This window comes from Mauremys reevesii, linkage group 6 (genome assembly GCF_016161935.1).
Source record: "Mauremys reevesii isolate NIE-2019 linkage group 6, ASM1616193v1, whole genome shotgun sequence".
Lineage (NCBI taxonomy): Eukaryota > Metazoa > Chordata > Testudines > Geoemydidae > Mauremys > Mauremys reevesii.
The window spans coordinates 14,415,333-14,487,421 of record NC_052628.1 but is presented as its reverse complement, the minus strand read 5'-3'; the positions used below and the strand labels follow the sequence as shown (position 1 = coordinate 14,487,421).

General features: G+C 44.6%; 1 protein-coding gene across 3 annotated transcripts; it reads left to right on the top strand.

The window, feature by feature from the left end:
* Nucleotides 1–28,740: 28,740 nt before the first annotated feature.
* SMAD7 (SMAD family member 7) lies at nt 28,741–71,534 on the top strand. Of its 3 annotated transcripts, none has more exons than XM_039545698.1 (5): nt 28,741–29,262; nt 30,223–30,819; nt 32,159–32,212; nt 38,775–38,849; nt 69,498–71,534. In XM_039545698.1, the coding sequence occupies exons 2-5, from the start codon at nt 30,321–30,323 to the stop codon at nt 70,034–70,036; spliced, it is 1,167 nt and encodes a 388-aa protein (XP_039401632.1). In that variant the 5' UTR covers nt 28,741–29,262; nt 30,223–30,320; the 3' UTR covers nt 70,037–71,534. The 3 variants fall into 3 exon arrangements, with proteins under 3 accessions (XP_039401632.1, XP_039401633.1, XP_039401634.1); XM_039545699.1 differs by having other exon boundaries at nt 28,812–28,826; XM_039545700.1 differs by lacking the exon at nt 28,741–29,262 and having other exon boundaries at nt 29,591–30,819; nt 38,778–38,849.
* Nucleotides 71,535–72,089: the final 555 nt, after the last annotated feature.

Below are 72,089 nucleotides of genomic sequence, written 5' to 3'. Positions count from 1 at the left end.
CACGTGTAAAAGGAGGATAACCATTCTTTGCAAAGCACTTAGAAAGCTACATCTGAAACATGCTATCTATTCTGATGATTAGATTTGTAAAAATAGCATCATTTGTAAAGCACTTTGAAATCCATGTGGTTGAATGGTGCTATATAACACTTAGACCAGGGATTGGCAACCTCTGGCACGTGGCTCTCCAGGGTAAGCACCTTGGCAGGCCGGGCCAGTTTGTTTACCTGCTGCATCCGCAAGTTCAGCTGATTGCAGCTCCCACTGGCCGCGGTTCGCCGCTCCAGGCCAATGGGGGCTGTGGGAAGCGGCACGGGCCAAGGGACGTGCTGGCCGCGGCTTCCCGCCTCCCCCATTAGCCTGGAGCGGCGAACCGCAGCCAGTGGAAGCCGCGATCGGCCGAACCTGGGGACGCGGCAGGTAAACAAACAGGCCCGGCCCACCAGGGCGCTTATCCTGGCGAGCCGCGTGCGAGAGGTTGCCGGCCCCTGGCTTAGACCATTCTACATTCTTATTCTGAGATAACTCTCACAACTCTATTAGGCTTGTCTTGTGCTTCTGAGGCTCAGGAGGTCACAACTTTCTGTTTCCATTGGCCACAAGCGACTCCTGTGAGCTGAACTGCTATCCAGAAGGGCAGACCAATCGCCAATTCAAGGATCTATTCGACAGTGTCACAATTCTGCAAGATGGAGCCACAGTTATTTTATCCGGCTATTTGTCATGTACATCTGTGTGAAGGACATTGTTGCTGGGCTTACCATTCACAGCATTGCTCTCATTAGGTTTTTTTAGCGCGGACTGAGTTTAGCCATTAATGTAATACCAAATTCTGGGCTCAGGAAAGATGATCGGGGACAGCTTTGGGGGGGCGTCATTTAAGTGTCACAACAAACATTTTGTTGCTAATATCCAAAGAAACAAACATTTCCTGCCAGGTGGAGCCAGAGTTATGCCTCTATGTTTGTTCTCCTGGAACAATCCTATAATCAGTGATGTGTTATTTTAGAAAAATAAGATCAAATGCAGATATCAGTTCCCTTAAGCTACTTTTGACCCAGTGCTTCTGTCTATTTTTGAGTGCTTGTGACGGGAGCAGTACACATTAGGAAGCGCTGTAGCCTTGAAATAAAACAGTACATCTCAGCGAACACTAGAGAAATGGTTCTGAATGCCTATAGAGTAGACGGTTACCTGACAACCGAAATCTGAACGTGAAAACAGTGAGATATAGAAATGTACTGTAGCCTTGGATCATGTGTTACAAACAAATCCCAGAATGGAGTGAGACAGCCTAACTTTTTTAAATATATACGTATATTCATAGAATAATCTGTGCAAAAACGTACTGTACCTTCCTTTCTCTAATACTTGTAAAGCTTACCTCTAAACAGATTTTTCTACCACAAACATCTATATTGGAAAGTCCTATTGCCTTGATGAGCTGTTCATTTTCTACATGATCCTGGAAAAAATCTAACTATTACATTTTGCTATAGAAATCAATTTGGGCAAACCTCTGCCCCCTTTTGATTGCTAATTTAGATCATCATTTTCTTGTACTGAGTGTTCCCAAATAAAATCTTAATTTGGCCAGGACAGGGCAAGCAATAAGAGGCTTTTCTTTTTCAGTGCCAAGAAAGTTCAGTCAAATTATTGTTGGCTCTTAGTAGAATTCCCACAAGCTATTGAATTCTTTACCTGCAGCTGAGGTACAAAATTATTTCCTGCCTTTGGAAAATGTCAGCGAGGACCAAGTGATTACAAAGACCTTCTAACCAATAACCTCCAGGCACCCGTGTTAGCAAAGGGTTGGGACATCAGGCCAAATTCGTCCAAAGTGTAACTCAGTGAAGTCAGTGACTTTAGACCAGAGATTAATTTGGCCTATGGCAATTGGCTTTTGTGAAGCTGGGGCCTGTCATATGAGGTGTTGAGCACCATCAACTCTTACTGACTTCAGAGGAAGATATGGAAGGCTCTCAGGTACAACAGTGATGGGTGACAGTATAAAACCCTATGATAGATAGATCGAGGGCGTGCAGAACCTCTCAGGATTGGATCCATAGATTTGGGATAAAAATTTCAAAGGCATCTAAGTGACAGAGCCTAAGTCCTATGTAATTGACTTAGGCACTTGTGAGCCTAAGCCCAAGAGGCTCATAAGTGCCTAAGGGCTTGTCTACATGGACAATAGCTATGCAAGTCAATTTCCCCATGTAGATGAGCCCATAGGCACTTTTGAAAATGGAACTTAGTCCCATACCCTACCCATGATCCACATACCCAAATGAATACAAGTGGCAGTCGGTAACCACCATATTCCATTGTTAAACTTCAACCAAGGTCTACAGATAGTTCAGAAGGTTTAATTTTGTGCAGCAGCAGAGAAGAGTCATTCAGAATGCTCTCCGGTGTGGGGAGAAGTCCAAGACAGGCTTATGTGGGCTCCATGCGCCCCTATGCCCCCACACAGCATGGCATTCTCCTGTGAATCTCCTTTCAGCCTCCAGCTATGTAAAGTACGGGAATAAAAACATTCTTAATGGCTTGTCACATCGAAGAATGTGCATCTGCACCAGCACAGTACCTTGTAGTCAAGAGCCGCAGGAAGCACTGAGGGGAATGGGGCCTACACAGGTGCAAATAGGTCATGGACTCATGCATCTCTGACTAAAATATCACTACTAATTTCTGCCCCGTTAAATTTAAAACCGCCTCTGCTCTATAGCACTGCCAAAATGCCAGTGCTTTACACAGAAGAAGCAGAATGCCTGGCCACCGGCTTCCCAGTAATACTGTTTGCTACCAGTGCCTCAAGAAGGGGATGGGGTTCTACTGAGGTCTTTCCTTGGGAAGGGGGGAGGGGGGGCGCAAGTTGGGCAGTTTTTCGGGGCCCCTGGAGTGGGGTTCTTCACTCTTTCCGGGAGCCCCGGAAAACTCTTGTGGGGCCCGGGCCCCCAGAGCTTCTTCCGCTCGAGGTCTTTGGCAGCAATTCGGTGGCGGGGGGGTCCTTCCGCTCTGGGACCCGCCACCAAAGTGCCCTGAAGACTCGTGGCAGGGGGTTCTTCCGCCCCGGGACCCGACGCCGAAGTGCTGGGTCTTCGGTGGTAATTCGGCGGGGGGGGGCGCCGCTGAAGACCCCAGGCCCCCTGAATCCTCTGGGCGGCCCTGGAAATGTTCATTCCCTCTCTGCTAGAATCTGCACCCTTAGTGCTGGTTCCATGTCGCAATCGAGTCTCAATGTTGGCAGCCCCATTTTTGTCTCTCTGAAGTGGGGGTGCCAGTGAGATCAACATGAGCAGACTGAAGTCGTAAGCAAGCACCGTCTATGTACATTTAACACCTGGCTCCATCTACTGAAGCAGGACCTAGCTTTATTCTCTCTCTGCTGGAACCTGATCTTGAAAGGTGCTGAGTCCCTCCTATGAGGTGCCAAGTACTCTCAACTGATTTCAGTGGAGTTGAGGATGCTCAGCACCATGAAGGATTAAGCCCTTTGTCTCCAGCCACATTAACTAACAGTGTTTTAGGTGCTGGGTTATTTTGGTGTCCCCTGTGAAATATTCCTATTGCGCATGAAGCAATGACACCAGAATTAAGTGGCACTGATTTATGCTTCTGTTTTTCAGTGGCCTTCTGGAAACCAGTAAACAAATCATAATTACTATTGTTATCTATTATTTGTTTGTGGTAGCACTCAGATTATGCTGGGTGATTTCCAGACATTCAAGAAGGGATGGACTCTGCTCCAGAGACTGTAGCACATGGGCAGACACACAGATAGCTCAATAGAGGCCAGGGAAGGGAAACAACACAAAGGAACAGAAAAGAGGGAAATCATTTGGGTAAATCTGATTCTAGGTTCCAATTCTGCACACCCTTACTTGAATGAGTAGTCGCACTCGTGTGTAATAGTCGATGAGACTCATCTGACTAGGGGTTTGCAGGATTGGGCCTTAGTCAGGGATTCATAGAGAAATACTCCTCTGGGGCCAAGGCTGGCTGGTATTTGCACTGATGTGCGGGCCAGAAAAGTTGCGGACTGAAGAGGGAAAAATTCTGGCTCTCCACAAATAAGCAGAGGAAGATCCACTCTGCAGATACTCTAGGAGTTGGGCCCTAGATGGGCACTGAAAAAGAGAGGTTAAGTCGCATGACTGGCACTTTTAGTGCATCCATACCCTAACCTCAGTATGACCCCACTCCTCTCTGTGCCTTGCAGATTATTCCTGTAGAAATGAGCTGTACACAGGGATCCAGCGTATGGAGACACAGTATGGCCAGACAATTAACATGGCTTAAGTTGTACTGTATTAATATACGTCTGTTTGGGGTGAAAAAACAGAGAGCCAGAATTTGGCTTTTAGTTTCCAGTATCTAGTGTTTTATCCATCATATTGTGAACTTCTTTAGAAAGGGTAAAAAATCCCATTGTAATTAGACTTGGTTTTGCTTTGGCAACACAAATACAATTTTACTATGTTTTACCTTGGCAATAAAAAACTGTATGAAAGACTAGGTGTTGAATTACAATATTTAGTTAGGAGACAACTGGTTACTACATAGGGCTTGCTAATAGTGGCAATTTTCACCTAGTTTAATTTTAAAGGGACACCCTCAACTAGGTAAAAACTATAAGTATGTTTTTTAACCAAAAAAAAATAAATCAGTTTTCTGATTCACTTTGTGCATTTGGCAGCACTTTCTATATAGTCAATTTAACTTCATAGTCAGTAAATCCACTTCCTCTGTTTGCATGGGTCTTTCCGAGAGCAAGAGACAGGAGTGTGAGACTAAAAAAAAAAAAAAATGGAAAATGTGATTGTAAAACCACAGGAATTGACAGGTAGTACAGATCTGACCTGCAGTCCCCCTGAAACTAATATTAACTCAGTTTTGAAACTCACAGTGTTCCTTTAATTCCCCAGATTATTATATACCATAGACCATATATTTCTTTATGGAACTAAGCCAACCCTGTTAGAAATGATTGGATTTAATGTTTTCATCATCAAATGACAGGAGGAGATGGTGATACATGTCCCCTCTACATGCCATTTCCCACGAGGACTAAAAAAGATCATCATACTTTATTTTATGATCAACGGGTCATTCATTTATATCTGCTTTAAAGCCACAGTAGACCTTTTGCCAATCACTAATAGAAACTAAATAAACACAGCCAAACAGTGTCATCTATCTGTGCAGTGAGTAATTATGAGGGATTCCTCTTTAAATAGATGTTTAAGTAAATATAGAAATATCATTTTACCAATGCTGGCTCAAGAGGAGTTGTTGGAGGAATTACAAAAACGGTACTCCTCACTTAAATATGTGCATATCTCAGAGCATATATGACGGTACATAGTTATTAAGCACATAGCAGAGAGACTCATACTTAATCTTTTTATATACTTAAAAAAAACCCCAACATCAGCTGATAGGTTTGGTATATTTTTTTTATTTCAGAAGCTTCATTCATAAAAGTTCATCATTAGAGGTTTCCACTATAATGTACAAAAGAATTTATTTTTCAGGAAGGGTGGCGGGGACATTTTTTATATAGCACATTACAAGCTTGTGCAATATGAAGTAATGCTGTAATGCAGCTGTATGTACTTATTATATCCTGTCTACGCGTGGTCATTAATGATCCCATAACACTTTTTTTTGCAAGCATAGGAGTGTCCTGGCCAAATTCCAACTCACAGAATTTCATTTTGCCTACCTAAATTCCGCCTGCAATTTCAATAGGATATAGTTTTCTTCATTTCTTTCCCTAAACTGGAGTGTAATGCTGCTGTAGGCTGTTAAACAGCTCTCCAGAGGTGGCTGCATTTCAGCAATGTGTGGAGCAATTCTCACCTATAATTTAGCAGTTTGCAGTTAATGTTTGTATAATGCACTAAAGCTGTAAAACCCATTTTAACTGCTTTTATTATTATTTTTAATAAAACACTTTGGGATCTTCTGAAATGGAAGACTGTATCATATGCAATACACATATTGTAAACTGTGTGTGAAAGTTATTATTATCTACACCCATGTTACCTTAACAGCGATGTCCCCTCTGCTACAACATAAAAGACAAATAAAGACACCAGTAAATCCTGGGTTCTGGTCTCTGATTTGACACTGTAATTTTTATGCTAAAAGTGTCCACTAATTTTGTGTGCCCAACAGTCAATAGGAGGAATGGGTGATCAGCCACTCTGAAAATCAAGCCCTGAATGTCTCAAGATGGGCACCTAAAATTAGTGGATACTAATGTAAGTGGTGGAAAATGTAGGACTTAGCCTCTCTGCCTCAGTTTCTCCACATGTAAAATGGGGATAATAACTGTGATCTATCTTCACCACAGGCATGGGCTTATTAGTCCATGATTGTAAAACACTGTATGAGTTTTATTAGTATAATAAGTATTAGTATTATACCCATCCATAGAAACTGCATGGTAAAAGAAGAAATGATTTGGAAGGAGTTAGGGACCAACTCTTCTAAGAGGCATATTCTCTTATGTACATGGACTAATTTCTGCATTAAATAAGGGGTCGCTTGATGCTCTGCTCCATCACTCTGGTATCATGCTGGTATAACTCCGCTGAAGCCAGTGGAGGCAAAAAATGAGCATAATGAAATGGAGAATCAGGCTCGGGAAGCTTGATGCAGCATCAGTTCTTTTGTACTCTGTAAATCCCATTGAAGGGATGACAGGATGCGCTCACAGCACTGGAGCTAATGGCAGCCCAGCAGCAAAGCTGGATATGCTGCCTTTAGTGGAGCACCCTGGAAGCGTGGCCAGGGATCTGCAGGGTTTGAGCATAGGTTTCCTGTATATTCCTGGCTTTTGCACTTTTTCCTGTTATTCCTGGGGGAAATTCTGCACCATTGCACACACGCAGAATTCATGTCCCCCACAGAAAATACATTCTACCAGAGAGGGGCTGCAATTACACCTTTTCCCTACCAGGGTCTGCTGGGGTGCCAGAACAGAGGGCAGCTGGCTCACCTGCTGGAGCAGCCAGCTGCAGAGAGGGAGGAGGAGAGGCTACTTTCCTCACAGCACCTTGCCTGTGGGGCCAGGTGAGAAGGCACAGGATACGTGGGGGCCGAGGGGGCTGCTGGGGTGTCTCATAGACCTGGGTTCAGAAGGGCTAGTATGTGGGGGACAGATGGGGTGGGGGCACAGGAGCTAGTGTGGTGACAGCATTGAGCCAGATGCTGAATGGGAGTGGGGGACGGAGAGACACAGGGGGATGGGGGAGGGGTGGCAGAGTGGCTGTGCAGGGGCACATGGAGACGGAGGTGCAGGGACAAATGGAGATGAGGAAGATGTGCCTGACTGAATGAGTGAGGCTAGAGTCAGCCAGCATGCATGGGGGAGGCTTCTCAACTCCCTAACAATCCCTTCCCACCTCCCCCAAAAAACTGTTCCATACTCCTCCCACCCCAACTCCTCCCAACAACCCTCCAAGTTCATTCCCAGGCTCCTGCCCAATAATTACTTCCCTCTCCCTCAGCTCCTCCGTTACCCCTGACTCCCCCAAGCCTTTGCACTACTTCTGAGGGGTGAGGAAAATATGTTTCTGTATAGTAGTTTAAATGAATTATTACTCAAAGTTCTGTATTAATATGCCCAGTAAGGAACCTGTTTGTCAAAAAACATTTCCTGAATCTTTTTTGTTGTCTGTATTGTTACAGGCATACTTGCTGATAGGTATTTTGAAATAAACTACTAAAATATTTGAAACTGGCATGATTATATTGTTATTTTGACAAACTATGCAGAATTTTTCAGAATTTTAAAATGTGTGCAGAATTTTTTATTTTTTGGTGCAGAATTTCCCCAGGAGTAAGTTCCTATGCAGTGTCCCCTGCCTCTACTGCCAAGTCTTATGGACCAGGAGGGAAGACACAGCCAAACATGGGCCCTTTGAGATGCAGCTGCAATCCGGTTGGGAGGGAGGGACCAGAAGTGAGTATTCATTTCCTGGGACCCATTGTACAATGAGGGAGACATCAACAGGACAAACAGTTATTTTTCTCTCCTGCTGACAACAGCTCACCTTAACTGATCACTCTCCTTATAATGTGTATGGTAACACCCATTGTTTCATGTTCCCTGTGTATATATATATCTTCCTTCTGTATTTTCCACTACATGCATCTGATGAGGTGAGCTGTAGCCCACAAAAGCTTATGCTACAATAAATTTGTTAGTCTCTAAGGTGCCACAAGTACTCCTATTCTATTAACAGGATAGTAACAAGTAAGGGGGGTACCTGATCCCACCTGCCTATGCTTTAAGAGCATCTGGACTCTTGACTAATTTGCACCCTTCCACATGTTTAAAGCAGGAGGAGAACATAAAGGACTATAAGAAGCTACCCGTGTGTCCTGGTGATACACCAAACAAACACCCTCTACTCTATGGTCAGAAATGGCAGGTGAGTTATTGAGTGCTTTACCTTTTAGATGGCCAGTGCCAGGTTCATATCAGCAGTGATGTTAATTACTTTAGCCTGTGTCAGACAGTCGGTGCCTTAATTGAATTTTTCCTATCTGTTCTAGAGAACAGATTAAGTACCTTGGACGGTAATGGAACTGAGAGGCCAAGTATCATTATGGATACACATAATGGTACAGGATTTCTATATGTTGCTACATTCCTTAGAAACCATGTTGTCTAATTAAAGATTTTCTCTTTTTTTGGTTTCGCTCTTAGTTATGCCATCTTTGGATCACAAAATCCAGTGAGCTACGAAGGTGTTGTTATATCCATTTACAGATGGTTACACTGAGGCAGGGGATCTACCCTCACGGAAAAGTGATATAGTTTAATAGGGATTAAACCAGTAATTTTATAGAAATCTCTCTAAAACCTATAGAATTTATTTTTTTAAATGAGAGCCTTTCAAAGGTTTCTTAAAACAGGGATTTTGTTTTCTATGAAATTCTACAGAATTGTCCCCAAAACAAAAAAAATCATACAGGGAAGTTATCATTTTCTATTAAATTCTCTGGGAGTTTTCCATAAAGGCAAGATCACTTAGGCCCCAGTTCTGAAAACACTTCAGTAAGTGCTTAATTTTAAACATGTGAATAATTGAAGTCAATGAGACTATACATGTGAGTAAAATTACACACGTTTGCAGGATTGGGCCCTCAGTGAGTCAATGACAGAGGTAAGCCTAGGAGCACAGAACTGACTACACCCCGCATGTGTCGCATACGCCCTGGGTTAAATATCTAACTAAATTGAGGCAGGGCAGGGCCACCCAGAGGATTCAGGGGGCCTGGAGCAAAAGCAATTTTGGGTGCCCCTTCCATTAAAAAAAAAAGTTGCAATACTATAGAATACTATATTCTCATGGGGTCCCCTGTGGGGCCTGGGGCAAATTGCCCCACTTGTCCCCGGGCAGCCCTGGTGCAGGGCTGAACATATTTATAAATGTCAGTAGGTGTGAGGAGTAGATTGGTAAAGCAACAACAAATCCTGTGAAACCTTATAGAGCAAGACTAACAGACGTTTTGCATGATGAGCTTGTGTTTACCCACTTGTGAAAGTGGTATTGGTGGGTAGTCACACCTGCTCAAAAAACGTCTTCTAGTCTATATTGTGTGCCACAATTTTTTGTTATATTTATAAATGAGACTCTGGTGCAAATGACCAAAGGTCGTTGGAGGGGAGGAAGGGCTTTTGAGCCTGTTTCGCCTTCCTGTTGCCTTCTCTTCCCCCTTCTTTCCTGCCACTTCCTTATTCACAGCCCTGGCCCTTTCTCTGCCTCCCTTTTCATCTGCCCCTGCCCCTCTCAGCTGGCTCCCTTTTCCGGCTCGGCTCCATCTCTGCCTTGTTATGTCCAGCTTTCCTCAGACCAGCTTTCCCCTGCCCTCCAGCTCTCCCCCCGTTTTCTCTCTCCCCCCGTCTTCTCTTGCCCCCTTCCCCAGTCACGTTTGTTCTTTCTCTCTCCCCCATTCACGCTTTTCTCTCCCCACCCCCGCGCCAGGGCCCGGAGCGCTTTGCCCTGGGCGGCGCCCCGCCTCCCCTGCTGACTCGCTACCTGCGCTGCCGCCGGCGGGGGCTGGGAGGGGAGCGCAGACCGACGCGGCGCCAGCTGCCGCTGCACCGCGGGGCCCGGCCGAGCCGCAGGCTGGCGCGGCACCGCCCCGAACGCCGCAGCCCGCGCCCGGCGCTGCCCAGGCCGCGCTGCGGGACTCGGCCGGGCGCGGAGCAATCGCCTGGTGGCCGCCGGGCTGAGCACCCGCCGCCTGACTCATGGGTGCCGCTGTGCATGTGGCGAGGCGGGGGCTGGCTGCGTGCGGAGCCGGGAGAGACGGAGCCGCCCTGCAGGGTCAGCGCCGCCCGGCAGCCAGGGAATCCCCGCCCCGCCCTGCCCTGTCTGCGCCCCGGCTCCGAGTCCAGCCAGGCGATCACCCGGCAGGGAGCGCACAGCGCGCACGCACAGCCCGGCCCGGGCCGGCCGGGGCAGGGACACACACACACACACACAGCCTGGCCCGGGCATGGACACACAGCCTGGCTGGGGCAGGGACACACACACAGAGCTAGGCCCCACCGGGGCAGGGACAGACAGACAGACACACAGCCGGGCTGGGGCAGGGACACATACAGCCAGACCCGTCCAGGGCAGGGACACACGGAAACACATACACCCAGCCTGGCCTGGGCATGTGTGTACACACACACACACACACACCCCTGGCTGGGGCATGGACAGAGACACACACAACCTGGCTGGGGCAGGGACAGAGAGAGTCAGACACACAGTCTGGCTGTGGCATGGACAGAGCCTGGCTGGACGATAGATGGATGGATGATAGAGACACATACACACACAGCTGGAGGTATGGGAGAGAGAGACACACACCCATCCTCCCTGGAAGATGGTCACAGACAGACACACACCCTGGCTAGGGGATGGACATACACACACTGCCAGCCCAGCCAACGGATTGGACAGGCAGAGTGAGACACACACACACACAGCCCCATGGAGAAATGGACACACACAGAGCTATTCTATGATTCTATGTCAGGGGAATGGATGGACAGACAGACACATACATCCCCTGCCAGGGGAATGGACTGGCAGATGGACAGCCTGGCCAGGAGGCTGGATAAATAGACAAACACAGCCTGGCTGGGGGATGGACAGACAGACACACACACAACCCATCCAGGAAATGGACAGGCAGACGCACACACACGGAGCCTGGCCAGGGCAGAGATTGACAGGCAGACACACACACACTCTGAGCCCTACCAGGGGACGGACAGACATACACACACAGCCTCACCGGGGGAATGGACAGAGAGACACACCCAGCCTGACCAGGGAATGGACAGACAGGCGCGTGTGCACACACACACACACCCTTCTGGCAAATGGACAGACACACATATCCCCTGCCCATCAGGAGAATAGACAGACACACACCCTGAGCCTGGCCAGGGGATGGACAGATAGACACAGCCTAGCTGGGGGATGGGCAGACAGACAGACACACACTCACATACATAACCATCCCCGCCAGGGAATGGACAGACATACAGACAGCCCGACCAGGGAGTGGACAGACATAGCCTTTCTAGTCAGGGAACGGGCACACACACACTCCCTTCCCACTCAGGGAATGGGGATACACATACATACACCCCAACCAGGGAATCGACATACACCCATATCCCAGCCCGGGAATAGGGATACACACATAATCCCATCCCAGCCCGGGGATAGGGACAGGCACACACATAACCCCAGTCCAGTACAGCAATAGGGACATACAAACTCCCTCTCCGTCAGGGAATAGGGATGCACACAGACCAGCCAAGAAATGGCCACGTACACACTTTCTAGTCAGGGGACACATAAAGGGAATGTACAAACACATAGCCATCCCAACCAGGGAATATGTTCTCACAAACACACTCTCTCCAGATGGGAGGTGTATAGACACACACCAACCAAGAAATGTGCAATCACACACACCTACACATCAGCCTGGGAATAAACGCACCAGCCTGACAATGCACAAACGCTGTTTGTCTTTCTCTGTGATACACACACACCAGTCACCACAAAGCCACACACAGCTTTACACCAGGCGGGGCATGTTTTCACATACACACATACGTCCCTTTTCCTTCATACACATTTTTCTGTAGTTTCTAGCATTGTTTGATAAATATTAGAAACGTTCCCCAACTGGTCCCCCAAACTCAAACATCATCAACTTTGGAAAGAAAAATATATCCATCTCCAATTGACTTTACTTTATAAGATGGAACTGAATTGTAGCGCCTGTTTCAAACTCTCCTGGAACTTTGGGTAACTTCATACCCAGATCCAAATTCTCAGACTTGGGCCCATTTCTGTTAGATGGAGCTGAACCAGAGCATTAGATCTGAACTCTCTCGTGCTTTGGGCCCATTGTAAAATTCTGACGACATGCTGTTTAACCCACTCTGCTACTATAAGGCTTTGTTTGGCTTCTCACCCCTCCCAGGAATTTTACAAGTAAAATCACTGTGTTGGAAGGGAGGAGGGAGAGCTGCTGTTAGTTCTTCTGCCAAAAAAGGGTGCTTTTAACTTCCAAAAGAGTGGGCAGAAGTTTATTTCCAAAACACCTGATTCTTTTTTCTGTACGCACCCTGTTCAAGCTGAAACTGGACTACCGGTGTCCGATGTCACATGGAGCAGGGCAGCAGTGGCTGGTAGGTAAGCTCCATTCCACTTGTTGCAATTTTATCTGACCAAATATTTCACATTTGTGCTCTTGAAAGATGCTCAGAAGTGACGGTGCCACTTCCCAGCCCTGCTGTCATAAACAAGGCTACATCCGAGCAATCACTAAGCTAAAATCCTCGAGGGATCTTGTCAGCAGAGTTCTGTGTACAGAGCTAGCACTTAAAATGATCCTGAGGTATAGAAAATACTGGCGACTTTACCAGCTTCCAAGGCTCCCAAATGGGCATCCTAGTCTAGTCTAGCCTTTAAGTAAAAAACAATGGCCAACATGCATATTAACCCATTGCTTTACTAGTTTGCCAGAAAAAAAGAACAGGAGTACTTGTGGCACCTTAGAGACTAACAAATTTATTTCAGCATAAGCTTTCGTGATGCCACAAGTACTCCTGTTCTTTTTGTGGATACAGACTAACACGGCTGCTACTCTGAAACCTGTTAGTTTGCCAGAGTTTTCCTGTTTTTTGCTTTGTTTTGTTTAGTTTTGTTTTTTTACTGTCGTGGTGGTGGTCATATTGTGTCATTCTTTAAATAGTCCTTATTAGAACAACATTAGGGTCTTCAAGAAACTTGATGATCCACTGGAAATATATGTGCAGAAAATAAACAGGTATCGAAAACTAACACACAGATAATGGGGTGCCTGACGCACCTAGAAGCAGGTGTATAGGCATGATATATGTATATTCTATTGCATACCTGATTTATGGGTTCAGTTATTGCAGCAGCATGTGAAAATTAAGTACTTGCAAGCACAAAGGGCCAGTTGGACATATAACTGGCCATACATACAGACCAAATATCCTATTGGTGTAATTGCTCACATAAATGAAGCATGCATTTTAATTTGCATATTTTCATGCATCCAGATGCTCCTAGGAATTTGAAACACAGGCGCACAACTTAAGTTCCATTTTAAAAAAATGTATATTAACTGCTTTTTAAAAAATGCCGTTACAATTTTAATAGTCTGTGCCTTTCTCCTGGGTTCCAGTGGGACACAACATTTGCTGTGTCTTTAAAGGTGAACAGATAAAGAGTTTGCTACACGTTAAGAAATGCTAAAATTCCAAGAGGAAAAATGGTCTGTGGCTGTTGCTTCAACAGAATGTCATTAGTGCCGCATTCTAACAAAATTACCTCCCTCATTTTGATCCTGTGAGGTACCAAGTAGCCCCAAAGCGTTTTGCAGAGCTGAGTCCAATGATCTTGAGATATCTAAGCTGCAGACTTCCTAGCGCATCACAAGTACCATAAACACAAGGAGGGATGATAATAAAATAATAATGATAATAAATACTTTGCATGTAATGACAATAAGGGTTGAAGTTTTGAATGGGATGGTTCTTTTAAACATCTGTTTAAGGTGCTTGTGATATCATTCAGTTTGGCAGGAATTCTGCAACTCGGATTTCGTAAGATCTTTAAGAGGTGGTAATTGTCTCACTTTTTCTTTAAATGCAGTGTTAATTACATTTTTAAACAATGACTATAAATGTCTTAAGTTTTTTTTTAAAGTGTTCTTGGCATGATGTATAATTTTTTTTAGGCTTTGCAGTTCACCTTTAACTTCCATCACTATAGAATCAAAGTGGCAGCTTCTGATTTATTTATTTATTTATATTTGATGGATTTTAATTTTTAATGTGATTTTTTTTCTTGGAAGTTAGATGTGGCGACTATCATAAAGTCTAGTTACAGAGCAGCTTCCCTTCGGCCTTTGCTTTGAATATGTCTGCTCCTCTGGACCCTTGATGTTAGAATGTAATTTTGTTTTTGCTTTAATTAACATGTTCTTTAATTATATCAACAACACAACAAGTAAGGAAAAAAGGTAGACAATGTATGTGTGATATACTTTGGGGCTCAGGGCCTCTTTGGACCTGAAATCACGTCCATGGTGAAAAAATCAATATTGAGACATTATGGACCTAATCCCACAGTCCATATTTAGGGAATATTTCCATTTTCTCTTAAGTAAGGACAGCAAGATTGGCCCCTCTATGCATTAATCATTCAAATCATAATGCATAGCTTTCTCCAGATATGCACTGTGTGTATGTGAGTTAGGCCAACACTAAGTGCTTCTGAAAGATCCCATCTTTAATTTCCTTTTCACTAGTTATGCATTTTATTTAGTTTTTGCAACTTGGATAATAGAAACAGGATAGTCAGTTTCATGTTTGTTTGTAGGACCCGATCCAGCATTTCTTGTCCACCTAAAATTCCAGTTGATTTAAGCTTCAGTCAGTGGAGGTTTCTGATGACTATGGGCTTGTCTACACTGGCAATTAACAGCGCTGCAACTTTCTCGCTCAGGGGTGTGAAAAAACACCCCCCTGAGTGCAGCAAGTTGCAGCGCTGTAGAGCTTGTGCCCTGCTGGCAGCTACGCCCCTTGTTGAGGTGGTTTTTAAGCCGCAACCACACAAAGCACGTTAAAGCACTTTTAGCGTTGCCAGTGTAGATTAGCCCTGTGTTGTCTACATCACAGAGTTCTGCTGGCATAGCTGCACGGACAGAAATCCCTGGCGTAGATGCAGCTATACTAGCAAAGCTGTGGTTTACTATACTGACACAAAGCACAGTTTTTCAGGTATAGTTTTGTCCACATTAGGATCATTTTACTGATATAGTATATGGCAGTGGTTCTCAACCTATTTACCATTGTGGGCTGCATACTTAGCTCTCTATTTGTTATGTGGGCTGCATCCACCGTAATATATATACTACCTGTATGGCCCTGAGGATTTCACATGGGCTGCAGCTGTGTGGTGATTGGGCTGAGGGTTGAGAAACGGCGGTATATGGTATTCCTATATCGGTAAAGTGTTGCTCATATACTCATAACTGTAATGAATTTTCTGTCAGTTTCACTCTCAGATTCTCATGCCATATTTTCCACTCAAATATTGTGGGGCTGTTAAATTCCAAGTGGGCTATTTTCATTGTAATTAAGCTAACTGGGAGCTTTTCCTGGAAACATTTCTATTGGACTTAGGTTTTATAAAACCTACAGGTAGAACAAATGAGACCTGTCCGTGCCTTTTTAGTACATTTGCGCATTATGGACGAATACAACTGCAACCCTCCCTCCCCCCCAAAACAACAACAACAAACAACAAAAAACTGATGAAAATTAATTACTGTGATTGGCAGAATTTTGTTTGTCAAAATCATACCAGGTCTACACCAGACATTTTTGCTGGTAAATAGTGTCAGCTAGGGGGGTGTGATAATGTTCAGGCCTAAGCAATATGGACAAATTTTCAGTGACTTTTTTTTTTTATTTTAAACTTAAAAGTAATTTGTAATTACTTGAGGACAAGAAATTCAGACGTAATTTAAAAAAAAATTATTTGCGCTACTATAAGTTAAATGTTGTACATGTTTAATTTTGATTAAAAAGCATGCTCCCGGCATCAGATCTCATATGCCAAATTTCAGTCACAGTGGTTCTCAAACTTTTTGTAATGGTGAACCCTTTCACACAGCAAGCCTCTGAGTGTGACCTCCCCCCCATACATTAAAAATTGGGATTTATAATTTAATTTAATTTTAATTTAATTTAACTGAGGCTCCAGCTGTCAGCCCCGCTGACCAGGGCCGCCCAGAGGGGGGGGCAAGAGGGGCAATTTGCCCCAGGCCCCGAGCCCCACGGGGGCCCCCACCAGAGTTTTTCGGGGCCCCCGGAGCGGGGTCCCTCACTCCCTCCGGGGGGCCCGGCAAACTCTTGTGCGGCCGGGCGCAGGAGCTTCTGCCGCTCCCGGTGCTCGCCGGCGGGGGGTCCTTCCGCTCCGGGGCGGAAGGACCCCCCCGCTGGCGAATTACCGCCGAAGACGGAGCGGGACCCGCCGCCGAAGTTCAGCCCGGTCTTCGGCGGTAATTCGGCGGCGGGGGGCCCTTCCGTTCCGGGACCCGCCGCCGAAGTGCCCCGAAGACCCGCGGCGGGGCCCCCCTCCGCCGAATTACCGCCGAAGACCGGGCTGCACTTCAGCGGCGGGTCCCGCTTCGGCGGTAATTCAGTGGCGGGGGGGTCCCCGCCGCGGGTCTTCGGGGCACTTCGGCGGCGGAACCAGGAACGGAAGGGCCCCCCGCCGCCGAAGACCCCGGGCCCCCGGAATCCTCTGGGCGGCCCTGCCGCTGACCCCCAGTTTGAGAACCCCTGGTCTAGAGAAACTTTCTGAGTCAGATTAGGAGAAAGCAGTGGTAATGCTGGGCACTCCTACATGAACATAGGAATCTGTGCACCTTACCTTATAGAGATGTTTTTTGCAGCATGAGCGTGGTGTGTATACACACTTTTCTTTGCAAGCAGCAAGCAATTTTCAGCAGCAGTGTGTGTATATATAAGCAAGCAAGAAGCAGGCTAGAGATAACGAGGTTAGATCAATAGGGAATTCTCTTAGGGGAACAGACAAGCAGTCCATACAGAGCTTGAGCCTGCCGTTTTTACTCAGGCTAAACTCCCCAGTCAATGAGAATTTTGCCTGAGAAAGGACTGCGATCAGACTCCTAGTTCAATATCTCACGTCCAACAATGACTAATGCTTTGTGTTTCAGAGGAAGAGAAACGCGCTCCATAATACATCTGGCTATGCCACTGCAATAAATATACAAAAGACATGTAAATAATGTTAAGGTTATGACCTATAGTGTTAAAAGGAAGGAACTCCAAAGCTATAACCATACCTGCCAACAATAGGAAAATGAGAAGACTGAGATTTTCCTCTTGCCTGCATGATATTCTCCCATCCCCTCTCCAGTTGCTTCTCTCTGCCAGTGGAGTGGAATGTCAGCGTTGTTTTTAATGAGGAAATTTAAATCTCCACCTGCCTTTAAGTTGTTCTAGACAGTGGTGAAACAAAGTAACTCTCTTCTTTCTGGGCAATTTGAATGTGCTCCATCTCTCGGCTCCATCCAGCATCAGCCAGTGCTGTGCTGACATTTAAGGTCCTGAGATTTTGGAGCCATATCTAAGGACCTGAGAAATCCCCTTAAAGCCTGAGACTCACGCCAAAAATCTTGAGATTAGCCAGCGAGGCTTATGACTGAAGCACAGTACTTAACTCATTGACACTCCACCCTTCACTCGTCCCTTTGGGCATAGGTGTTGCAGCGTGATGTTTCATACTAGGAGGTCTAGTTTCCAAAAGGCAGCATTCATGTTGGGTCTGTATTCTAGCTGCTCCTGGAGCATCTTGCCCAACCTCCATAGTGCTGCTAGCACAAGGTACTTATGTCAGTGCTGTGTAAGTAATAGGAACAGGGAGAAGGTGCTTTGGGACCACAGACAGATCAGAAGGTTTGTGTGAGAACAGAAAGATCACATTCCTACACTTCTAAGCCTTACCCTAGATGTTAGAGGTTTGGGGTGAATAAGCATAGGGGTATGACAGTGGCACATCACGATGCCAGAAATGGCAAAGTTTTAGATATACACGTTACCCACAGCCTGGATCTGGCCCAGAATTTTCCAAAATATTACTACTAGTTAGAAAATGTAGAAAAGGCACTTGGCAAATGTAATAATTTTTTGTAATGGTTTTGCGTTCCACAATTGTAAATACAATTCTGAAAATGGGAACCCTCTATGTTTTTCAAACATGTGTAGCTTAAAAAACGCCCACAGAATTTTTAAATGTTCTGTTCACTTAAAAATCTCTCTTGTTGCAAGCTCTCACAACAAGAGCAGCTTGAAAACTTATATTTATGTACTGATTATAAGGTCTGAAATATAGTGAATATAACAATAAAGTGTGCAGAGTAGATAATGTGATATCATTATTGCACCAAAAAAAACCAGTGTATAATTCTTTTCCATTCAGAATACATACTATACATTTGCATAGTACCTTCCATCCTAGAGGATTCCACAGAGCCTCACAAACTATATACATGCATATTCAGAAATGCAGCCATCTCTAGGTTGGATCCCCCAAAGAAGGAACCTGAAATTGTACAGATTATAACATGTTTGTTGGTCCAACAAAAGGGATCACACTTTCTTTCTTTTACTCTGTGAATCAGATCTTCCATTTGCCTCCATTTTCTGATTCTCTTCTTTGTACTTGACTTTACTTTCTCTTTCTCCTCCCTCAGCTCCTGTCTCCCAATCTACCTATCACCATCTCCCACAATATAGTCTGTGTGCACCACTCCCTCGATTCCGCCTCTGCTGAAATCCTCTTCTGCGCTGTCATTGTTTCTCAACCTGATTAACTTAAATCCCTTTTCTTTGACCTTCCTAATCTCCAGCTCCCTAGACGTCATGGGCCAAATTCAAGGTGCGATGTGCTTGCTTCCTCTAGGGCTGAATATGGCCTCCACAGGGCTGCCAGCACAGATTGCTTGTTAGTGCTGTGTGAGTAATATGGGCAGGGAGAAGGTGCAGTGGTGCCACAAACAGATCGGGAGATTTGTGTGAAAACAGAAAGACAATATCCCTTGATGACTTCAGTCCTCCTATTCAAATGTACAAAGAAATATAATCATATCACCCCATCCTGAGATAATTCCACTGGCTCCTCATTCAGGTCAGGATCACTATAAAAATGTCCTCCTTGTTATTAAAATCTTCCATGGTCTTGCCCCAGGCTACATAATAGATATTCAGAGATGATGAGGCCAGACGGAATCACTGTGATCATTGTTTGACCTCCTATATAACAGAAGTCATAAGACTTCCTTGAATTAATTCCTGTTTGAACTACAGTATATGTTTTAGAAAAACAGACAATCTTGATTTGAAAATTACCAGTGGTGGAGAATCCACCACATCCCTATGCAAGTCGTTCCACTGATGAATTACCCTGTGTTAAAAGTTTGCACTTTATTTCCAGGCTGAGGCTTGTTCTGCAATACCAACTTATGATGGTATAACTCCATCGCTCAGGGTGTGGATTTTCCTGAGCGATGTAGTTATACCAACCTAATTCCTGGTGTAGACAGTATTATGTCGATAGGAGGGCTTCTCCCGTCAACATAGCTACCGCCTCTCGGGAAGGTGGAGTATCTATGCCAGGGGTGGGCAAACTTTTTGGCCTGAGGGCTGCATCGGGTTTCAGAAATTGTATGGAGGGCCGGTTAGGGGAGGGGGTCGTGGCCTGGCCCCCACCTCCTATCTGCCCCCCACCCCTGGGACTTCTGCCCCACCCACCCCCGTTCCCTGATGGCCCCCCCCGGGACCCCTGCCACATACACACACCCACTTCCTGTCCCCTGACCACCCCCGGATCCCCGCCACCCCATCCAACCCCTCCTCTCATTCCTGACAGGCCCCCCTGGACCCCTACCCCATCCAACCACCCCTTATCCCTGGCCCCAGAACCCCTGCCCCTGACTGCCCCCTGCTGCCCCATCGAATCCCCCCCTCCTTCCTGACTGCCCCCCTGGGACTCCCTGGCCCCATTCAACCCCTTATTCCCACCTGACCACCCCGACCCCTATCCACACTCCTGCCCCCTGTCTACCCCCCCAAACTCCCCTGCCCTCTATCCAACCCCCCTGCTCCCTGCCCCCTTACCGCGCTGCCTGGAGCACCAATGGCTGGCGGTACTACAGCCACGCCGCCCGGCTGGAGCCGGGCCACACCACCGCCACCGCCCCCACCACGCAGCACAGAGCATTGGGTCAGGCCGGGCTCTGCAGCTGCGCTGCCCTAGGAGCTCTCAGCCCCGCCGCCCAGAGCATTGCGCTGGCAGCAAAGCGGGTGAGCTGAGGCTGCAGGGGAGGGGGGACAGCAGGGCAAGGGCTGGGGGTGAGCCTCCCGGGACAGGAGCTCGGGGGCCAGGCAGGACGGTCCCATGGGCCGTAGTTTACCCACCCTGATCTATGCCAATGGCCAAAGCTCTACCATCAGCATAGATAACATCTTCACTAAGTGCTAGAGCAGCACATCGGCACTGGTACAGCTGCAGCGCTGTAAGGCCATGTCTTCTACACTACGAAATTATGTTAACCTAACTTACGTTGGCATATAACCACCACAGGTATGAAATCACATGTGTATGTGCACACTTGGCTTCTTGTGTCAGCGGAGCACGTCCTCACCAGGAGCCCTTGTATCGATTGTATTGTCAGCATGGGGACTTGTGGGATGGCTCCTGAAAGCCAGTAACAGCCAATGTAAGTAAAGCAGTGTCTACACTGACACCGCGTTAACCTAATTACATTGACCGTGACTCTATGCTGCTCGGGGAGATGGTGTTACTAAATCGTCACAGAGAGGCACTTACATCGGCCAAAGCCAAATTTAAGTGAAGACTCTTCTAGGGCTAGGTTGATGTAAGGCAGCTTATGTTGACTTAACTGTGTAGTGTAGTCCAGGCATAAGTGTAGACCAGCTCTGAATTTGTCAAGCTTCAACTTCTAGCCACTGAAGGGCTCAGGGGGAATAGCTCAATGGTTTGCGCATTGGCCTGCTAAACCCAGCATTGTGAGTTCAATCCTTGAGGGGGGGCCATTTACAGAATTTGGGGATTGGTCCAGCTTTGAGCAGGGGGTTGGACTGGATGACCTCCTGAGGTCCCTAATAGTCTATGATTTTCTGTGAATATTGTTCTACCTTTGTCTAATAGGCTAAAGAGCACATTATCAAATTTCTGTTCCTTTTGTAGGGATTTACAGACTGTGAACAAGTCAACCCTTCTCTTTGTTAAGCTAAACAGATTGTTTGAGCTCCTTGAGTCTAGCACCACAAGACAATTGTTCTTTTGGCTCTTCTCTGAACTGTCTCCAATCTATCAATATCCACCTAGAAACTTGTTTCTCTCTCTCTCTCTTTCTTTGCACCTTTCCCAACCTTCTCCACTCATCTAGACCTGGCCTTTTCTCTATCCCTTCTTGCCATTGTTGGTACAAGAGCAGCACCTGTCACCTGGAACTGTCCTCCTGTGTATCTGTGCATGAGTGACTGCCCATTTAATCTGAAAATGGGTGTGGAGCGAAATTCTTCTCTGAAGTTGCATTCCAGTTGATGTACATGAGGGAAGAATTTAGACTATCTATTTATCAGAGGTAATATCTTTTATTGGACCAACTTCTGTTGGTGAAGGAGATAATCTTTCAAGCTTACACAGAGCTTTTCTTCAGGTTTATCAACAGAAGTTGGCCCAATAAAAGATGTTACTTCACCCACTTCGTCTCTAATATCTTGGGACCAACATGGCTACGACACTGCAAATATCTATTCGTCTATCACTCATCTCTGGTATCAGCACGTCAACACTCTGTCCCTCTTCATTTCTCTCTCTCCCTGCTATCATTTGCTATTTAATTTTTTAAGTGTTTTGAAATACGCTTTGCATGACAGGCTCTCTACCAAATGCAGTTGTCTTGTACCTTGTAAGCAGGGATCAAAGTTGGGAACAAAAGGGTGGTGGAACTCTCCTCATTCTGCTTTTGCCCTGGAGGCTGCTGCTGCACCAACCCCTTCTCATTCCCTTGGTGCATAGCTCATGCTCTCTCTGTCCCTTAGCTGTGCTTACTAAGGGCTTGTCTACACACAGTTTTTGTGATAAGTACAACCCCCTAGTTGTGTGCATAGCTATACCAGTGTAAAGGTACTTATATTGGTATGGCTAACTCCCACAGATTTAAATTAAAGACATTAAGGCGAATAGCTGTATAGATATAAGCACCTTTATACCGGTCTACCTGCATCCACATTGGAGGACTGTACTGCTTTAACCATTTATCTGATTCTAAACTGATATAGTTAAAGCAGTACAAAAACTGTGTAGACAAACCTGAAGAAGGTCCCTAAAGGACATAGGCTTGTGTTTGACTTTAAACATATGCTTAAATGCTTTGCTGGATTGGAGGCTAAGAGCTCTAGGGTAAAATTAGAAGCAATGAGATTAAATTAAGGAAAGGAAAATTTACCCTGGCTGGGAGGAGCAGGAGGAAGTAATCAGAAAAAAAAACCTATCCCAGTGATGAGACATAGCAGGTTGTAGAATAGCCTCACAAGTGAAACTGTCACTTGGGCCAGCTGCAGCTAAACTGGACAAAATACTGGCAAATGTGCTGTATGGGATAGGTTTGTATTAGTCTGAGTGGATGGATAAAGTGTCCTAATAGGCCTTTTCCATCTCTAATTTCTGTGGTGCCCAATCACACTGGATAAGTACCTTAGCTCAATATGCAAAGCCCCCAGGTAGTTTCCAGCATCAACATTCAAATTATCATATTAGCCTACAGATTTAACACCCAGTGAGGGCAGGTTCACACTTCTCTTGTACCTATTGTTTGTCTTTCTTGCAGACTAAGGAAGACAACTTTCCATCAAGTCACATTTTGGTTTTCTTTGCAGCCATAAGGTCTATTTGCTATTTAAATGAGAGCTTCAGAGACTGAGGAGTAACCAGAAAAGTGCCAAAAATGGCATTCTAGCCCACCCAGGTTCACTCTGAACTTTGCTTGCAAGCTCCTGAAAATAAAAGTTTATAACAGAAGAAAGGGACACAAGCTTAACTGTTGTTAATCTGCATGGAGTGCCACTAGAGTACATGAAATCTCCATCATTTTCCTTCTTGCCTTCCTCTCTTCAGACAGACTTGTTCCTGCCTATATATTGTTAATTATTTGTAAATATGATCACCAAGATCTAGTCCCAAAAAAGAAAAAACAACACGTATTTGTTATTGATCCAATCCTTGCTCAGAAAGTGCATGAAGAGGGATCATCTTTGTCTGCATATGTCTGCTAATGTCAGGAAAAAGGTTTTACTCCCTAGTTTTATCTTTTGTGTGTGTGTGTCTTTGCTGCGTCTCCCACCCTGGTGCTGTTAGAAAAGCAATTAGGTTAATAGTGCCCTGGCTCCAACTGTCTGTCAAATGCTGAATTGCAATGTAAATTAATTCCAGTTTATCACTCACCTTTAACTTTTCAAAGACAATTGGGTAACAGAAAGGTCTCCAGAAACCTCCATATGAACGGTGACTGGAAAAAAGGATACAGTTTTTATTTGTATTTGATTTCTCTTGCATTATCAAATGTATGTGTGCCTATTCCTGATGATGGATTTAATTTGTATGTTCAAATTACTTTTTCTTCCTCTTGTTAAAAAAAAATGAAGTTGGGAAAGCAAATTTAAACTCACCTACAGATTACATGGTTGAGAAATTTTTGTTTTTTAAGCCAAACCCTGTTTATTTAAATCAGACAACTAGGCCCTTTAAAGTCCATGGGATAATTTATCTCATTCCCTGGAGTTACATCACAGCTGAGTTTCACATGATGGGACCACTCCCAAAAGTAAATTGAGCAGACACTGATGAGCCCCACTACCATTATCTGAATGACACTTGTCATTTCCCCTGTATTTCAACTTCTGTTTTCTTGCTTCCTGATTACCTGTCTTCCAGAAGAGGTTCACTTGGTTCACATCTACTTGCCAATGAACAAATACAGTAAAACCTGGGCATAGTTGATATAAACATATACTGTGGCTTGAATGGGCCTATTTGTGTGATTTAAATAAACTGGTTTGGCCTAACAAATCAGATTTCATACAGTAACCATTCCAAAAAAAGAGAACACATACTTTTTTATTCCTTCCATTTTAGACATGTGCCCACTTCCATAAGGACATATACATTTAGGCTTCAGGAAAACTAAAACATAGAACTAATGATTGGAAGAGGTATAATGGGTGGGGGGGCACTCAGTTTTTAAGATAAATAGTGAAAAAAATTAAGTTAAAAACACAGATATTTGCAAATTTTAACAGGTTATGGAGTTAAAATTTTTCTTTGTGACATTTAATTTAGCTATATAGGGATAAGTAAATAGTCAATTTTTTCCAAATAGTACAATAATTTTCACCTGCAGAGCTCAAGGTACCATACAAAGGAGGACAAGTATTTGTATCCCCATTTCACAGATGGGGAAACTGAGGTGCAGACAAGTTGAGGTTCTGACTGAAGCTAGTGGCAAAGTGATTTGCCCTAGGTCACATAGTGAATCAGTAGAAGAGCCAGAAGAAGTACCCAAGTCACCTGAGTTCCAGTCTTGTGCTCTGTCCATTGGACCACACTGTCCTGGCATGGCATATTGCTAGTTACTATTCTTGTCACTCTGATTTGTATATATACACCTCTACCCCGATATAACGCGGTCCTCAGGAGCTAAAAAATCTTACCATGTTATATCAAACTTGCTTTGACCTTGAGCATTTCCGTTATTAATGGCAAATCAAGCTGGGTAGGGAAGGCTGTGCCTCCCCAAACTACCTGGCCCTGCCCCCTATCCAACCCCCACCCACTTCCCGCCCCCTGACTGCCGTCTCAGAACCCCCAACCCATCCAACCCCCTCTCACTCCTTGTCCTCTGACTAGCCCCCCCAGAGACCACCCCGCCCGACTGCCCCTCCCAAGACCCCACCCCTATCTAAGCCCCCTGCTCCTTGTCCTCTGACTACCCCGTCCAGAGATCACCCCCAGGACCCCCACCCCCACCCCACCCCTGCTCCCTGGCCCCAACTGCCCTGACCCTTATCCACCCCCCCACCCCCGGACCGGCCCCCCTGGGACTTCCACACCCTACCCAACGCCCCCACTCCCTGTCCCCTGACTGCCACGCCCTGAGAACCTCCGAACCATCCAACCCCCCCGCTCCCTGTCCCCTGACCGCCCCAAGACTCTCTGCCCCTTATCCAACCCCTTGGCCCTGGCCCAGCACCCTTAACATGCCGCTCAGAGCGGCGTGACGGAGCCAGACATGTTGACGTGCTGATCCGCCGGAGTGCGCAGCCCCACCCCCAGAGCGCTGCTTTACCGCGTTATATCCAAATTCGTGTTATATCAGGTTGCGTTATATCTGGGTAGAGGTGTAGTAATTTCTGGATTATTATCACCAGAATAACTAATAGTGCAAACATAATTCACAACAGCAAATGTGATGATTACAAAGGAAAGATTGTACTCACTGTGAACAAACTATTTGAATCCACCTCATTTATAATAGTTTGGGCAGCTTTTGACATAAAAGAAGAGTATAATGCATACGGTAACAGGTGTGTCTAATCTAATGTGGTCTTTCAGTATCAGCAGAAAAGAGGCAAAGTGTCTCTTTTTCAGGTTATCATATGTACCACCATGAAAAGGTTTTGAGATTCTATACACTGCTATAGTAAAAAGAGGAGACGGGTTAAAAAATAAGGTCACTTCGGAGGCCTGTGAAAGAGATTATTAAAATAAAGAAATGTAATTTTTTTTCAAGTCTCCAAGTTGACCATTTAAAAAAAAATTGCACTGTACTAGAGCGTGCAGCAAATTGAAAAGCGGACGCCCTGGCTGTCGCTCTGGCCCTGGCCATTAATCCTTTGTTACTTTAAGGTTAGATTACTGTAGTGCACTCCCCAAGGGGCTGCATCTTTCAGAAATTGCAGAATGTGGTGGCCCACTTGTTTAGCAAGCTTACCTTTACACCTGGAATATAGTAGTAGTATCTATGTATTTATTTGTATTCCTGTAGCACCTGGGATGCCTAGTCATGGAACCTACTGGGCTCTGTACAAACACAGGACAAAAAGACAGTCTAACTGAGTTCAAGGTGACATTTCTGATGTCTAACTTCCCATTATCTCCCCCATAAAGCCCTAAATCAATCTCAATAAATTCTTCACCCACGTCCTTAGCAAATAAAACATGGGCACATAAAATATTTGTCTTTTCTTATCACTAATCATATCAATACAGGATAGGTGAGTAGATTTTATTCCCAGGATGGTATGTTGTCCCTAAAATTTTGCAAGTCAGCCCTAAAGATCTGGCTTCTAAGGACCATCGGCCTTGATCCTGCCAATAACACAAACAACTTTTATGCATGTGAATAGTTAGTATTGAGTCCTGACGTGAGTATTTGCAGGATAGGGCCTACATTTGATCTTGCATTCCTTGTGCATCCAAAGCACCTGGAGAAGTCAATTCCAGGAATGCAGTGCATCTACAGTATGTACATTCTAGGACTTTTTAGAATAATAAGTCTTGGGCTGCCTGTGTTTTATGGGTTTTGTCTTGTTTATTTCACTGCAATTACTTTGGAATTAGGTTTGTTTATAGCAGCTAGCGTTCAGAGCATGTGATTTTGGAAACTTGGTTCTGTTTCCAACTCTATAACTGACTTACCGTATGACCTTAAGCAACTCACTTGTTGGTCTTGGTCTGGACTCAGACAACACTTATGCATATGAATAATCCCATTAAATCCAAAGGACTATTTACCTGTGTCAGTGTGTGCAGGATTGTGGTTCTCAGGATTAAAGCATAGCACATACACATACAAGTCACTTAACCGCTGTATCCCAGTTTACCCCTCTGCAAAACTGGCATAATAATGCTGACTTCATGGGGGTGCTCAAAGGCTTAATTTAGTAAAAATTTAAGGTCCTTTGAAGCATGGTACCATATAGTGCAAAGTGTTGATATGATGTTTTATTAATATCTGTGTCTCATTTGCCTCACCTGTAAGAAGGGGTAACCATCAGTTAAAGTTAATTTGTATAGCCAAAGACACGTACAATGTAATAAAAACACTTTGCACTTGCACAGCACTGGTTATCAGAGGCCAATGGTGGGTAAGTGTTATTTCGTTCATAGATTTTTTTTAATATTTGCAATTTAGTTATTTATTGTACACAACCATGGCCCTAGGGAGGTGGGCAAACTATGGTGGCCTGCGGGACCGTCCTGCCCAGCCCTTGAGCTCCCAGCCTGGGAGGCTAGCCCCCGGCCCCTCCCCTGCTATTCCGCCTCCCCCGGAGCCTCAGCTCGCTGTGCCGCCAGCACTCTGGGTGGCAGGGCTGTAAGCTCCTGCTGGGCAGCGCGGTGGCGTGGCTGACTCCGGCCTGCCAGTCCTGCTGCTCTGAGCAGCATGGTAAGGGGGCGGGGAGTGGGGGGATTGGATTGGTGTGGGAGTCCTGGGGGGCCTGTCAGGGGGCAGGAGTGTGAAGGGCTTGGGGAAGTCAGGGGACAGGGAGCAGGGGGTGGTGGTGGATAGGGGTGGGGTCCTGGGGGCAGTTAGGGGCGGGAAGTCCCGGGAGGGGGCAGCCAGGGGACAAGGAGCACGGGGGGTTGGATGGGTTGGCGGTTCTGAGGGGGGGCAGTCAGAGGGTGGAAAGTGGGAGGGGGCCAGGCTGTTTGGGGGGGCACAGCCTTCCCTACCCACCCTCCATACAGTTTTGGAACCCCAATGTGGCCCTCAGGCCAAAAAGTTTGCCTACCCCTGGTCTTAGGCCTCCATCCTGCAGTCAGACACAGGGCCTCTGAACAGTCACAGGGATTGACACTGAACAATCTGATGCCAGGATTTATCTCTGGCTTTTCCTGGGTATTTTCCAAACCCCCTTTTATCACCCATCTGAAAAGCATCTTTTATGCAGGGACCTCTTGTATTCATTAAACATTTTCTTTTGAAGGGCCCAACCCCCTGCTCCACCTGCACCCTACTAAAAACAAATCTGCCACTCACTTCAGTGCAAAAGGAGCCCCAGATAACAGTCATAATCTAGCATTCAGAAAAACAAAAATGCCAAGAATGAGAGTGCAAACTCTTTTTGAATGCGAATGCAAACCATGTCAACCCCCCCCCCCCATTCTCTCCAGCTACCCCTAACAGCAGCATCTCACTGAGAAATAGCCTCTCCAGTTAATCTCCATGAGCAATCACTTCCTTGGTGCGCTGTGTCTTGATCATTTTTTAAAAAAAGATCCTGGATGTCTTGGTTGAATGTGATGTGAATTCTCTACACGTCCCCTGCCCGCTCCCCTCCTCTCTCTCTCCAGACTTCAGAAAAAAAAATAGCTTTTAGAAACCCGAGCTGTTGTTTGCGCAACACAATCACTTTTTTTTTTTTAAAGCGACTGGGTGTCTAGACGCCCACGTGATTGGGGGCCGGGGCTGGGCAGCGATACTGCGCACTGCGAGTCACCGAGGCGAAGCGGCGAGGAGGCGGGGGAGGCGGAGGCTGTTGGCTGGCTGGAGAGACGAGCTGGCGGATGGCAGCAGCAGCAGCAGCCCAGACACAGAGGCAGAGGCACCATGGGCACTGCTAGGTAATAGCCACCTCCGTTTGGAACCCCCCCTCCTCTTCGCAGGCCACCCCCTCCAAAGGACAAGGCACTCCCCCCTCTCTCGCCTAAAGGAAGAAAAAAGGTGTGCGTGGGGGAGACAGGATCTTCTGCACTGAGCTCACTGCGAAGGAAGAAGGGAGTGGAAAAAAGGAGGGGAAGGAGGGAGAAAAAGGCAAAGCAAACCAGGCGAGCCAAGCGAAAGGAGCTGCTTTTTTTCTTCTTCTGCTGTGTGTGTTGGTAGCCGATGCAAGGACTGGAAAGGCTGCCTTGGAGGAGGGGAGCTGCAGCCAGAAGAGAAGGAAGCTAAAGGCTGCATTAGCATTTACTAGAGAGAGAGCGAGACAGCAGAGGGACTGGGGGGGCTGGTGATCATTTCAGCTCCTGTCATTATAGGATCATCCCCTGTCACTTCTCACCCGTCCGTCGCTTTTATTTTTTTAAGGGCTGGGTGGGAGGAGAGGTGGGGGCAACTGTATTTTTTTTTTTAAAAACTGTCCCTAGCTCCTGGTCTTTCTGAAAGACAGGCAGACAGAGAGGGAGCGGATCAAGCCTTTTGGAAGGAAAGACAGACTCCTCACTTTTTAAAATACATAGATCTGTATTAGCAACCGCCTCGAGGATTTTTGCGTGGATTAAAATCTTTGATAAGAAGGAAAAAAAAAGCATCAGGACGAGTTGGGCTTTTTAAAAAAAAAAGGATGTAACACTCTTGGATGCATTTTTTATTTTTAAAAACATTTTGATTATTAATTAAAACGTCCAAATTTTAGGGTTTTTTAAAAAAATGCTACGTTATTTTGGCTCTTTTTTAAAAAAAATCTACCCTATGTTATAGAAATTCCTTTTTTCCCAATCCTCCCCAAACCCTTTTTTGATGGATTCTGTGGATATGTTATTACTAAGGAAATAGTTTTTGGGTTTTTTTTTTAAATCTTGTGCCTTGGTTTTGCAACAAAAAAATTTTGGGAGTGGGGAAGACCTTTATTATTTCTTTTTCTTTTTTATTTAAAACAGTCATCCTCGACTGAAACCAAATGTGATCTAAAGGTTTTGCAATCGCTCTGACAGACCGGCAACGCGAGAAGATCTGTTATTCCCTTATCTGTTTTGGGGGCATGTTTTCTGCAATTCTTCTGTTACACTGAACATTGATTCCCCCTTCTCCTCCATGTCTTTCAGTTTATGTTTTTCCCAGGTCCTATATAGAGGTGGAAAATTCTCAATATAAATTGTAAGCTTTTCAGTGGATTTTTGAAGGATTTAAGAGAGACAGAGGAAACCCCCCAACCCTTTAAGAGACTGGCATATGTTACAGATTGCTTTGGCTCTTCCACCACCACCACCAATCCTCCTCCCCACTGCATCCCTATCATTTCAGGCTGCTTGTGTTTGCTGCCTGGACTCGGATCCCGGATTCTTCATGATTTGCGGACGACATGCTCGTTTTTTAGCCGGGAAACCTTCTTCTCGTCCCGCATGTTCAGGACCAAACGATCGGTGCTCGTCCGGCGACTCTGGAGGAGCCGTGCGCCCGGCGGCGGGGAGGAAGAGGAGGGTGAGCCCGGTGAAACAGCAGCGGACAGCCGGGCGCATGGCGCTGGAGGCGGCCGGGGCTGCTGCATGGGCAAGTCGGGGAAGCTCACCAAGGCTCACCTCGGCTCGGAGGCGGAATTGAAAGCGCTGACCCACGCGGTGCTGAAGAGGCTGAAGGAGAAACAGCTGGAGGTGCTCTTGCAAGCGGTGGAGTCCAGAGGGGGCGCGCGGACCTCCTGCCTCCTCCTGCCCGGCAAGGTGGACTCCAAGCTGGGTCAGCACTGGTACTCGCTCCCTTTGCTGCTGTGTAAAGTATTCAGGTGGCCAGATCTCAGGCATTGCTCGGAAGTGAAGCGGTTATGTTGCTGTGAATCTTATGGAAAAACTCACCCGGAGCTGGTCTGCTGCAATCCCCACCACCTCAGCAGGCTCTGTGAACTAGGTATGGCTGAAGGCGCACAGAAACTCCAGGGGTGGGTTGGGGCGGGGGGGACTGTTGTATGAACAGAAAACCGGGGAGGGATAGTACAAAATTGGTTCTTAGGATGGTCAGATGATCAATTATATTGTCTGTGTTTGTGGCACACGTAATGGCCGAGGCTTCCCCCTTTTACTTCGGCAACATTCCCACGTAATCCTTATGGAAGTGTTGTCTGAGTTAGGGTTGCAGTTTGTGCCTGCCTCTCTTCTGGCACGGCGGGGTTTCTTGTTGGTCAACGCCGTGTGTGAGTCCATACCTGCAGTAACACAACGATGTGGTTCGCTACGGTATTTGTGGAGAAGGCTGTGTACAAAAAGGGAAATGTGTAGGTGCCTTGAACCCTTCAAATGATATTGAGAAGATAATTTTGCCTTATGCGGGGCTGATGTTTTGCAGAGAGGTCCCAGGGAACAATCCTAATTTAGGTCTGTTTTGCTTTAGAAAATGAACCCCTTGAGCTAATGTTTAACAGAATTTCCAGCCAGTCCGGGATTTATAAAGCAGCCCAACATTGGAAGTTAGTGGTTCACAAATCCTCCACCACCCCTTAACAAGAGAACGCATAATTTATGGGTTCCAGTTTGTCCGATGCAAGCATGCTTCCTTCTCCTGCAGTCAGCAGACTTCGCTTTCCAAATAAGACCCAGAAAAGTGTCACAGCGTTTAATCCGCTAGTGGCCAAAAAGAAAAAGAAGGAAAGTTTTCAAATGCCGTTTTCTTTTGTTAATGGAAATGGGTTTCTTTTTGGCACGTTTAACTCCAATGTTACCTACCCGATAGTCTAAAAGAGCGATCCCTGACTTGCATTCCACCCCCCGCCCGTGTTTAAACGTTGCAATTACTTGTAAACTTTGCTTAGTTGGTGTAGAATAAAAATCACCCAGTTCTGAGTAGTGGCTAGAGTTGTGGGAGGGGGAGAGAGAGGGGTAAACGGCAGCACTTGATTTTTTTTTCTTGCCATTTCTTTTTTCCCTTTTCTGTGAAATGTGTGTGCAGCTAGCGAGGATTATCTGGCAGTCTGGATCAGTTGGTGATTTCCAGTGCTGGAGTGTTTTAGCCGAGCCAAGGAGGCCCTGATCAGACAGCCAGAGTAGCAGATAGCAGGGAGACTGGCGCCAGGCGGCCCCTTTTGTTTATCTGACAGCTAAATATCAAGGCAATCACCGCCTAGCTGCCCTGCCTCCAACCCCCAGAGCTAAGACAAACAGTTTTGCTAAAAGAATGCCACTGTTATCATAAGTTCCTATCTTTTTTTTCTCATGGCTCTGCCTTTATTTTCTCTGTGCTTTTCTAATTCCAGAGTCTCCCCCTCCACCCTACTCCAGATATCCAATGGATTTTCTCAAACCAACTGGTAAGTAGACCTTTTAAAAGTAGGCTACTGTCTTCAGATAAAAAGGGAAAACATGCCTTTCTCAGGGGGAATGTCTCCTTCCTTTGTCATACTTCTTACGCGTTTCACTTTTTGGCTGTTTCTGTGGGATTTTTGCCCCTTTGCCACCCCAATGATTTAGTATATGATTTGGCTAAGAAAACCTCTAGTTTTAAAACCCAGAAACTATAGTGGGTAGTCCATTCACATTGTTGCCTTTTCTAGATGTACTTGTACCAAGTAACTTGAACACTCAGGATGAGCATGCACATAAAAATAATGTGAGACAGTAGGTTTTGCCAACGTTGCTTCGTGAATATCTGCAAGAAATATAAAGTCGTCCTTATTCAGTTTACAATTGTAAGTAGTAAATGGAAAATGCATGACTGTCAACTCACTGTATTTGAATTCTAATGAACTTAGATTGGTACAAGGTACAGCAAAGGATTCTAGGAACATTAATTTTTGTTGAGTAAGGATACAAATAAGCGTTGGCAAATGTGGTTATATAAATCTTCCGTTTACAAAAAAAATAATCTGCAATTAAGCATTACCAAATTAAAAATATATGGAGGGGAGCTGAAAGTTTCTAAGACAGCTCTTCATGCCTGTTGCTTGTAATTGAATGGCATCGTGCCAGGGCAGAAGCCCATTTGAGGCTGGCACCAAGCTCTGTTGCGGTTGTCTGCATAAACTTCTGGTTGGCAGCAAGCTCGCCCTGTGTTAGATAAATAGGACTGGCACTGTGGAAGGAGACAGGTTTAGTGAAAATCGGAAATGGGGATGAAATCAGGGCGGTGCAGAGCTCCACCAAGCCCCTTCATATCTTTCTGAAGATGAATGAATGGATATAAAGTGTTGATTATAGCACAATTGTCTTTCTGGTTGTGTCCTAAAGTCATGCACCACCATATGTAAACTTAGTACTTTACTTTTAAAAAGGGAGTTTAAAATAGCTTTGTTCCTGGGTTTGTTCCAGTTTCAGGGCAGTTTTTCTAAAATAGCTGATTTTCTAAAATTATTGCTATTCAGTTTGTTGGAGTTGGCTGGTTTCTGAAGTTCAAGAAATGTTAAAACCCTGAGGGGCTTGCTTGATAGGTTTCTCTTTTCATTTTAAAGTGTCTTTCAGTAAATGCTATTAAAAGTGTGTGGGGGAGGGTACTGTAAGTTATGAAGATACTTTAGAAACCTGGGAAATGGGCATAGGGCCCCATCCAGATGATGAGTGTCTCTTGTGATGTCAACTCCCATTGAAAGGTACCTAGTACCTCATAGGAAAGTACTTAGTGTCTTCAGTACTGGACCCTTTTAGCCAGGTTCATTTTCTCCACTGTAAACTCTGATTAACATAAGGAGTTTTCTCTTGCCATGTGGAAACAGGCACAGCTGCTTAATAAATGAATGGGTTACAAAGCATATAAGATTTTGCCTGAGCATTAACGAACACTAGACAAATGTTCAATAATTAATGAGGAGATATCTGTGTCATTATAGCCTACTTCCCTTACGAGTGCTACTTATATTTACTAGTTGCTTTGATTTTAAAAGATTGTTTCTTTACACAGGCAAAGTCTACTGAGTAGTAAAGAATTTTGTTATTCGAGAAAGAGAAATGGATAACAGAATGGTCCCATAGAAACTTCACGTGCTTAGATTTGCATATGTAATTTCCCCCTGATAATAACTTTTTGCATAGGGCATAAACTAATTTGTAAAGTGTTCAGGAGGATAACAGCCAGCCTAAAGCTATAGGAAAGAAGGGTTAATGATTGCCTTCAGTTTCCTGGAAAGATGTTAGGATAAATCTATTAGCAGGGTTTAAATATCCAATCTACCTTTGCCAGGACCTCATTTTCAGTTAGGGGAGTGATATATTTATTCATTAGCAAGTGTTGACATAAGGTAGCAAAATGTGTGTAAACAGAAAAGCCGCAGAACATGAATGTGCCATTTCGAAAGGAAAAGTTCTTCATATCAGCCAATAGGAAGTGATTAATGCTGCCAATCGGAAACTCAAAAACAACTGGTTACTCACCAAAAAGTTTAATTTAAAAAAAAAATCCGTTTGGCAGTTGAACTCTGAATAATGTAATACATGGAACAATGACAGAGACAAACAGAAGTCTATAAGTCTGTCATTGCAGGTGGTTGTTACAACTACTGGCTTTTTTTTTTCTTCTTTTGCTTCCTCTTTGATCAAAGCTGTTGTGGAGAGAATGAGATAGAGAATTTAATGTCTGTGTATCGTTGCTACCTCCTGTGGCAGACAGAACGATGCTGGGATCCTAGGTGTCCCACATTCCTATATTTCCAAGCGTTGTGTCAAATATTATTTGCCTTAGGCTGGTTAAATGAGAGAGAGGAATACTAGCTTACAATGGAAAGGTGTTCAGTCTGAACCATTTTAAGCAAGGAGGAGTCCTGTCCTCACTATTCACCACCTTTGGGAAAATAGGAACAGAATATTGTAGACTGTCCAGGCATGGCAAAGCCATTTTACTAGCACAGTTAAAACGTTAGCAAAGATCTTTCCACTTACACGTTGACAATCTAGAAGAACTATCTGCAGCTACTGCTAAGGAGAAGTGTATCTAACAGTAACCTGGACATCTCACATTGGCATGAAGCATGGTAGTACCAATAATAATACTTACGCACCTCTGGCTAGGTCCTGCAATCCTTCACACAAACACACAATTCCAACGCAAGTGAGGGGGACTAATGCATGAGGAGGGGTTGCAGGATGAGGCCTTTACCTAGCACCACTCATGCAAGTATCTAAAAGCTTTTATAAACGTGAATGAAGTTTCCTAGCTCCCCTGTAAATTAGCTTATTAATGCAAAAACTGTACAGATGGGTCAGCTAAGAGTCAGGAATGTTAGGTGACTTGGCCAAGGCCACACAGAATGTCTCTAACAAATCTGGGAACAGACTCCAAGATGACATGCAGATTTGCTGTGATTTAAATATTTTTCACTAATTCTCTTAGACCAGTAGTCCCCAACCTTTTTGACTGGCAGGTGCCAGACGAAGAACCATGGCGGCGGTCGAGCATCCGCCGAAATGCCACCGAATTTCTGTGGCATTTCGGCAGCGACACCTCTCGATGACGTCGCTTGTCGGCAGCAAGCGGCGTCATCAAGAGGCGTCGCTGCTGAAATGCTGCAGAAATTTGACGGCAACGCCTCTTGATGACGCTGCTTGTCATCGAGAGGCGTCGCTGCCGAAATGCTATAGAAATTCGGCGGCATTTCGGCGGATGCTCGACCGCTGGCCAGGACACGGGCGCATTTAGATGCGGGCACCACGTTGGGGACCCCTGTCTTAGACAATACAGTGAACTTATTAAGAGCCTGAATCTGCAGTCCTTCATTCTTTCCCATTAGCTTCAGTGGTAGTGTTATCTGGGTTAGGACTGCAGATTCAGACCCCAAATGAAAATGCTCACTGGGGATGGGAGGTTGTCAGAGATGTCTTTGACTGGTCAGGTATGCAGAATTTTAGAAGCAATGTGATGGGGGTTCAGTACAATGAACTCTAAAATAGAGAGGCCGACATACTGTTTATCTAAAAAACCCCAGTTGCTGTTCCATGCTGATGAGCTTTAGCAGAGTGAAACGCATGTCCATGGTTTGCATCCATGAGCTGGGTAACCATGACTCTTTTCCAAAAGCTATCACCTGGGCTTGGGTATTGGTGGTCCTGCGTGCATGTTAGTACTCGGAATGCTCTTCTGGCTCATAGCTAATTTATACTAGTTCTGGTGTTTGAGTTTGTGAAGGTGGCTGGGCCCGCGATTTAACAGTGTGTATTAAAAGGTCCTATCCCTTTTCTCTTATTTCCTTTCACTCGCACAAAGGCTGTGTATCAGGCTGACCTGGCTGAGGCTGGCTGGATATGTTCCCTCTGGAGGCTGTCACAGAGGTCTCCCAAGAGCAATATGAGGTGCTTTCCCCCAACTTCCCCTAGGGGGTGAGCATGACCGAATTCCGGTGTAATTTAGCTCTGGCTCTAACTCTACACCCCCCTCCCCTCTGCATGAGAGAGTATATAGTCTGGGCACCAGACTGGATGGTCATCCACTGACTTCCGTTTGCAGGGGAGAGTTAGGATCTCTCCTGTGTCTGTCACCTGCATATTAGGATGCAAAAAACTACTCAGGCTAAGCATCTAAGGCCCGTGGATTGCTCGTGGTCCTCAAGTGTTGTTGATTTTAATGGGAATTGAAGGTGTAGCAGGACACTGCACATCTCTCAGGGCTAGTCATTACACTGTTGATGTGAAGAACATGATTTCATGTCCTTTGGAGATAGCTCACTTTACAAAGAAATCTGGGGTGAAAGGGCTAACATGTAGCAACTACAAATGAACCACTCAATCTTGGAGCATTTCACTGGTATCAAAAAAATATTTAAAAATGACAGTGCTCCATACCAGCCAGAATGCTTGGATGAGGCCTGGATGATGCTAAGCATGCAAGGCTCAACTAGCCAAGGGTTAACGCAAGGAACAGGAAAGGATCATCATGCCTTTTGCATAGCCTGTGCCTGCTGGGGTGTAAGAGGGAGCATCAGCAGTGCATTCAGTAATGGCTTATTCTAAAGTGAGACCCGTGACCCAGCACCGTTCTCGGTTTAAATGAATTGATAAAAGGAATTTTCTATTGGATAGGGAGTGGGATCAATTGACCTCTGGAGAGGGACAAAATCAGTGGGCAAAGCTATGCTCAGGCAAAGGTCCAGGCTTTAGGGAGGGTCTGAATAAGGCCTGATTTCTAATGTGCAACCTTGATGAAGAAACAGAGTGAATTCAAAGTGTAGGGTTACTTTATCTCCACAGCAATTTTATGGCTAGGATTGTGTTTTTTTAAGTTAGAAGAAGTGGACATATTGCTCTGACAGTCTCCTGCAGTCTTGAGGAATAGATCCCATCTTGCTCTCGGGTCAAAGATAACCAGATTCTTCTGCTAGCAATGCAGAGACATTTTTAAGTAACTTGGGATCTGTTCCTCAAGATTGCAGGCGACTGTCATAGCAATATGTCCACTTCAAGGTTGAACATTAGAAATCAGGCGTCAATTGATCCCACTCCCTAATATCCAATAGAAAATTCCTTGTATCAATTCATGTAGAGGCAGATTGGAGCTGGATATGAAGCACTAGGTCTGTAGTACAAATCAGTACCATATTTTTTAACACCTGCATTCAGAAAGGTGTGAGTGTGTTGAGGGAAAGCATCAGCAAAAGCATTTGAGAGTGATCTCAAGGGAAAGATCCGAGGGAGTCATCTGTTCAGATATACAAGTGAACAGGGTTAAAAGAAAGCATATTTCCTTAAAATATAGCAAACAAACTCAAAAACATTTAGAAAGTGTATAGTGCACAGTATTTCACAAGTAAGTCCATTTCCTGTCTCCCTATTGTTTTCAGTTTGATTAAGTGTATCCTGTTAAACTGTATATTCCTGTTATGGATTATACTTTACTCTGATAACATGAGATTATACCTACACACATGTTTTTTCCTTAGGTTTTCAGTAGTGAGTGCTTGGGGAAAAAAATGCGGGGGACAAAATACTCTAGCCATTTGGTGCTGTGGCCCTTGCTTTAAGAGATGGTTTGTAGCTGAAATGATGATGCAATTTAGGGTGCCCTAATTTTGCATAACCAATTGCGGCAACTTGCCAGCAGCCTGAGGGTTGAATGTACACTTAGATTTTTTTCTTGACTGCAAATGCCTTCAACCACAGTATTTCCTTATGTTTGCATCTTCCCTGAGAGATGATTAAAAATTGCTTGTGTGGGTTTGTCTGCAGTAAAAAGGTTGATCAATGTTGACCTCATGCTGCCATTACAGAAAGGGGGCAGTTTTTGGACACCAGGGGGCCAAAACTTTGCCCCTCCCTGAATTGAACACTTCTAAATGTCAAGAGGAATAGTTAATGAGACAGATTCCTTTCATCATAAAAGCCCCTTCAGTGGTGCATGGAAAGAATTTGGTCCAGGCAGGCCTTTTTGGTGCATACACAACACGCTGGGGAAGCCAAGTAATTTCCAGTCACTGGAAGGGAAAATGTATACGAGTTCTTAATGAAACTAGCAAAAAAGACAGGAACAAAGGAGTAAAGTTGACATTGGACTATTTGTGACAAAAGTGGAGTATTTTTTTCTCTCTTTCAAGTTTAATATTTCCACCTGGCCAACCTGGTTGTGTACTAGATTCAAAGTACAAAGCAGCCGTTTAAACTCTTTCGGAGCTCAAAAGATGGGAGACCTGATTTCATTAACCTGTGACTTGGACAAAAAGATTCCAGCCCTTATATAATTTTTGCGTGCACTGAGTAATGATTAAGTGGTAATGTAGAGTTTAGACAAGGGTGATGAGTTTAGGGTGGATATATGATGATGAATGGCAGTGTCTGTGCAGACAATTAGTAATAGCTTCCTGTTGAACACTTTGGAATGTGTGTTCTGTTCTTGACATTGTTTACAGGGTGCTAAGAAACTAACATATACTAATTTCTTATTTTTTTCCTCTGCTGCAGCAGATTGTCCAGACTCTGTGCCTTCCTCCACTGAAACAGGGGGAACTAATTGTCTAGCCCCTGGGGGGCTTTCAGGTAAGACATTATCTGTGGTATGCGTTACTCACTCAGGACTCTTTACTCCTAGTGCACCTAAAGCTCCTTTTGGTTTTAGGCTGTGAATGAAGTAAGAATGATGCTGGGACAGGATAAGATTACAGGTCACTTAGGCTGGAATTTTCAAAGGGAGAATTAGGTTCCCAGTGCCCACTCATTTTCAGCAGGAATTGGGCACCTGGGGACGAACGGATGGACCATATGGGGAAAATTGAATTTTGATGGTGGTTCACTACAGGGTATAGATTATTTATGGAGAAGTGAGCAGGTGAATTACAACTGTATCCTTATTGAAAAATTCAAGGTCAGTCCCAGCCCATGCCTTATTTACACAGGTGGTCCCTTTGGTTTCAGTGGGGCTAATTGTATAGATAAGGAGAACAGTATTTGACTGGTGGTCTTGAATCTTTGTGAGTTTCTGTTTGGTTAGCGTAACTAGTTTCTGCACAGCCTTCTGGCTACAGGACATTCAATAATGGCATCAGTGGCATATACAGTATTATACCCTTACATGAGGACAACTGATCTCGTAGGTGTTTTCCATTCCAGCCATTGTGTTCTTGTATGATACTAGGCAATGGTTGCCTGCATCCTGTCTATAATAGGTTAGCAATCAGCTGAGAAATATTAGGGCAATTGTATATGCATTTTATACATCGGGGGCTATATTGTATTTCCTTCTGCATGAGACTGGCCGGGTAGATAGAGAGGGCACATGGGAGCCCATGCACAACGAGCAGGTATGTACAGTATGGCTCTCAGATCTGGGGAACATGGTAGGGTGGCTGGCTAGTAACATGGCATGATCTGGGGAGATCTGTTGTGGTGTCTTTGCACAAGGATTGTCTCTGCACAAGGATTGCTGTGTTGAGAACATTTGACTGCACCTTCTGTGTAAGTGCATGAAAGGACATTTCCCAGTGCCCTGCTCTCAGCACCCATCAGACCTTTTTCGCCTGATTTTCAGAGGTGCTGTGTCTCCACAGCTGGGCACTTCAATGAGAGCTGCAAATCAGGCCTTTCACAGGTATAATACGTTATTCACCTCCTTCCTTTCCCCACTACAGCTTTGCCTTTCAAGAGGCATGGCTGAGTCCTAAATGCAGTTACTAATACTATGGCTTGTATTGTGATCACCAACCATAATTCGTCTGAAAATCCATACCTGCGTGGTCTAGTGTAGGTTGGAAGATACTTTCCTCTGTCAGTGAGTCTCAGTGATTTATGATTTGTGGAGCATTTACTCAGTTCATTGCCTTGTGATGGGAATTTTAGAAATATGTAGGTTGCTGCTGGTGTGTGTGTGTGGGTCTTCCTTCTCTCCAGGAATTGCATTTGGTGTGGATGTCTTTAAGTGAGTCTTGTTTGTTTTTCTTTCAGTGTAATATATACCCTGCCTGTTATTTGAGAGGGAAGCATATTGTTTGTTCAAAGGCCCTAATGAGAATTAATCAAAGGAAGGGGGAGAAGGGCAACTTGTGGTTGGTCTCTTTTTTTTTTTTTTGCTCTTGGTGGCTGTAACTTTAGGGAAGAAGGGTGGGGGGGGGTAAGGGTTGGAGAAGGGAGACTGGAAAGAGAACAGAAACAAGAAGTAAAACAACACAATAAGGATGTTAGATCATTATTTTTTTCCTCGTGAAATATGTGGGGTGGGTGGGGAAGGATTGAGTTCCACAGGATACCACATGAAATAAGTAAAGGAAGTACTAGCTTTTAAAAGGGGGCTTTCTGAAAGGTTTGTGTTATTGATAACATCTCGTCTGTCTAGTCTGCTCCTGAAGGGACGGAGGGAGGTGGGGGTTTGGGCTGCAGGAAATAACATAACTTGCCTATGAATGCCTTCTTAAGGAGTTTGCTATGGAAGTTTAATTTCATAGCACAGCAAGAACTGGCAAAGGTACTCTACATGGGAAAGGTTTGTTAATATATTCTCTCTCACAGCTTCCAGAAGAAGGCATCGTTCCTTTTTTTTTGGGGTTGTTGTTTTTGGTCTTGGGTTATCAAAAGTTTTCCAAACCTTCCCAAAACAGGGGAAACTTTTATGATCATTAACCACTCTTCCCCACACCAGTGTAATTGTAGCCATTTAGTTTAATGAGGAGCCGATAGGAGTGTTGACTCACGAAGGGATACGGTTAGCTACACAAACCATGAAACAAAGCCGAATGCCTTCACATGAAAGAGCATTTGCTTTGAATTTGCTCTGATTTACTGGCAACTCAGTTCCACGCACAGAAGTGCAGCTCTGAAAATTCCCAACTGGAGAGACCCAGTCAAGCAAGGAAAATAAACCGCACTTTGCAGCAGTTCTCTAAAGCTAACTTTCCCTTTTCTTTTTCCACAAACTTTGGTAGCAGAACAGTGTATTTGAACAGGGCTTTAATGAGCTATTGTCAAGGTGCACTTGGAGTGTTTTATTTCTGTCTGAAGGGAAAAGCGGTATCTTATCTCCATTTAAACAGACAGTGGTGTCAGATGCCATACATAAAGCTCATCTTCTTTTCACTCTTTAGAACTGGTGAGTTATCTGGTGAGTTGCTTTATGACTTTATCCCAAAAGGATGTTTCACTGGATTAAAAGAAGCCCCAAATTGCTGTGCATCTGATTAGATTGTCCAACTGCACGGCTTTGGGATTGAATGGATAAGGATTGTGCTTTGGCCCCAAAGGCCCTAACATGAGGAGTCACTCTGGCCACCACTGAGGAGCAGCCACCTCTGAGGTGGAAATTGGCAGCTGTTAAACCGTGCTCAGTCACACTACACACAGCAGTTGCAGGACAGGGAAATGAAAACTGAACCAGTGGAAGGAAAAAAGGTGGGCTATAGGAAGGCGGAAATGCAGTCGCCACAGATGAAATTTGAGAATTGGGCCAGGACACTGTGGTTAACATCCCTATTCCTGGGGAGTGGGGGCGCTGCCAGGGCATCTTTAGAGACTGGGATGTGGCAAGAACGATAATAAAACGGAAGCAGTACATTAAAAAAAGCTCATCCAGTCCTCCCGAAGAATGTTGAAAGCTGGATCCTTTCTTTTAAGGAGTCTCAGTTTCAGCTACGGAATATATATTTCCTTCTTCTTCAGGAGGCAGAGGTACCAGGATAGCAGAGCTGAGAGGATGTGGGAGGGTGACCAGTGTGGAATGATGAGGGTAATATACTAAGAGCTTCCACAAGTGTTTTCCCCTTGAAATAACCAATCTGAGCCTCTCTTTCACTTGCTCTGTTTTCTGTTTTTCTTCCTGGCCTAGGCTGTGCTGCAGTGAGCCAGCTTAATGAATGGGGCTCAGTTCGGGGTGGGAGGAAGGTCGGGAGCCTGGAGCCAGGGACTTGATTCTTTTGGCAAGGGAAGAAAAAAAAAAAGGAGCTGAATGTGAAAACGTAATCCCACGAGGGTCTTCACAAAGGAACTGGTTCCTCCTGAAATGCACAGAGGTGACCTTTAATTCACTGGTGCTGCCCTTTCATGTTGTATGTGGCACTTTAAAAGGAGCAAGCCTAAGAGTGGGTGGGGGCGAGGTTTGGGAAAGGGGAGGCGGGAACTCTGACAGCACAGCCATACTAAACCGCTGGGACCTAGTTAACTTTGTTTAAAAATATATATATATTTCCAAAGGTTAAAATCCGAACAGAGAAGCCCATGGAGTCTACATGCGGCTTGGCTCAATTTTAGTGCAATGTTGGTTAATCCATTACTCCCAAGGAAAAACACGCCAGTCTTCTCTCTCTCTCTCCCCACTCAGTCACTCTCTTTCTCCCTCTCCTTTTAGTCTCTGTCTCTCGTTTTGTTTTGTTTTGGTTTTTGTTTGTTTTGCCTCTTTCCTTTGCTGACTCTCTCTGGCCCAGTTCAGTATTCCTTGCTTAAGAAATCTCCCACCGGACTCGGAGATGTTCCTGTGTGTGCAGTACTGAACTGGACCTTCTTTCTTTTAAACTACACCAGTTAACAAAACCACAAACAAAACACACTGTAGATAAAAAGGAAAATAATTCCCTTAAATAACGGGGGCCAGGCTGTTTTTCAAATGTATCCGATCTTCTTCAGGAGATGTGTAGTTTGTGATTGTGCTTCGGTTTCTAACAAACAGGCTGCAGTCACACAGCTCAGCGTCTGCTCAAAAAGAGAAGTCCTCAAAGGGCCTCAGAGCTGCCACTTCATGTCTGAAATATGATGAGCTGGCTTGTGCCCTGGTCATCATTGCTTTTTATTAAGGAGTATTAATAAACTATCAGACCCGATGGGTTACACCGATTGCAGTCCCAAATGGAGGTGTCTTTGATGACATGTGCTAATTTTGGACTGGATCTAGAGCCTGTGGAAGTCAATGGGAGTGTTGTTGGTTGTCTTTTTTGGGTTTGGGATCAGGCCCTCGATGCGCGAAAACTCCTCGGGTTGTGCTATTGAGACCTTCCATCAGGCTGTTCTGAAAGGCAGGCACATAACACTGTTGTAGATTAAAACAAGCGTAACCCCTTTTCATTCTGGATTAACGCTTACTTTTGTTTAAGACAGAAGCTGAAGTGACAGGAAGCAACATAGAGAAAATTGACAGTGCTTTTTAATCCCCATTCCCTCACCCTTTCACCTCAAAACCTCATGTTGTTTTAATGGAACACTTTAATTCAAGTTTGATTCATCTTTACTACAAAAGCTCCAATGTGCAGCTGACTGACATTTCATTATGAAATAGCGGATGGGCCTGGAATGTTTCACTATGACTTTGATCCCTTCTGGTATCTGTGTCAGCCTAGGAGAAGCACCTTTTTTAAATCTAGAACTATTCACAATAGAAGCATGATTATTTGGCTGGATCTACAGTCCTGTCCCATCCCCTGCCATCCCCCCTGCAAATTAGATGGGAGTAGCAGGGTTCTGAAGGTTTCTCTGGAGAAATCCTGACTATGCCCCCCCTCCCCTTCCCTCGAGCACACAGTTTATAACTGCCCGTGAAATGCCTTTCTTTACAAATTGGCATCCTATTATAATCAGAAATTGAGAAATCTTCCTGTGTAAGTGGGATTGTATATTTGTCTCTGGGATAAACAATAAATTGTGATTTAAAAAAAAAAAAGTAATTTATACTCAGTTAATTTGAGCACATGCACTCTTTCTGTTGTTTTAAATGTCACAGTGCATTGCAGATTTTCCTTAGCACCACTGACGGCACTAGCTTGTACTTGTGTATTAAATAGCTTACCTAAAAACTCACTCCCGTGCTCAAAAGGACAAGGTCATCAGGGGTTAATGCTAAGATGACAGCATTGAAGTCTTTGGAGCAAACCAGGCCGCCTGCCAGACTAGGAGCCTTGCAGCCTCACACATCATCTGACCGTGGCAGAATGTAGCCAGGCCAGTGAAGTGGAGTGAGACTGGGACTTGGCAAGGTCTCCATGTAGCTTTTGGCCTCTGACACTCCATTCTAGCTCCTCCTTGTGTTAGACGCTTTCTTCCATAAGCAGGCTGGGCTTTTTAAGGCGGAATCTCAACAGGCAGAGGAAATGGGAACAGAGCTGAGTAGCAAAGGTTATGGGGGAATAGAATGTGTGCGCGCTTGTGCGTGCCTGCACGGCCCTTGTTCATGGATCTTGACTATATGTGCTATCAGTTTTATCTCAGTGAAATTCTATAGGGGTATTCCAAAAGAATCTCCATTTACAATTGTGCCTTGAAAACAACTAACAGTAAAAAAATTAATGAAATGCAGTCAGAGTGGGCTTTTCTCAGGTGTTTGGGGAAAAACATTCCCTAGGTCAGACTTCCCTCTTGTTAAGCAAAATTAGTTTAATTTCAGCAAAGGAGAACACATTACTGTTGTCTGCTGCAGTTATTTCTAATGCATGCAGCTTCAAACTGCAGTTTTATTTTTTCAAGACTATTGAGTTTAAGTGTTTTCACTGCTGCTGACCAATGATTTTCTGCGCCATTATTTCTGTACAACAGTCTGACAGTTTAGGGGAAAATAATACATTTTAAAGTTTACCGCCAGTGATGTGAGTGTGTGTTCATCTGTATGTTTGTCTTCGATTAACTCAGATGGGTATTCACCTGCAGAATAAAATGTACCGCCTGAATGTGGTGGGAAACCCGATAATTTGGGACTTTTAAAACTAGACAGGATAAAAAGACTAGTAAATGCCCCATAGGGAGCAATCCTGCATTGTCAGGTAGCTCGACTAAAGCTTTTCCATCTATGATCCTTTAACTGTTACACTGCAGGAACAAATAGCATTAACCACATGCATTTATCTAATACTGGGAGATTTAAAAAAAAAAGAGAGAGAGAGAGATGATGTTGCTTCTGCACGTGGGTGCTGAGAATGCAACCAATGGGTGATCTTAAATACATCCTACAGGAAGGGGTAGGTGGGGAGAATGGCCAGTGAGTGGCATAGTGGTAGATACAGGAGCCCCATCCCTAAATCCCCCTGCACGCTGGGGGACCCCACTCCGTTTGGGTGGGGTCTGAGAAATCCTGTCCCACTTCCTGTCCCTTCTCTAAGCAAAATTGGTGGGTCACGGTGAAGGTGTGCAATAGTGAAGGAGGTGAGATTTGACCCCAAGTACAGAAATTTAAGACCCAGATTTTCAGAAGTGTCCATTGCTTTTGGATGTCTCCAGATTTTTGGGTTCTAACTTGAGACGTCCAGGCCTGTTTTCTCAGAGGTGCTGAGCATCCGCAACTCCTTTTTACTTCACTTGGAGTTGTGGGAGCTCAGCATTTCTGAACATCAGGCCCAAGGTATCTCAAGTCGGTGTCTGAAACTGAGGCAGCCAGAGCTATGGACACTTCTGAAAATGCGCTTGTGGCTTAAGTATTTCAGCCCTAAGGGCTTTCTTCATGAGCGATCAGTACAGCGAAAAGGATACGTCCTGTATCAGCTCTTCCTGAAGAGGACGCCTTACCACAGACAGTTCCTCCTGACTGTATCCTCTGCTGCACGTATTTCAGACATTCACATGTTCGTTCCATTACACTGAACTGTGCGGCCTGACCTGCTCCTCACAGCCTGTCGCTTGACTATTAACTAAGGTTATTGCAGGGTTATCAGCCGTCCCTATCAGCTCCACAGCCATTCTGACTCCTGGAGAGACACTGATATTGACCTCCCTCTCCCTTTGACCAAATGGGGGGCCGGTCAGTCTTATCTGCTATGTGACAGGGTGGTTTCAAAAGATGAATGTGGAATTCCTGCTGGTGCCTTCTTGTAGTGACCTCGGAGTGAGCTGTGTAAAAGAATACGGTAACGGGCCACTCAGAGGTCACTGCCAGCCGTACCATCTTTCTTAAGTAGGATTGAATGACCCGCGCAGCAGCCTGGCTGCCTGCCTACTGTCACAAAGTAGCTTCCTTTCCAGTTTATTTTGAGCTCTAAGATATTATTAACTCCTGATACACTGTCTGGATTTAGTTGTAACACACAAAGAAAGCAAAGTTCAAGTTTACTTTCTTCACTTTTTACCTAAATATCTTTTGTTTCTCTCCCCGTCCCCCTCCTCTTTGTGCATGGGCTGTTTGCTATGGGCTTGTTTAACATGGAAACTGGGGAATAAGTTATGTTATGGCTGCTGTTGAGGAATCATATAGTGTAAACAAGAATATGGCCCAATCTTGTGTGGTGCTGAAGTCTGTGGGAAAGGAGCATCGGCGCCTCGCAGGATGTCCGGCCTTTGGCTTTTGATTAGACTTTTTAAAATCAATGATAATGTCTTGGGTGTAGTCTTGAAATGTTGTTGGCTGTTGAGTTGTAGGGGATGGTGGAGTGACCTCATCACCAGTAGCCAGGTGTCTCCTCCTGCCGGAATAGGCCTGTTTGCAAGAAAATCCAAACAAGGATTTCATTGCAGAGATTCTCCCTCATTGTCCAGTGGAGGATGGGGTGAAGGGTTTGTCCACCTGCTCCTTCAACCTCGTAAATCCCAGTGGATCTACAGGATGCCAGGGTCGTCTGGGTAAAGGCCTTCTACCCCTGCAGTAGCTCTGGCCCCAGGCAACCTGTTCTCAACTCCTTGGATTCTCTACTGGTGACCCTGACAGGTGGTAGTGGCAGGGGAAATCTATGGTAACATTAATAAACCTGGGACTGTATTAACTTGTGTAACTAACTACCACTGGAGTGAGGGATAGCCAGTGATCATCCCACCTACCCAGACTCCAACCTTTTCTCCACGGGGACTCTGGAGAGCACAAAGAGCTTTGCACATGGTTTGAGGAGGGCAGGGAATGGTGCCATGGAGATGCCAGACCGCTTCCCTTCTCCAGTCCCACATGCAGAAGAGAACTGTGTGCGAAATAGTTCTACATGAGTTTGAGCTATCCCAAAGTTTGTAATATCTAGGTTCCCTGGGAACACTGGCTCACATCCTGGTAGGGTTGACTCAGCTCTTCGTTCTTCTGAGCTCCATTTAGAGCGTTTTGAAGGAGAGTTCTCTGTGGATGAGACCAGAAAAATATGCCCCTGTGTCCTTGACCAAAATACATATTCCACCTCTGGGGTGGTGCTCTTGTGACAGGTGGTTATTGCTTTTGTATCCTAGACTGCCTGCAATTCAGTGTGATACAGGAAGATGGTAGCACCACAGTAATTAATGTTGAGATGGGGGTCGTTCATCAGGCATGTTTCATTCAGTGGTCCAGATTCAGCTCAGGATGCAGGTCAGCTTCCAACAGTAAAAGCCCACAAAGAAGCAGAACATAGTAACTCCTCACTTAATGTTGTAGTTATGTTCCTGCAAAATGTGACTTTAAGCGAAACGATGTTAAGTGAATCCAATTTCCCCATAAGAATTAATGTAAATGAGGGGGTTAGATTCCAGAGGAACTTTTTTCACCAGACAAAAGACTATATTATATACACACACAGAGTATAAATTTTAAACAAACAATTTAATACCGGTACACAGCGGTGATGATTGTGAAGCTTGGTTGAGGTGGAGGAGTCAGAGGGTGGGATATTTCCCTTACTGCTAAATGATGAACTAGCAATTGGCTGAGCCCTCAAGGGTTAACTCTCTCCCTCTACAAGGCAGCAGGAATGGAGGGAGATATGCACATTTCCCCTTTAAGTACATTGCCTTGTTAATTAGATCAGCTTGCTGAGACCGCAGCTGCTTCACGCTCCCTCCCACCTGAGCCCTGGTGTGTCCCCCCTGCTCTATGGAAGATGGGGTAAGCGGGGCGCAGGAGCAGGGGGGAGGGGGACACCCTGACATTAGGCCCCCCTCTTCCTCCCCTTCCTCCCCCCAGCAAGCAGGAGTCTTTGGGAGCAGCTCCAAGGCAGAGGGGCAGGAGCAGGGGGAGGGACAGCTGCAATTGGTAGCCTGCTGGGCAGCTGCTGCACAAGGAACTTAGGGGAGCAGGGAGCTGATAGGGGGGCTGCTGGTCCACCCTGGTTCCAAGCCCCCACCAGCTAGCTGCAACGGGCTGCTCTTCCAGTAGACAAAGCCGGCAGCTGCCAAATGATGTTAGAAGGGAGCATTGCACAACTTTAAACAAGCATGTTCCCTAATTGATCAGCAACGTAACAAAACAACGTTAACTGGGACGACTTTAAGTGAGGAGTTACTGTACCTCTCCCTCTGGGTGTATCTTGGCTTGGGAGGGAAAGACTGGCGAAGAGAGGCATAATTCATACCCCCGTATACCAGCTTTGGTTGGTCTAGTCTTATGGCTGGTCTAGCCCAGAGCTTAATTTCTGCCAGTACTGAGCCCCGGCCCCTCTGGGCTTGGCGGTTCATAGCCCCGGCCCCTCTGGGCTTGGCGGTTCATAGCCCCGGCCCCTCTGGGCTTGGCGGTTCATAGCCCCCGCCCCTCTGGGCTTGGCAGTTCATAGCCCCGGCATCTCTGGTCTTGCCGCTTCAGTTATGAAAGTAAAAAAATTGCTTGAGCACCGGCACTTAATTGCTTGAGTCCCCGCACCTCTTTCACTACAAATTAAGCACTGCTTTTGCCTCAAAGTGCTGTACCCAGCCGGAGAACCATTTTCTGCAGAGTTGTTTTGGGTAGGAGTTTAAAATATGTGATGATAACTTTCACCCTGTTAATTAACAGGAAACATTGGGACAAGACAGGAAATTGCATCATTTTTTATGAGGAAAGAGCCAAGAAAAAAATAGAAAGAAAAGAAAACATAGTTATTAATGAAAGGAGAGAAGAGGGGGGAAAGGAAAACAAAAAGAACCCTTTTCCCCCAGTGATCAGAAAGTTCTCGTGGTGCCCGAGTTTCAGAGAGAGGCTTGTCGGAGTACTCTGTTTTATTTTTATTATGTTGAAAAATATTTTAATAGCAAGGTCACCTTTGCTTGAACGCTAAAAACTCAGCCTCGTTGCTCAATTTATTGAAGAATCTTTTCATAACTTTTCTCAGCTTCCTTCCCCAAACTGCCAGGCCGAGGAAGCTCTTGGCTTGGAAGCTAATTTTGGTTTGGCTGCTCAGCCCTCAAAATTGGTCCCCACCCAGTGTCATTATCTTGGTTTTAACTTGCAAAAAAAAAAAGAGAGAGAAACTTTATAAGAGTTTGCACAGCCCTTCCTTACCCTTTTAATCTTGCTGCACAAAAAGCATTGCAGCTTCAGCTTCCTAAATGCTGTGTCCTTAGCATTTGCACTTCAAGTCTGCTCTGTTTTCCTTATTTTAAATAACATCAAACCACTACACCTTTTTGAAAAGTTCGTTGGGAGTCCTCTCTGAGATCTTCCTAGTGCATTAACTAAGACAAAAAAATGAATGCCTTTTAGAGCTGGCTTGGTGGAGCTGACTTCAGCTGTTCGCATGTTTGTGAAGAACCAGTACAAGTCAGGCCTTCCTTTAATAAAAAAAAAAATGTGGCTCATAGGGGGCTGATGATATTCTGGCTTTGATCCTGCAAGTCCTTGGGTTGTCATCTTCCAGACACAAGGGTGAATGGAAGCACAGGCTTCAATGCTAGGTATAGTCCTCCAAACTGAGTGTTTGTCTCTGTTCCCCCTGCATGTCTGCTGCCTTAACTTGCAAGTGCTCAAGGTGAAAGGGTTGGGATATGGGTAGAGAATGGGCACCTCTGAGGAGATACGGGTCAAGCCACCCTTCCCCATGCTGATCAGGCTCTTAGCTCTGACTCCAGATGTAATGTGGTTGCCATGCAGCAGTGCTCTCACTAATGCAGAATTGGCTTCCCTGCGCACTCCCTCTCCCACTGAACTCTTTTTGCCTTGTTCTTACGCACGTGCACGCACACACACACGCACGCACACACACACACACACACACACACACACACTCTGCACCTGTGCTATACAGGACCAAGCTCTCCACACACACGCAATGAGTGACATGCTGATAGCGATGACTGTAAATTGGTTGGGATGACAGATCGCTGGGTGTAAGGGTGCCATTGTGTCTAATTTTACTAACCTCCCAATTTCATATGCATCAGTAGGACTTTTGGCTAGACTGATATCACTTCCCTTCATTGCATATGCACAAAGCTGCAGCCTAACTAGTTCACTGAGTTATCTTATCGTTATTCAAATAGAGGCTATTACAGGAGAGGAGGAGCTCATTCCTTGGCTTCTTCTTGTTTCGTTTTGTTTTCATAACACAATGAGAGCCTCGGGTTGTAATTGTCAGTGTGTAAAGCATTGCTGAGAATTCAGCCAGGGTGACTTGTCAAAACATAACACTGACGCCAGAGCAGAGTGATGCAGGCAGGTTGAATGCAGGCCGAAGTGGTTTTGCAGGAGAGCTTTGTTGTCGATTTATTTTTTTTAATTTAATCTGTTGGCACAATTCTGAAACACCAACTTCAGTTTAATCCCTTGTGTCATCTTGTTTCAGTTCAGCCGGTGTGTGTGTGTATGAATGTAGTCCTCCATATATGCAATTACTCCTATCAAGCCTCTCTAGGAAGCAGCATGTTAAACACCGTGGGAGCTGGGTAGATATAGATTATTCAGGTATGTCCTCAGGAGCCTTTGTGTCTCTGTGGTTGGTTGATAAATTGCAGGCCCACAGAAAAATAATGCTGATTTTTCCGAGGGTTTTTGCTAATAAAGAGGGAAGTCATATTTTGTCTTAAATTAATACTTCCAAACTGCTCACATTGGAGAACATTCAAAGTATTATTATATATGTATGTACATACATGTACATCATAAGCAAATATGGGACTAAGAATAGTTATCTTCTTTTGGTGGTAAAGATGTTGTTTGTAGAGTGTCGCTGCCAAAGTAGGTTAAATGAGAGCTAACTTTTAGAAGTGAACAGTATGCCAGCATTCAATGGAGTAAAATAACTTGGAGCGTTCCGTTCTCATCATGCCTTTTTAAGGCAGACCTCCCATCACCATGGATCTGGTCAGCCCTTACCATCTTTTAAAAGCAGACAAAGACACCTGATGTTACCAATGGTGTCATAATAAAATGTTCATTAGCTTCTGAAGCAACCTTATTTATGCCTGACAAACCCAGGTGCTGGGGAGGTGGTGAATGTTTCAAACAGTCGGTAAAGTTGGCTCTGGACCGAATGACTTTAAGTGATGAAACTGATGCCTTTAATTTATAGATACTAAAATTCCAGAGCATTACCGCTCAGTGTGAGAGTCTTTCCAAGTTGGATAATGTACGGCGTAGTCTAATGGACAACCCAGTGGTGATTTTTTTCTATTTGCACTTTGATGAGTAACCAGGTTTTACTTTCCAGGCAGGTATAGTGGTTATCTGCATGTTTCAGGAACACTGATAGGACTGCATTTTGAAGATCTGGAGAACACTAACTAAAATCAGACCCCCTCCCAAAAATAAGAGCTCCACACAACCAGAGAGATTTTTGCCCTGCTGGTAGGGGACTTAATGCCCATCTGATACTATTCTATTGGATATAAGTGTTTCATTTGTGCAATACCATGTTGGACAGAGCAAATAAATGCATAATACCATACTTCAAGCAGTGATGCAGGAATTAAATAGCAGAAGTCTTGTTTGGAAAACTAGCTGGGAGCCTGAAGTTTACATCACTAGGCTTGAACTGGCGAATTAATTTTCTTTGTAAACGAGGCTGAGGCTTTTTAGCTCACGATAAGGAACAAACTCATAAATCTTAATGCAGTGCAAAGTGGCCAGTAGTTTTTCTATTCTTTTCCACTGCCTTGCGGGGTAAGTTGATAATCCTGTCACCACTCCATTACTCAACTATTATTTGATTACTCAGGTGAGTAAAGATCACTGGCTTGTGTAAACTGTTGCGGGAGGGGGCCCAGGAACTGTAGGCACCCACCCATAGCCCCCATTTTTTTTAGTAGTGTAGTTTGTAGTGGAATCATGTGTGTGTGGTGAATGGTGTGGTGGGGATGGGGGGGGGGAAGGAACACCAGTAAAACAGTGAAGTGCCATGCCCTGTAAATGCCCTGGAAGAGTTGGTGCGGTGCCTAATTGGCTCTGGAAGGCAGGGGATTCAGTGTAAGGTACTGTAGCTCAGCTGCTTGTGATAACTGGAGTGATGGTAACCAGCAGGCCACCCTTCCCCCATCCCATTTCTTTCTTCCTCACAGACAGATAATGTTGAGATGAGTTGGAGGATACAAATTCTGCCCTGTGGCTTTGCTGCTGAGGAAGGGAGATGTAAAGTAGCTGGGGCTGGAACAAGTGTATTTTTGGTGTGTTACTTTTGTGCACATTGTGGACACAGTCTAAACTACAAAGTCCTGTCAGCACCTGTGTTTCTGTGAGGTGCATGGGTAAGCAAGGAGTCTGCATGGTCTGCTGGATTCAGGTCCCATCTCTACCCCAGCTACAGCGGAACCAGGAGACCCAGTTACAATCCTGTTGTCCTCTGACCTGGTTACAGCATAGTTAAAAATTATAAGCTAGATGGCACCCAACTGTGTCCCCACAGCCGGCTGAAGTCTTGGAGTGCCTCTGGCTTCAGCCTAGTTAACAAGACACGGTTAGGTTTTGTCTAGATTGCAACTTTTAATTGTGTGGTAACTAGGTCAGGGACAACCGGGCTGTAACTGGGTGCCCTAACTGGATTAGAAATGGAGTTTAAATGGGATTGAGAGCCAGGAACTCCTGAGTTCTGACTCAGGTGCTTCCACTGACTCACTGTGTAGCCTCGGGGAAATCACTTAAACCACTGTCTGGCTCAGTTCCCCCATCTGTAAAATGTGGATCCTCGCACTTACCCATTTCACAGGAATGTTCGGAGGATTAATTAGTTAATGAATGTAATGCACTGTCTAATTGTTAAGTAGTATTAATCCAGAGAGTAAGGTGGGAAGTGATGGGATGGAGTGGGGAAGGGACAGATAAGCAGCTCTTCTTGCTTGTGACCCTAGTCTGAACATTTTGAAATGTCCTTCACTGTTGCTTTTGGCTATTAAATTTCATTCTTAACCTGGAGTTACCAGGGTTGCATTTGGAGAGTGGGGTGGACAGGACGACAGAGGGAGGGGTGGTGTGGGTGGAACAGACCACCAGAACATATTTTGTGGGCCTGAATGCGTGTGCATGTGTGTGAGCGAGAGCTTTGCTGCATGCGCTTTGGAATAGGAGTGATTAGATTATGAAGGCAGACAGAAGTAATGATTAACTTTTTCAGTCTGCATGCTGTCTCCAGTCTGGCGCTTGGTGTTGTTTTTCCCCCTAAGTAGGCCCTGGCCCTGAGTCGACAGGGTATTAGGTTGTAAAGAAAGACAGAAAGAATGAAAGCGAGGGGAGGGGTGGGGAAGGGGGGTGATTTTTCCATCAGATCCGGGAATGGAATTTATTGGCTGGAATGCAGTAAATGTTCAAAATGCCATCCCATCTAAACAGTTTTCATAATTGTTATGGAAAGGGGTGGGGGAGCGGGGCATGAGGGAATGAAAAGAACTTTTGTTTCTAACTGTATTTTTCCAGATCTTATATTCGTATAAGAAACATTTCCCTACTCTCTAGAAAAATAGTGTTTTAAGCAAGGGTGGATTTTTTTTTTATTTTTTATTTTGTAAATGTCTGTTTTTGGTCTTGTAATAACTTTGGGGGAGAACTGTAGGTCAGTGTGCTGCATAGAGTGGGGTTTAAAATTTTTTTATTATTAAAATTCGACTCAGCAATTTTGTGTGTGTGTGTGTGTGTGGAATGCATTTAGAAAAAAACTCTAATACACAGCTGGGTATTAAATATCAATTTGGAAATACAAGGCTCCTATGCATTGATTTTTTTATTAAGTCCTTTATGAGTCTGTTAACGTGTAACCCACATACCTACATGTTGTCACTGGAAAGAAAAAAAGGTTCAGAACTACAACTTTTGCTGAGCCCCTGTCTCTCCTTGCTCCAAGGTGCAATAAGGAGATCACACTTCCTGCAGAATGAAAAGGTGACCGGGCTACAGCAGTGTTGTGACCTGGGTTTTATTGTTAAACTCTTTCTTGGATTTGATTTGATTTGATTTGTTTTTTATTTACTGGAAAATTTACAGTCTTCATCCTGCAAGTCCTACTCTTGGAAAACTTTCATTCTGGAAGTCCTTGGGCATAAAGATTGCTTACCCTGGTTTTATGCCAGACTACCTCCATTGGCTTTGATGGAGTTATTCCTGAATTACATTGGTATGATTGAAAAGGAAGATAAAACCTATTGACATCAATGGAAATACAGGCGGGAGTAAGTATACACAGGGAAATACGTTTTGGCAAGATCAGTTGCGGGCGTGGTTCTCTTTGGTGAGTGATCGGAAGTCGCCAGCCCCATCTGTGCCTTCTCCGTGCTCTTAAGAGCTTAGGCTCAAATAGGGGTTGGAGATAGGCAGAAAAAGGATGTGTTTCAGGAGGCATGGACTTATCATGCAAATGAGTCGCTAACCTGTGTTTTCCCCTCTTGGGTCATGAAACTAAAAAGTGAGTAGCTTGGCAGTGCAACAGCAGCACTCCCGTGCTGGCTCAGGATCCCTGCATGTCAAGGGAAACCACTGAAATCTTGCTGATTCTCCTTAAAACAAGACAACCCCCGGTTGTACCTGGTATCTGAAAAGCCTGGGTCGGGGCAAGAGGGGCAGGGGTGAGGGTTTCAGGCCACACAGTGTGGGATGGGATCTGCGGGCAGACAGATTATTGTTCTTACCAGAATAAAATCACACGTCCAAAACGAATTTTGAAGGGATTTATAGTGAATTACCTGAAAAGACACCACATGGGAGCAGTGTAAGTGCAATATATGAAGGACATGGAGAGGGGAGAGAGAGAAAGGTTGAGGTATGTGGGAGAAACTGAAAGATCTTGGGGAGAGAGGCAGAAACTAAGAGGTGGGGCCGGAGAAGAGAGAACCTGTCTTCAGAATAACTTGGGAGTGTTTTATTGCAGTCCAAGGTTAAGTGCTGCCACTTACTCAAGCCAGGTCTACCCTAGGAGTAGCTAGGACAGCAATACCGGCGTATTGGACCAGCAAAACGCTTCTAGTGTGTATGCAGCTTATACCAGCAAAACTGAGTTTTTCCAAGGGCTTGGCTACACTCAAAACTCCAAAGTGCTGCTGCGGGAGCGCTCCCGTGGCAGCGCTTTGACATGCGAGTGTGGTCGTGGCGCCAGCGCTGGGAGAGAGCTCTCCCAGTGCTGCAGGTACTCCACCTCCCCGAGGGGATTAGCTTACAGCGCTGGGAGCCGCGCTTACACTGGCGTTTTGCAGCGCTGTAACTTGCGGCGCTCAGGGGGGGTGTTTTTTTTCACACCTCTGAGCAAGAAAGCTGCAGCGCAGTAAAGCGCCAGTGTAGCCAAGGCCCAAGCTTATTCTAGTACCCGTCCCCCCGCCCCCAATCCCCAAAAGCAGTCACAGGACACACCTCATCACACCGCTGGCCAACATAGCAATGCCAGCAAAAGTTTGTAGTGTAGACCTTGACCCTAAGTCAAGTCTCCATTCCTTACATGGGGCTCCTTATAGTGCAAGGTATCCACTCACTGGGAGAAAGGGTGGCAGAATCTGATGCTACATATATATATATATATAATCTCCTGAAGTTGATAAGCGTGTCACTTTACAAAGATATGGATCAAATCAAATAGTTCGGAGCAAGTAAAATAGAACAGCTGAACCAATGACACAGGAGAAAAGTGAGCGTGTCATTTATACTATTTCTTTGACAGGGTCTGAAATAAGAAAATTTGCTACAGCTAAAATAGTTTTTTTTTTTGCTGCATAGGTTTCCCATTCAGCTGTAGCAGAATGATACTATTAGGGCTTTGGCATGCACATCCCCTCTAGCCCTTATTGTTTGTCTGCTCAGCTAGTCAATGGTTTGACATAAAAGCCTACACAGCAGTGGTTTTCAACTGGGTTTTTTTTTTTTTCATTTTTGGACCCCTTTGGAAATTTAGACATAGTCTGCAGGCCCCCAGCGGTCTGCAGACCACAGTTGGAAAACCACTGCGATACAGGACAGAACCAAAGTGTATGGTAGGAGCTTCTTTTCTGTTGTCTGAAACCCTATCAGATATTTTTTAAAGCCTTTATTAAAGGAGTTTTCTCTCTCCTTCTCTCTCACCACCACTGACATCCCCCTCCACGCTTGTTGTTCTTATCCAAACACAGGGTTCATTCCTGTTTAGTGGGTGGCGGGGTAAGATTCCCACTCTTGCTTCCCAGAGTTAAAATAAAACGTTTGGAAAGAAGAAGATTCCTGGATCTTTGGGGGTTAGAAAAAGAGAGACAAGTAAAGAAAGTTCTTGAAATTAAAACTTCAAAAATAATTAGGCTGACTGTATACTAAACAACAGCAAAGAGGCCCATTTACTGTAAATATTATGAATGGATTTGGCTGACTCCAGGATCCCCACCCTTCCTCTAAGGCTTTTCTCTGAGTTAAGTTGAAATTCGGCCTTCAGACAGCACAGTACTCTGTAATTTGCATGGCTGATGAGGCCCAAAGCCTGGGACAGAGGAAGCTGGAGTCAGCTGGCTCCTTTCTAACCACTGGAGACAGGCAGACAGGCATTTTTGGTGTGTGTGTTTTTCTTCTAGCTCCAAACACGCTCTTACAAGGACTGGTGGCTGCTGCCTTGCTGGCTTTTAAAGAAAATTTAACGGGGCATAAAAGAGTTCTTCTCTTCTTGGGTAATTCTTAGCACTAGTAATTGATTAATCATCATCATCAGACAGTAGCAATGACTAGTTGTACATTTATGAATCAAATTTTTTGTTTGGCAGAGTGAGAGAACCCTGCAGATTTCAGTTTCAGTTCTGTTCTTGTCTGTGCTTGTCCCCTGCCCCTTCCCTCCCCTCTCTTTAATTTGTATATTTTAAAAAGTAGATTAAAAAGCTGGCACTGAGAATGTAGGGCAGTGTCTGACCCGTAATGTGTTTCGGGTTTTTTTAATCATCCTGCATTTTTCAGGCTTTAATTTCCTGTGTTGAAGACACACTTCTGGGGCCCAGTTCCGCTGTTGAAGGCGGTAGCGTTCAAAGAGAGCTGGCCCATGTGGTGACACTGTTACAGTTCAGGATGTCTCAGTGTTTCCAGTGTCTGCTGTCTGGGGCCGTTAGATAGAACTCTGAGGAACTCATTGACCTCAGCCCTAGGGCCTCACAGGAACATTTTTTTTTTTTTTTTGAATCAGTGTCCACCCAGCCTCACACTTGAATTAATCCATTGAGTTTTTGGATTTGAATGAAAGACTTACAGAGGGAAACTCAGCCCAAACCACTATGTTTGAGGGTGAAACACTGGGGGACACCTCAGAGTTTCAGATACCTTCCACCCATAATCAGATCTCAGCAGTCACGCTGGCTTTGACTGAAACTTGGTTGCGGTTTCACCATAATGTTTGCCAGCCGTGGTGACCATTAGAACAACCTTTGGGCAAGTTTCAGGTTTGCATCTTCTAAACCAGGCAAATTTCACTTTGTTTTGTTGTGGAAGTTTTCCACAGACCTGATAATAATTAACAAGGGTATGAACCAGGATCACAGCTCTGATCTGGGAAGTTCGTCTCCAGATCTGCACTTGGTACCTGACCCCTTACTCCCTAATGGCTTGACCCAAAACCTTAATCTGAACATCCTCATTAAACTTTAAAAGTTCAGAGCTGAATCTAGACTTAACAGCTTGGCCTGGCTCTAGAAACTAAACTGTCATAAACGCTTCACATACTGAGGGCAAAATCCTACAGTCCTTCCTCAAGACAGAACGCTGACTGAAATCAAATGGGAGTTTTGCATGAGTAGGAATTTCAGGCTTAGTGTTTTAACAGGAGAACAAAAGGATTTTTTTACACACTAAAAGATTTTAAGTTAAAAAAAACCCACACATAGATTGGAAAAAAAATATTTCCATTTTATTTTCCCTGAATATGAAAGGGAGCAGAGATATATTTGTCTGGGCAGATGGGCATCTCGTTAAATAAGAAAAAATTCCTAAGGCTCTTTAGCTTGCAGAGTTACTGTATATGCTGAGTAATAAGAGCTGCCTAATTAGACATAGACACACATTTACGGACTAGCCTGTCAATCCACGGATTAAGGACTCCATAAGTACCCATTGACACGATAGACTGTAATGGCTCCTAAAGAGATGTTATGGTCTATCGTGTCAATAATCCACCGATTAAGGGCTCCCTAAGTACGTGTTGACACGACAGACTGTAGCAGCTCCCTTAGAGTCTATTGTTTAGTGATTCAGTTTCCATGATGCCCCATTGGGGGCTGGTGATCACTACAGTTTGGGAGCTTATGTACATATCAAGATTGGGTTGGGTTTATTATTGTCTGTGAAAACCACAGCAGCAACAACAACAACAACAGGAATTTAACACATCATACTCTCCGAAATTAGCCTTTCAGAAATGACTTGTGCCATCAAGAGTTAGAGCTGTCTGCACTACCCTTGGGTATAATGGGGTGTACAATGGATGGGGTTGGAAGCCTTTGAGAGCAAACTCTTCTCTTGGATGCGTGTGTGTGGAGCGTCCACTAAAATCATTGGGGGGGCACCAATACACCATTCAAAAGGCAGGATTTGGATTCTTTGATTTTGCCATTGCTAGACAAATCAGAGGCTTAACCCAACACTGTTTACATGGGAACATTTTGTGCCTCCTGTTTTTACAAGTAGCCCATCCCACCACCCCCAAAATTACTAGAAAGATCGGAAAGGAACAGAAATGCTCTTTTTTTACCCAAGGTCACTCGGTACATTAGCCAGCACTGTGTGTATAGACCAGGGGTTGGCAACCTTTCAGAAGTGCTGTGCCGAGTCTTCATTTATTCACTCTAATTTAAGGTTTCACATGCCAGTAATACATTTTAACGTTTTTAGAAGATCTTTCTATAAGTTTATAATATATAACTAAACTATTGTTGTATGTAAAGTAAATAAGGTTTTTAAAATGTTTAAGATGCTTCATTTAAAATTAAATTAAAATGCAGAGCCCCCCGGACCGGTGGCCAGGACCCGGGCAGTGTGAGTGCCTCTGAAAAGAAGCTCGTGTGTCTCCTTCGGCATGCGTGCCATAGGTTGCCTACCCCTAGTATAGACAGTTTCACTGTTTCATCATTCATGGTTATTTGCACTTTCCGCTGCATGTTACGTCACTGGCATGCACTTTTCTCGGCGCACACTCTTTTCCCCGGATTCTGCAAAAGGCTGTTTGCCATTAAGAGCAACAGCAAAATAGAGACTGAAGAGGCAGCAGGCAGAGAGGGGTGGACAGATAGGTGAGAGAGGTGGGAGATGACCATGTTTGGTGAGGTTGCTCACTGGCCTTGCTGAAAGAACTTACAAACACGGGCAGGACATCAGAAAAAATCCTTATAATGGTTTAAAAATCAAACCTAGGTCTCTCGGTGAGAAAGTGGGATATTTTAGACTAGGTTGATTTCAGTGAATTCGGGCAACCCTCCCTTTTATATAAGTGCAACATAGAATGTATTTGGAACAGGCATGTGCATGAGAACATGAAGTACTTTCAGTAAGATTGACATCACACTGGGCACTCTTCTTTGGGTGGGGAGAGATCGGTTGGGAACTCATCCTTTTTTATTCTGCCCTCCATGGCTGTCTGTTGAGCTGGTCTGTCTGTCTAGCCAGGAAAAGCTGGTCATGGTGTAGAGTTCGTGAATGCCACTCCAGGGGATTACTTGAGAATGACAAGATGCTTCCAGCCTGGGGAGGAGCAGACTGAGCTTCATCTCAATCTTGGACCCCCTGGGAGGGTAACACGTTGTGCTTACACTAGTCCAGCCAATTTTTTTAAAGCTCATATTAGCTTTCTGTGTGCTAGAAGGGAGACAGACAGATATGGGAGGGAGCATTGTTTAATGGAGCCATTCTCAGCATTTTCTATAGCCCATCACCCCATGTTACAACAGAAAGTTTTGGGGGCTGGTTCCCATATAGCCAGAAAGAAAGGCAAGGCAATCCCATCCCCCTGAAACTTGTTTGTGGCTTCCAGGTTAAAGACCCCTGATATAGTGTCTATAGAGGGGGACTGGGGAGTCAGGACTCCTGGGTTCTAGGCCCAAATTTGCTACTGATTCAAAGTCTGTAGTGGATAAGTTAGCCTTTCTGTGCTTTAAGTATGGGGGTAGTATCAGTGTGTCTGTGATGGCCGATAAACTCTGCACCAATGACTCTGATAGAGGCACTGGGAAACTAGCAGCTCTTCCTCATCAACTTTTTATTTATCATTTCATGGTACATTGTTCAATAAAGTATATTACATTTGGCACATGTTTCATATTAAATCCAACCACAGTAGCATGGAGAAGGGAAGGAATAAAAACACCTGAAGCCTTGAAAATGTAGAAGGGCCTCAGGGAAAACTTTAGGGTCACATATAGATTGTTAAAAAACTAAGAAATCTAAATATTGTTTAAAATAGTTCTATAACTTGAAATATAGTAAAGAATTCAATGCAAACAGCACAGTGAAAAGAGCCAACAAAGGTCATTTTAAAACTTGATCGCAACCAAATTCATACTGCTAATTTCAGGCAAGAGGTATTATTACAAAAATCTTATAATTTTAAAATAAATTCAGACAATCAAATAGAGGGAGTAGGGACTAAGACAGTGTATCCTTTGCAAGACTCACTGTTATCTACAGAAGTGAATTGACTAGCGAGAAATATTACCTTAGTCAAAATAATAATTAAAAAAATAGGTATTTTCCCACCATCTTTGTGAAATTTGCATGGAAACAAAAATGAGGCCTTAACATCTAAAGACAGAATTTCCACTCATAGAGAGCATACATTTCCTATTTCATTCGTGTATATAAGGAAATATATCAACCTTGTGTCCAAACAAAGAGAGGTTACCTCTGTGTTTCCCTGCAAACAAAATATGTTAAGAAAAATAAACTATTAGTTTGTTTGCATTGCCTAGAGTGCCCAGGAGCTTAGCACTGGCAAGTCCTGATTCCTGAATGAAGAGTTTAAAGTCAAACACAGGCGTGGGCAAGGAAGTAGCATTCTCCACATTTTACCTATGGGCACCGAGGCACAGAAAGAATAAATGACTTGCCCAAGGTCACACAGGAAGTTTGTGTCAGAGCTGGGAATTGAACTTAACTTTTCTGAATCCAAAGCCTGTTACTTAACCACACACTGTCCTTTTTCTTTAGCTAGGTCTGCACAGCCAGCCTCTGAGCCTGGATCCACAGGCATGGGCTTACAGAGCTTGTGCTACTGGGCTTATAATAATTGTGTTCAGTGCTTTTCAGTTGCAGCTTGGGCACTAAAGCCCCGGGGGGAGTGAGGTGGGCTTCAGACCCTGAGCTCCAGTGTCCACACTGCTATTTTTAAGGCTGTAGCACAAGGCCAAGTCTGTTGACCCAGGCTCGGAAGTTCTCTGCCACGCTTGTAGACAGACATAGCTGTAGACGCACAGGGCAAATGTTCTAGCCCTTGTTGAGAGCACAGATGCCATTTTCTTATTAGGGCACAACAAGGTTTAGCTATAATATGGGTGGGGATTACAACCCCCAGAAATTTAAAAACAAATACTAGTATAGTTTAGTCCCCAAAAAAATTTCAAAACCCTATTTTTCAACAAAACCCCAACATTTTGAGAAAAAATTAAATGAAAGCTCTTTGTTTTCCTTGGTTTTAATGGGGGAAACCCTCCAGATTTCCCCATCAGCTCTAAAAATTAGTGATAACATTTTATGTAAGTCCTCCCCTTTAGAGTCCTGGGAAAACCCCGCACAAGCATGTGTTGATCTTAGAACAATGTTCTAGTGCAGCAGTGCCCAAACTATTGGCAGTTGGGGTCACTCCACCGGTGGGTGGGGTCCCAGCAATCCAAAGTATCTTTAGGCCAATCACTCTGTGCAGAGGACACCATTCTGTAGAGAAAAGTGGTGTCCTCCGTACAGCGTGAACTCACATGTATGTGAACTCACATGTATGATGCATATGTGGAGTCAGGCTGTGTGGAGGATGTCATGTTTGGGGTTGATGGAAACAATAAATCAGAAAATGGGGTCATGCAGGTAAAAAGTTTGGGAAACACTAGTGTAGTGTTTCATTCTTTCTGTGAAGGCTGGGCATTGTTAAGACTCCCACTTGCATCTTCGCACCAATCTCCTTGGTTTCAACAGCTTTTAATTTCTCTTGACTGTCGTTCCTGGTTTTCTTCAGATCTTTTGGGTTTCCTCTCTAGATCTAATATCTTCATGGAAAGTGAGTTGAATTCTCCCATTCACCAGGAGAGTGAAATTGAACGTTTATAAACCTTGTGTACCACAAGGATACACAAAGATATTTAGACCTCTAACTTATGGAAATTAGGAGCCTAAATACCTTTGTGAATCTGGGCCTACGGATATTCTCAAGCATAGATTTTATAGTGGTGGCTAACGAAGCCATGGATTTGGGTATGTGCAAGAACAGACAACTGAGGGACTACAAGGAGGTAAAAAACCTTGTAAATTTTAGCTCGGTTTTGTGTCCCAGGAGTGGCTGAGCCAATGTATTTGTCTAGAGTTGTCTCCCCCATTCCTTCTGCTTGCATTTAAGGGACATGTTAACAGCAGAGGGGAAAATGAAAGCATCCCCTCTGAAAGCGCAGAAATAAGCAATTCTATAAATCTGTTCTGGTGTAAAGCTGAAGAACATTTTTTAAAACACAAAATCTTTATGGAATGTTATTGAAGTTGCACGGAGGCTAATAACATGTGTACGGTTTTTAGAAAATACAATATCAGTATTAGTTGTGGTTCACCAGGAATCGAGAGCAGGACTGGATGTCCTCAGGGTTAGCTTCTAGTCTCGACTCTGCCATTGAGATTCACCAGGCAGCCTTAGGTAACTCACAGAGTCCTACATTTTCAAGAGTGGCCACTTGCGTTTGGCTGTGTGTATCTTTTCTTTGGGAGCCTCAGCACAAAATCAGTGGCCACTGTTGAAGAATGTGGCCCTAATTATTCTGTGCCTTGCTTTCCTCATCAGTAAAGATAGGACATGCTTGGGGAGGTCCTAGACTGTAAACTGCTATGTAAAAACTAGGACTAATGATTAATATACATAAAGGTAGGGAGTCAGCTCCTCTGGACAGAGACTGTGTTTCGTACTCTGTTGCCCTGGATCCTGACTGGGCCCCCTGGGCACGCTGTGATACAGATCATAGTAATCAGTGACAGCAGAAAATTGAAGGGTGCTTAATACCGAAATAATAATGTTGTGCGTCCACAGTGTGCTGGGAGCTCCCCTGACATTCAATAAGGGACGATCCCTGCTCTGACGAGCTTGCAATCGAGAGCTTTTAACTCCGAACAAGGACCCCAAAGTATATCTCAGCCATTGCATATGGCACCACTCAAATGGAGCTAGCTCTGGCAATCGGCTGATGCACAGAGCACACTGAGGGGAGGGGGAAAGTTAATTGGTTCAGTCATGTAACATGAGGGAGGGATAGCTCAGTGGTTTGAGCATTGGCCTGCTACACCCAGGGCTGTGAGCTCATTCCTTGAGGGGAGCCATTTAGGGATCTGGGGCAAAAAAAATCTGTCTGGGGATTGGTACTGGTTTGAGCAGCGGGTTGGACTCAATGATCTCCTGAGGTCCCTTCCAACCCTGATATTCTATAATATTTTCCAAGTATGTATTAGCTGGAAGGCCTGGTTCTAGATTCTAACATGCTCACAGGTGGTGGGAAGAGGGGAGTGTCTGGATTCCAGGGCTTTGAGTTGGCACATCATAGAGCTGGGGCCAGAGTTTCAAAAGAACTCAGCTCCCAGCCTACTGAACTTTCTTGTGAAAACTAGCTACGTATTTTGATGCTTCAGTGGAAGCTGAGACCTGTGCAAACCTGGCCCTTATGGACCATTTGGGAGGTTCCGATCTAAGGTTTTGTCAGGGCCATCTGTAGTGAGGCAACTTGGTCTGGACTGTGGGTCACAGCAGATCTGGATTCTGTTTATGTGGCCTGGGGCAAATCTGTGCCTCTGTTTCCCCATCTGTAATAATGGAGATAATTATATTTACCTTTGAGATCCTGAGCTGTTAAGTGCGCAGTATTACAGATTGCAGGCACTTTGGGGAAGGGATCATCTCTTCATTATATCTTTGTACAGCACCTTCCACAGTGGAGCCCCTGGCCACTGCCACAATGCACAGAATAAGTGAAGCTTTCTGTGAAAATGTTTAGTGAGCTTCTCCACTTTCTGTGAAAATGTTTAGTGAGCTTCTCCACATAATCTGCCTTTTTTTTGTCTCACCCTTTCACACTCCTGTCTTGGCCACACCCCCAAAGGCCATACCTAGGTTTCTGACAAGAAACACGGCCTTTTAGCAGCAGCCCCAAGAAAGTTTGGGGAAGGGAGGAAAAATCAGCCCACAGCTACATACAGCGTAATTGTGAAAGAGCATCTTTGGTGATTTGGTAATTTGCCCAGCAGCAAGGACTCATCCTGTTTATCTGAGCACTACCTATGTATTCTCATGGCTTCAGGGGTAGACATCCAGTCAACAGCGTAGTCCCTCAAACGGAAGACACTTTGACATGTTTATACTGTGTTTTGGCACTAACTCGTTAAAAAAAAAAAATCCTGATTACCGAAAGCTTGTCCTCGAGGTCTGGTCACCCCATGTCATTGAAAAGCCTAGTGGGATTCATTCATGAACTTCCAGCCTTCTATAAAGGGCTGTTCATTCATAGCCAGGGCAACTCTTTTTTTATGCGCTGGCAATTAAATAACTCTTTGTAAGCGGCAATGAGCTACTTGTTAAGTGGTCTTCAGTAACGCAAGTGCAAACATGAGGTGAAATAGCCCTTTTTTTCCCCTCCTCCTGAAAGGGGTGATTTTTTTAGGTTAAAGAAAATAAAAACTTAAAGGAATTTCAGTGAGATTCAGCATGTTCAATGCTTGTTGTTCCAAAATCTCCTTAACTGGAGTAAAACAAAAATTGTGAGCTCCACGTATCTGACGAGTTAAGGTTTGGGGTTTTTTTGTTTGTTTGTTTGTTTTTTTCTTTTACAGCATGGCTTTGGCTTCCCTGACTCTTAAAAAAAAACAGGTAGTTTTTTAAAAAAAGTATACACATGCAAAAAAATAATAATTAAAAAAACCCATGTGCTCTGAAGTGTGTAGTAGGCTGGATTCTCACCTCTGTTACACCAATATAAATCTGGATCTCATTCTGATCTAACATTGTTTGCAACAGAATCAGTTTCAGTGATCAGAATCTGGTCTTCAACCAAGTTACTTTCAGATTTGCACAAGTTCCATGAACTGTTCTGTGATTAACCTAATCTACTGTCTTTACTCAGGCAAAATTCCTGCAGCCTGGGTAGGGATGGTAAGATCTGGCCCTTAAGGCAACACCACAAGGCGTTGTTGTAAAAAAAAAGAGCATGATCTAGGGAGTCTGGAAAGAGAACTCCACATCCTGTCTGTGCCATGAGATTTAGCTTTAAGGGCTGTGCAGAGGGGAGGGAGAGAGAGAGACACACACAGACAGCCTGCAATTTATCTGGGCTAAGCAATTAACATAATCTGAAAACTTCTTTCACTGAGGTCTGTCTGAAAATTGCTGGGTGGACTGGTGGGCTGGGAAGATGAAAGGGAAGAAAGCAGTCTGAGAGATTTTCTTTCACGCAATAGGGTGTAAGGGCTTTCTACCCAGATACGTTTCCTGGTTCTTTTTACTCCTCCCGCGCAATTTCCTCTTCGCCCACTCCTTAATTTTTCCTTCATGGGGAGCGACTGCTTTTCCTGTCTCCACACAGGACAGTAGTGGAGTGTGACTTTCACAGACTCATCCCCCCCAGAAGTGCATACGCTGAGGTAGTTGCAGAAGGTTAGGGTAAAGGTAATTTGATACCCGGCTCAGTTCTTCCCAACCCCACTACGACCTCCTCTTCCCCCGCCCTTCTCTCACTCAGCTTTTTCCCCCCCTGCTTGCTGCTTATTTGGTGCCAGGTTTCAGTGGATTGAGTTATATGAAACAAAGTATTGTGAGGCACCAAAGGGGGAGGTTGAAAGACCCATCGGGGCACACCTAAAAGTAGGCCGAATGAAGCCTGTAGACTCGCACGGCTGTTTCCCTTTTACATAGCCCCATAAGTGCATTGCACCAACAGTTCCAACCCTCCCCCCCAATCATGTTTTTGGTGAGTAGGTTGACAACAACTTATCCTTCTAGTTTCCAAACATGTGCAGTTGGGCCCATTTTTAGTAGCTGCTTCCAGCAACCGGAGAAATATTTTCCTTGCTGGCATAGAAGTGAGGAAATTAAAAGTGTGTGGCTGGATTTATTTTTTAAAAGCACAGTACTCTACTCTAAACGGACTCCAAAGACTTAAAAATGCCTGTGTTGGGGAAACAGGCATATTAATAGTGAGTAAAAAGCAGAAAAAATACAGCAACTGGACTGGCTAATTTAGCCACTCTACTCTGCTTCTGTCATTCTTTCTTCAGGATTTTATTGTGCTGTATTAAGGTGCTACGCAGGTTTGTTGGGAAGAACTATCAGGCATTGTATCACTAGCAGTGGAATGGGTTTAGGGGATGTTGTAGTTTTAAGAGAATAAATAAGGAAATGTTATTTACTCCTCATACCACAAGGACTAGTGGTCACCAAACGAAATTAATAGGCAGTGGGTTTAAAACAAACAAAAGGAAGTATTTCTTCACACTGTGCACAATCAACCTGTGGAACTCTTTGCCAGAGGATGTTGTGAAGTCCAAGACTGTAACAGAGTTCAAACAAGAACTAGATAAATTCATGGAGGATAGGTCTATCATCAATGGCTGTTAGCCAGGATAGGCAGGGATGGTGTCCCTAGCCTCTGTTTCCCAGAAGCTGGGAATGAGCGACAGGGAATGGATCACTTGATGATTACCTGTTCTGTTCATTCTCTCTGGGGCACCTGGCATCGGCCACAGTTGGAAGACAGGATACTGGGCTAGATGGACCTTTGGTCTGACCCAGTATGGCCGTTCTTCTGTTGTATGTAAGAGATCTTTACCTGTGTGTGTGTTTGTGTAGATTTATTTTGGGAAAGTAATATTACTTTCTAGCTTTCAGCTCTGAACTTGCTTTTCATTTGTTTATTTGTTGTTTAAATAAAATATTAGAGATTAATAGGTCCCAGGTCTTAACATATCTATAAAAAGCTGGAAAGATATTAGTGAAGCAGCACAGAGCTGATGGACCTAGCTAGTGCTGTTATGAGAGTCATAAGATACCCCCCATTTCCCCTTCCTTTCTGTCCTTTCATCCCGTCTCAACCCCAGTAGCAGCAACTGTGGCTTAGCTGCTAGCAGGAGGGATAGATTGAAAGAGGAGGGAAGGTCTAAAAGAACTTTTTTTTTTTTTGTTAACAAATGCAAGACTTCCGGTCTCCACCCTGCCACCACAAACCACAGTCTAACTGCAGTTCAGTCAGATTTATAGTTCATCTGACGTCTGAATCGTAGCATTTATTACCAGGGTTCCAGCTATAGGCGTAAATAGGCTCTGTAAATTATAGCAGATGATCTCTGTTGTGCCCTCCATTCCTGTTGAGCAATGTTTAACTTGCCTTTTATGGCTCCCCTTTTGGGGGGGGAAAATTATATATCAACAAAGCTTGTCTAGGCTTAAAGCCTTTGAAAGCAAAGTGATCTATGGAGTGTGTGAGGCTGTGGGTACCTTAGCCCTCATCCTGGCTTACCCACACTTCACATAGAAAAAAAATCTCTGCGGCTGATTAGCAGCTCCAGTATTATGTTATCCACATTGATTTACTGTTGCTTAAATTGATACGCTGCAATGAAGGTTTGAGGGTTGGGAAGGAATCAGTTACTGTAGGTGTGCAGCAGTTTTCATCTTCCAGAGCATTTCACGGGGTATGTCTTCACTGCAGTTAACTCAGGTGATAGGCAGTGTGATCTGAGCACCCAGGTTAGCCTGGCGTAGATGCCTTTAGGGTCATCCCGAGTTACCATGTCTTCACTGATGCTGCACTCGCTAGGAGATCTGGGGGCACATCCTATGCTTCTCTGTGCTGCAGTAAATCGAGCCTCTCTCTGATTCTTTCCCAGTGAATTGTGGGAAGGCATTGGAGGACTATCAGCACATGAGTGGTTTAGCCTGTGTCCTCACTGCAAAGTGGGTGAGTTATCAGCCCAAGTGAAAGTAAGGTACCACTGCACTCGGGTTGAAAGATTTTTGTGTGTGTGGCTGGAACGGGGGGGATTAGGGGCAGCACCTTAGAGTCTGAGATAACTGCAGTGAAGACAGACTCATGGGCATCAGCTAACTACTGCCTACAACACCCCTGCAAGGTGGAATATTTCACCCTCGTTTTAGAGGAAACTGAGGCAGAAAAGACCAGCTACTAGCATGGCTGCAGAGGACATGGGAATTGGAGCACAGATTAGAATGGCAGGAGTTAATTGGTGTCCACCCCTGTACTTAAACCACTAAGTCAGACCTCTCTTTCCATGGGCCTCTCTACACACAAAAGTTGTGCCACTTTAAACTATATCAGCATAGCTGAAGAGATACAGTCCACTCGTGTAGATACAGAAACACTGATATAAAGGTACTTATACCAATGTAGTTTATTCCTGTTCAGGAAGTGGAATAAGCTATATCAGTGTAAGGAACCTTCATACTGGTATAACTGTGTCTAGTTTCTACTGTTATAACTGTTTCAGTAAAAAATTGCACCAAAAATAGTCATATTGTTACAAAATCTGGGTGTAGAGCTCTCTCTTACTCTCTCTTTATGGTCAAAAGGCCAGTTTTTCATCTGCACAAAGTGCCTAAATCCATTTGAAAATCTTCCCCAAAGAGACTGAGAGTAGAGCTGGGAGTCAGGTTCTGTTCCTGGCTTTCCCAAAAGCTCACTGTGTGACTTTGGCAAAATCATTTAGGATAACATTTTGAAAAGCACCTGAGTGACTTAGGAGTCTAATAGCCCTATGACATAAGCTCCTAAGGCAAAATCCTCAAAGGTATTTAGGTGCCTCACTTCCCTGGTGCCCTCTGAGAATATGGGCCTATATCCTTTTGACAATGGGACTTAGGCTCCACGTCTTGGCTAGGAATAATGATAATAATCACAGGTCATTGAAATGTGTTGTCAGAGCTATGGGACGAGGGCAATCTGTAAGTGCTCAGGATTTATAAGGTTATGTTATTTATCTCTGTTGTAATAAATCTCTTTTCTCCCCCCCTCTCTCTATAGATTCCCAAGTTCTTCAGGGGCCGGGGGATCGGTCACACTGGTGCGTGGTGGCATACTGGGAAGAGAAAACGCGTGTGGGCCGGCTGTATTCTGTCCAAGAGCCCTCCCTGGATATCTTCTATGATCTACCTCAGGGGAACGGCTTCTGCCTCGGACAGCTCAATTCAGACAACAAAAGCCAGCTGGTGCAGAAAGTCCGCAGCAAAATTGGCTATGGCATCCAGCTGACTAAGGAAGTGGACGGCGTGTGGGTATACAACCGCAGTAGTTACCCTATCTTTATCAAGTCGGCCACACTGGACAACCCCGACTCCAGGACGTTGCTGGTTCACAAAGTTTTCCCAGGATTTTCCATCAAGGCTTTTGACTATGAGAAGGCATACAGCTTACAGAGGCCTAACGACCATGAGTTCATGCAGCAGCCATGGACCGGATTTACTGTTCAGATCAGCTTTGTGAAAGGCTGGGGCCAGTGCTACACAAGACAGTTTATCAGCAGTTGCCCATGCTGGTTGGAGGTTATTTTTAATAACCGATGACTTGAGACAGAGTGGACTCATGACATTATAACTACTTTGCTGCTAATATTTCCTTCTGAGTGCTTGCTTTTCATGCAAACTTTTTTGTTTGTTTGTTTTGTGTTTTGTGTTTTTTTTCCCCCTCCCCTGTTTTGAGAAATAGCTTATGGAAAGATTTTTGCCTTGGTATTTTGATAAATATATATTTTTTTTAATGTGTGAATGACCAATAACTCAGAAGGGGGAGGAGAAGAAGTGGGAGGGGATTACATAAAATAATCATTTAATGCCTCTGAAATTATTACCCTAAGCAATTGGTGGAATTCTGTCACACGCTGTTTGTTACAGCTCCCTCATATATTTTTGACACACCAGAGGTCTTCTGCTGCCAGACGTCTCATCGTCCCCCTGGTCCTGCGGCCTGCGTGCACACACAGGGCCATCTTGCTGCAGCTTCTGCCTAGAGCGGTGGCACATTCCCGCTGCTACTTGTTGAAGCTCAGCACCTTCACTCCTGTGATGGGAAGCCAAGTTCCCCCTCAGTGGCGACCACCCTGCATTTTCCCCGACGCAGAACAAATGTATGTGCCAGTGCACCCAGGAGGCATCAGGAGCCAGCGCAGCAAAGTGAAACCGTATCATTCAGTTCCTTGCTCCTCTTTTTTTTTTGTCATGTATGCTTGTTGCTTTATTTAAAGATCACGTCTTGTCACTGTTATGCCAACAGTCCATGGTGGCAGCATGGGTTTTGGAAGACGCATGCCCACACTTTGAGTGCTTTTATTGTTTTATTGATATTATGAGGAAAAAAACCATGCATGGCCCATGCTTTTCAATTTGAGCTGAGATGCAACCTTGATGAAAAAACATAAGCCTACAAAAAGCAAGCAAACAAACAACAACAAAACCGGGGGGGCGGGGGGGGGGAATGTTTTCATGATCTTTGGTCCATCATAACCTGCCGTGATCAGGTTAGAGCGGTACCAGTCGTATCCAGAAATGCAGTTGCTCTTTCATTTCTTCTTGAATTCATACACTAGTATGATACTTTTACACTGTTCTTAGCTCAATGAGCATGTTTAGACCTTAACATAAGCTATTTTTCTAAATATAAAGGTTTAAATGAACAAGAGAAGCATTCTCATTGGAACTTTAGCATTGTAGTGCTTTGGAAATAAAACAAAAGAAAATGGAAAAAAAAAAAGGACTCCTTAAAAAAAACCCTTGAGATTTATTAAAGAAAAAAATGTATTTTATGTTATATATAAATATATTATTACTTGTAAATATAAAGACGTTTTATAAGCATCATTATTTATGTATTGTGCAATGTGTATAAACGAGAAAAATAAGAAAGATGCACTTTGCTTTAATATAAATGCAAATAACAAATGCCAAATTAAAAAAAAACAAAAACACGAGATTGGTGTTTTTTTCTATGGGTGTTATCATCCAGATGAATGTTTTTTCTAAAGGAGTTTATGTTCCATTAAAAAATAAAAATGTACACTTGAGTTGACATTGTGCAGAGTGACTCTTTTATGGGTGGGGGTGGGTAGATGGGGGGGTGGGGAAGCCTACCTGGAGCTGGGTCTAAGTACCCAACTATGGGATCTAGCAGACATTGCTATTTAACTAAGGGGGAACGACTCTCACAATATGGGTGCTGCTCAAGTAGTCAGGTTTCGGAGGGAGTGTCAGCAGGTGGGGGACTCAGGAGATGTGACATCAATTCCTGGCTCATCTGAAAACTGTGTGTGTGATTTTGGACAAGTCACTTCATCTGAGCTTCGGTGTTGCTGGCTTTCTTCCAACGCTGGCCTCAGAGGCTGCTGGTTATTGCTGCTACTACCCCACTCTGCTTCCCCGTGAGTGGGAGCAGAATCTGGACTGAATGGGAGGCAGAGCACATGACCAGGCTGGGGAGAAGAGGGGAGTAGGGCACGGGGAGGGGACAACTGGCTCCACCCCCAAGCCTATTCACCCAGCCCAGACTAGGGTGACCAGACAGCAAATGTGAAAAATCGGGACGGGTGGGGGGTAATAGGAGCCTATATAAGAAAAAGACCCAAAA

Excerpts from the sequence above, each read along its gene's own strand:
- SMAD7 (XM_039545698.1), top strand. The coding sequence starts at position 30,321 with ATGTTCAGGACCAAACGATCGGTGCTCGTCCGGCGACTCTGGAGGAGC. Across the intron at positions 30,820-32,158 it reads CAGCAGGCTCTGTGAACTAG|AGTCTCCCCCTCCACCCTAC; the intron begins GTATGGCTGAAG and ends TTCTAATTCCAG. Across the intron at positions 38,850-69,497 it reads AGCCCCTGGGGGGCTTTCAG|ATTCCCAAGTTCTTCAGGGG; the intron begins GTAAGACATTAT and ends CTCTCTCTATAG.